Source organism: Pristiophorus japonicus, unplaced genomic scaffold (genome assembly GCF_044704955.1).
Source record: "Pristiophorus japonicus isolate sPriJap1 unplaced genomic scaffold, sPriJap1.hap1 HAP1_SCAFFOLD_576, whole genome shotgun sequence".
Classification (NCBI taxonomy): Eukaryota; Metazoa; Chordata; class Chondrichthyes; family Pristiophoridae; genus Pristiophorus; species Pristiophorus japonicus.
The window spans coordinates 28,191-99,563 of record NW_027254484.1 but is presented as its reverse complement, the minus strand read 5'-3'; the positions used below and the strand labels follow the sequence as shown (position 1 = coordinate 99,563).

Here is a 71,373-nt window from a genome sequence, read left to right as displayed (position 1 = left end):
GGGATAATGAGTCAATATTAATGTCTAAATATCGTAAAATATCTCTCTCTGTTTAAATTGGGGCAGAGAGTATATAACGGAATGAGTATAAGGGTTAATATCACTTGTCTACATCTCATCGTTAGAGGCAGCCCCTTGGAATCGAGGAAGACTTGTTTCCACTCTTAAAAACGAGGCCTAAGGTGGCTGAATAGTCCAATACGGGAGTCGCAGTCCCTGTCACGGGATGGGACAGATAGACGTTGAGGGAAAGGGGAGGGTGGGACAGATAGACGTTGAGGGAAGGGGAGGGTGGGACAGATAGACGTTGAGGGAAGGGGAGGGTGGGACAGATAGACGTTGAGGGAAGGGGAGGGTGGGACAGATAGACGTTGAGGGAAGGGGAGGCTGGGACAGAGAGACGTTGAGGGAAGGGGAGGGTGGGACAGATAGATGTTGAGGGAAGGGGAGGGTGGGACAGGTTTGCCGCACGCTCCTTCCGCTGCCTTGCGCTTGCTTTCTGCGTGCTCGCAATTGGCGACGAGGCTCGAGGTGCTCGGCGCCCTCCCGGATGCACTTCCACCACTTAGGGGCGGACTGGTCTTTGGGCCAGGGGGGACTCCCAGGTGTCGGTGGGGGGGGCGGGGGTGTTGCACTTTATGAGGGGAGTGAGTGTGTCCCTTGCAGAACGTTTCCTCTGCCCACCTTGGGGCTCGCGCGCCCGTGCAGGAGTTCCGAGTCGAGCGCTCGCTTCGGGAGTCTGGTGTCTGGGGGGCCGGGGGGGGAACATGCGGACAATATCTGAATATATTTACAGAGAGATTTATATCAACGGAATGAGATCAATATCTGTCCATCAATCTATCTGTAAATACACCAACGGGGGAATGAGTCAGCGAGGGAACTATTCAGGGGCATAATATTACTCTTCTATATTGATAAAGCTCAAAATATATTAATTGGGGCACTTGGGATATTCCGGGGTCAATATTGATTTTTGAGCGTCTAAAATCCAGAGTTCCAAAATTCGGAATGTTTCGGAATCCAGACTCTTCCCCCCCCGCCCTCCTCGGCTCCCCCGCTCTCCCCTCCCCCACTAACCTCAGCTGGCCAACCCCACCAACCTCAGCCCAGGCAACGACGTTCCGGAATCCGGAAATCCCCCGGAATCCGGAGCGGCCTCTCCACCTGTACGTTTACTCGATCTCAAAATATCTTAAAACAGCTCAATAGGCTGCGATTGGGGCAGTGAGTGAGAGAGAGAGAGAGAGAGAGAGAGAGAGGGGGGAGTAATCTGGGATTAAATATTCGTCGCCAACGATTAATATCTCTGTGACTGTATCGATTGGGGAACTTGGGATAATCGGGAAACAATATTTAATCTTTGTGTATTATTCCCTGTATGTACAAAAGCAGGGAAGTCTTGCTCCAGTTACACAGGGTATTGGTGAGGCCACACCTGGAGTACTGCGTGCACAGTTTTGCTCTCCGTATTTACCAAAGGACACACTTTGCTTTGGAGGCAGTTCAGAGAAGGTTCACTCGGTCGATTCCGGGGATGAGGGGGGTTGACTTATGAGGAAAGGTTGAGGAGGTTGGGCCTCTACTCAGTGGAGTTCAGAAGAATGAGAGGTGATCTTATCGAAACGTATCAGATTATGAGGGGGCTCGACAAGGTGGATGCAGAGAGGATGTTCCCACTGATGGGGGAGACTAGAACTAGGGGGCATGGTCTTAGAATAAGGGGCCGCCCATTTAAAACTGAGATGAGGAGGAATTTCTTCTCTCAGAGGGTTGTAAATCTGTGGAACTCGCTGCCTCAGAGAGCTGTGGAAGCCGGGACATTGAATATATTTAAGACAGAGACAGACAGTTCCTTAACCGATAAGGGGGCGGGCAGGGAAGTGGAGCTGGGTCCATGATCGGATCAGGCCACGATCGTATTAAATGGTGGAGCAGGGCTCGAGGGGCCGAATGGCCCACTCCTGCTCCTATTTCTGATGTGAGAATCCCAGTGGACCCAAACCCCCTTCCCTGCTCAGTGACCGAAGGGAGTTTGAGCAATCCTTCGATAAAGTACCACATGAGAGGCTACTGCGCAGGATAAAAGCTCGCGGGGTTTGGGGGTAATATATTTGCACGGATGGAGGATGGGCTCATTAACAGAGAACAGAGAGTCGGGACAACTGTTCATTCTCGGGTCGGCAATCAGTAACTAGTGGGGTGCCCCAGGGATCAATGCACCTGAATAAATGCAGCAAGAGGGCCCTGGGGCACTGAGGCCAAGTGGCTGGGGGTCAATATTACTGTTTGTACATTAATATGTCTCGAAATAGCTCCAAAACTCCCTCAATTGGGGCAGGGATGGAGGGAGGGCATCAGTGAGGGCTTAATATTACTGCCCGTATATTAATATATCTCATATATAGCACTTGGGATCACCAGGCAGCAATATTAATGTTTTTCTTTGAACAGAGCTCGAAATATCTTAAAATTCCTCAATTTGCTTTAATTGAGGCAAGGTGTGAGGGAGGGTGACCTTCAAGGGTTAATATTACTGCCTGTATATTAATATATCTCATGTATAGCACTTGGGATCATCAGGAACCAATATTAATCTTTGCATATTAATATATACCTCAATACCGCCAACTCTCTCTCAATTGAGGCAAGGTGTGAGGGAGGGTGACCTTCAAGGGTTAATATTACTGCCGGTATATTAATATATCTCACTTGGGATAACCTGGGATCCATATGAATCTTTCTACATTCATATATCTCTGAAATAGCTCGCTGTGCTTCAATTGGGGCAGCCGGTGAGAAAGGACATCATCGAGGGGTTAATTTCTGACATATCAGGAGAGACTGGATCGACTGGGCTTATATTCGCTGGAGTTTAGAAGGATGAGAGGGGGATCTGATAGGAAACATGTCAAATTCTGACGGGACTGGACAGGTTTAGATGCGGGAAGAATGTTCCCGATGTTGGGGAAGTCCAGAACCAGGGCTCACACAGTCTAAGGATAAGGGGTAAGCCATTTAGGACCGAGATGAGGAGAAACTTCTTCACCCAGAGAATTGTGAACCTGTGGAATTCTCTACCACAGAAAGTTGTTGGGGGCCAGTTCGTTGGATATATTCAAAAGTGAGTTAGATGTGGCCCTTACGGCTGAAGGGATCAGGGGGGTATGGAGAGAAGGCAGGAGTGGGGTACTGAAGTTGCATGATCAGCCGTGATCATATTGAATGGTGGGGCAGGCTCGAAGGGCCCAATGGCCTGCTCCTGCACCTATTTTCTATGTTTCTGTGTCTCTAACTATGCTGTAATTGGGGCAGTGAGTGAGAGAGGGCATATTGACGGGGTTAATATTAGTGTCTGTATTTTAATACATCTCATACTTCGCACATGGAGCACTTGGGGATAATGAGTCAATATTAATGTCTAAATATCGTAAAATATCTCTCTCTGTTTAAATTGGGGCAGAGAGTATATAACGGAATGAGTATAAGGGTTAATATCACTTGTCTATATCTCATCGTTAGAGGCAGCCCCTTGGAATCGAGGAAGACTTGTTTCCACTTTTAAAAACGAGGCCTAAGGTGGCTGAATAGTCCAATACGGGAGTCGCAGTCCCTGTCACGGGGTGGGACAGATAGACGTTGAGGGAAAGGGGACGGTGGGACAGAGAGACGTTGAGGGAAAGGGGAGGGTGGGACAGATAGACGTTGAGGGAAAGGGGAGGGTGGGACAGAGAGACGTTGAGGGAAAGGGGAGGGTGGGACAGATAGAGGTTGAGGGAAAGGGAGGGTGGGACAGATAGACGTTGAGGGAAAGGGGAGGGTGGGACAGAGAGACGTTGAGGGAAAGGGGAGGGTGGGACAGATAGACGTTGAGGGAAAGGGAGGGTGGGACAGATAGACGTTGAGGGAAGGGGAGGGTGGGACAGATAGACGTTGAGGGAAGGGGAGGGTGGGACAGATAGACGTTGAGGGAAAGCGAGGGTGGGACAGATAGACGTTGAGGGAAGGGGAGGGTGGGACAGATAGACGTTGAGGGAAAGGGGACGGTGGGACAGATAGACGTTGAGGGAAGGGGAGGCTGGGACAGATAGACGTTGAGGGAAGGGGAGGTTGGGACAGATAGACGTTGAGGGAAGGGGAGGGTGGGAAAGATAGACGTTGAGGGAAGGGGAGGGTGGGACAGATAGCCGTTGAGGGAAGGGGAGGGTGGGACAGATAGATGTTGAGGGAAAGGGGAGGGTGGGACAGATAGACGTTGAGGGAATGGGAGGGTGGGACAGATAGACGTTGAGGGAAAGGGGAGGGTGGGACAGGTTTGCCGCACGCTCCTTCCGCTGCCTGCGCTTGCTTTCTGCGTGCTCGCAATTGGCGACGAGACTCGAGGTGCTCGGCGCCCTCCCGGATGCACTTCCACCACTTAGGGGCGGACTGGTCTTTGGGCCAGGGGGTACTCCCAGGTGTCGGGGCGGGGGTGTTGCACTTTATCAGGGGAGTGAGTGTGTCCCTTGCAGAACGTTTCCTCTGCCCACCTTGGGGCTCGCGCGCCCGCGCAGGAGTTCCGAGTCGAGCGCTCGCTTCGGGAGTCTGGTGTCTGGGGGGCGGGGGGGGAACATGCGGACAATATCTGAATATATTTACAGATAGATTTATATCAACGGAATGAGATCAATATCTGTCCATCAATCTATCTGTAAATACACCAACGGGGGAATGAGTCAGCGAGGGAACTATTCAGGGGCATAATATTACTCTTCTATATTGATAAAGCTCAAAATATATTAATTGGGGCACTTGGGATATTCCGGGGTCAATATTGATTTTTGAGCGTCTAAAATCCAGAGTTCCAAAATTCGGAATGTTTCGGAATCCAGACTCTCCCCCCCCGCCCTCCTCGGCTCCCCCCGCTCTCCCCCTCCCCCACTAACCTCAGCTGGCCAACCCCACCAACCTCAGCCCAGGCAACGACGTTCCGGAATCCGGAAATCCCCCGGAATCCGGAGCGGCCTCTCCACCTGTACGTTTACTCGATCTCAAAATATCTTAAAACAGATCAATAGGCTGCAATTGGGGCAGTGAGTGAGAGAGAGAGAGAGAGAGAGAGAGAGGGGGGAGTAATCTGGGATTAAATATTCGTCGCCAACGATTAATATCTCTGTGACTGTATCGATTGGGGAACTTGGGATAATCGGGAAACAATATTTAATCTTTGTGTATTATTCCCTGTATGTACAAAAGCAGGGAAGTCTTGCTCCAGTTACACAGGGTATTGGTGAGGCCACACCTGGAGTACTGCGTGCACAGTTTTGCTCTCCGTATTTACCAAAGGACACACTTTGCTTTGGAGGCAGTTCAGAGAAGGTTCACTCGGTCGATTCCGGGGATGAGGGGGTTGACTTATGAGGAAAGGTTGAGGAGGTTGGGCCTCTACTCATTGGAGTTCAGAAGAATGAGAGGTGATCTTATCGAAACGTATCAGATTATGAGGGGGCTCGACAAGGTGGATGCAGAGAGGATGTTCCCACTGATGGGGGAGACTGGAACTAGGGGGCATGGTCTTAGAATAAGGGGCCGCCCATTTAAAACTGAGATGAGGAGGAATTTCTTCTCTCAGAGGGTTGTAAATCTGTGGAACTCGCTGCCTCAGAGAGCTGTGGAAGCCGGGACATTGAATATATTTAAGACAGAGATAGACAGTTTCTTAACCGATAAGGGGGGCGGGCAGGGAAGTGGAGCTGGGTCCATGATCGGATCAGACCACGATGGTATTAAATGGCGGAGCAGGGCTCGAGGGGCCGAATGGCCCACTCCTGGCTCCTATTTCTGATGTGAGAATCCCAGTGGACCCAAACCCCCTTCCCTGCTCAGTGACCGAAGGGAGTTTGAGCAATCCTTCGATAAAGTACCACATGAGAGGTTACTGTGCAGGATAAAAGCTCGCGGGGTTTGGGGGGTAATATATTAGCACGGATGGAGGATGGGCTCACTAACAGAGAACAGAGAGTCGGGACAACTGTTCATTCTCGGGTCGGCAATCAGTAACTAGTGGGGTGCCCCAGGGATCAATGCACCTGAATAAATGCTGCAAGAGGGCCCTGGGGCACTGAGGCCAAGTGGCTGGGGGTCTATATTACTGTTTATACATTAATATGTCTCGAAATAGCTCCAAAACTCCCTCAATTGGGGCAGGGATGGAGGGAGGGCATCAGTGAGGGCTTAATATTACTGCCCGTATATTAATATATCTCATATATAGCACTTGGGATCACCAGGCAGCAATATTAATGTTTTTCTTTGAATAGAGCTCGAAATATCTTAAAATTCCTCAATTTGCTTAAATTGAGGTAAGGTGTGAGGGAGGGTGACCTTCAAGGGTTAATATTACTGCCGGTATATTAATATATCTCATGTATAGCACTTGGGATCATCAGGAACCAATATTAATCTTTGTATATTAATATATACCTCAATACCGCCAACTCTCTCTCAATTGAGGCAAGGTGTGAGGGAGGGTGACCTTCAAGGGTTAATATTACTGCCGGTATATTAATATATCTCACTTGGGATAACCTGGGATCCATATGAATCTTTCTACATTCATATATCTCCGAAATAGCTCGCTGTGCTTCAATTGGGGCAGCCGGTGAGAGAGGACATCATCGAGGGGTTAATTTCTGACATATCAGGAGAGACTGGATCGACTGGGCTTATATTGGCCCAATGGCCTGCTCCTGCACCTATTTTCTATGTTTCTATGTCTCTAACTATGGTGTAATTGGGGCAGTGAGTGAGAGAGGGCATATTGACGGGGTTAATATTAGTCTCTGTATTTTAATACATCTCATACTTCGCACATGGAGCACTTGGGGATAATGAGTCAATATTAATGTCTAAATATCGTAAAATATCTCTCTCTGTTTAAATTGGGGCAGAGAGTATATAACGGAATGAGTATAAGGGTTAATATCACTTGTCTATATCTCATCGTTAGAGGCAGCCCCTTGGAATCGAGGAAGACTTGTTTCCACTCTTAAAAACGAGGCCTAAGGTGGCTGAATAGTCCAATACGGGAGTCGCAGTCCCTGTCATGGGGTGGGACAGATAGACGTTGAGGGAAGGGGAGGGTGGGACAGATAGACATTGAGGAAAAGGGGAGGGTGGGACAGATAGACGTTGAGGGAAAGGGGAGTGTGGGACAGATAGACGTTGAGGGAAGGGGAGGGTGGGACAGATAGACGTTGAGGGAATGGGAGGGTGGGACAGATAGATGTTGAGGGAAAGGGGAGGGTGGGACAGGTTTGCCGCACGCTCCTTCCGCTGCCTTGCGCTTGCTTTCTGCGTGCTCGCAATTGGCGACGAGACTCGAGGTGCTCGGCGCCCTCCCGGATGCACTTCCTCCACTTCGGGGCGGACTGGTCTTTGGGCCAGGGGGGACTCCCAGGTGTCGGTGGGTGGGGGGGCGGTGTTGCACTTTATCAGGGGAGTGGGTGTGACCCTTGCAGAACGTTTCCTCTGCCCACCTTGGGGCTCGCGCGCCCGTGCAGGAGTTCCGAGTCGAGCGCTCGCTTCGGGAGTCTGGTGTCTGGGGGGCGGGGGGGGAACATGCGGACAATATCTGAATATATTTACAGATAGATTTATATCAACGGAATGAGATCAATATCTGTCCATCAATCTATCTGTAAATACACCAATGGGGGAATGAGTCAGCGAGGGAACTATTCAGGGGCAGAATATTACTCTTCTATATTGATAAAGCTCAAAATATATTAATTGGGGCACTTGGGATATTCCGGGGTCAATATTGATTTTTGAGCGTCTAAAATCCAGAGTTCCAAAATTCGGAATGTTTCGGAATCCAGACTCTCCCCCCGCCCTCCTCGGCTCCCCCGCTCTCCCCCCTCCCCCACTAACCTCAGCTGGCCAACCCCACCAACCTCAGCCCAGGCAACGACATTCCGGAATCCGGAAATCCCCCGGAATCCGGAGCGGCCTCTCCACCTGTATGTTTACTCGATCTGAAAATATCTTAAAACAGCTCAATAGGCTGCAATTGGGGCAGTGAGTGAGAGAGAGAGAGAGAGAGAGAGAGGGGGGAGTAATCTGGGATTAAATATTCGTCGCCAACGATTAATATCTCTGTGACTGTATCGATTGGGGAACTTGGGATAATCGGGAAACAATATTTAATCTTTGTGTATTATTCCCTGTATGTACAAAAGCAGGGAAGTCTTGCTCCAGTTACACAGGGTATTGGTGAGGCCACACCTGGAGTACTGCGTGCACAGTTTTGCTCTCCGTATTTACCAAAGGACACACTTTGCTTTGGAGGCAGTTCAGAGAAGGTTCACTCGGTCGATTCCGGGGATGAGGGGGTTGACTTATGAGGAAAGGTTGAGGAGGTTGGGCCTCTACTCATTGGAGTTCAGAAGAATGAGAGGTGATCTTATCGAAACGTATCAGATTATGAGGGGGGGGCTCGACAAGGTGGATGCAGAGAGGATGTTTCCACTGATGGGGGAGACTAGAACTAGGGGGCATGGTCTTAGAATAAGGGGCCGCCCATTTAAAACTGAGATGAGGAGGAATTTCTTCTCTCAGAGGGTTGTAAATCTGTGGAATTCGCTGCCTCAGAGAGCTGTGGAAGCCGGGACATTGAATATATTTAAGACCGAGATAGACAGTTCCTTAACCGATAAGGGGGCGGGCAGGGAAGTGGAGCTGGGTCCATGATCGGATCAGGCCACGATGGTATTAAATGGCGGAGCAGGGCTCGAGGGGCCGAATGGCCCACTCCTGGCTCCTATTTCTGATGTGAGAATCCCAGTGGACCCAAACCTCCTTCCCTGCTCAGTGACCGAAGGGAGTTTGAGCAATCCTTCGATAAAGTACCACATGAGAGGTAACTGCGCAGGATAAAAGCTCGCGGGGTTTGGGGGTAATATATTAGCACGGATGGAGGATGGGCTCACTAACAGAGAACAGAGAGTCGGGACAACTGTTCATTCTCGGGTCGGCAATCAGTAACTAGTGGGGTGCCCCAGGGATCAATGCACCTGAATAAATGCTGCAAGAGGGCCCTGGGGCACTGAGGCCAAGTGGGTGGGGGTCAATATTACTGTTTATACATTAATATGCCTCGAAATAGCTCCAAAACTCCCTCAATTGGGGCAGGGATGGAGGGAGGGCATCAGTGAGGGCTTAATATTACTGCCCGTATATTAATATATCTCATATATAGCACTTGCGATCACCAGGCAGCAATATTAATGTTTTTCTTTGCATCGAGCTCGAAATATCTTAAAATTCCTCAATTTGCTTAAATTGAGGCAAGGTGTGAGGGAGGGTGACCTTCAAGGGTTAATATTACTGCCTGTATATTAATATATCTCATGTATAGCACTTGGGATCATCAGGAACCAATATTAATCTTTGTATATTAATATATACCTCAATACCGCCAACTCTCTCTCAATTGAGGCAAGGTGTGAGGGAGGGTGACCTTCAAGGGTTAATATTACTGCCGGTATATTAATATATCTCATGTATAGCACTTGGGATCATCAGGAACCAATATTAATCTTTGCATATTAATATATACCTCAATACCGCCAACTCTCTCTCAATTGAGGCAAGGTGTGAGGGAGGGTGACCTTCAAGGGTTAATATTACTGCCGGTATATTAATATATCTCACTTGGGATAACCTGGGATCCATTTGAATCTTTCTGCATTCATGTATCTCCGAAATAGCTCGCTGTGCTTCAATTGGGGCAGCCGGTGAGAAAGGACATCATCGAGGGGTTAATTTCTGACATATCAGGAGAGACTGGATCGACTGGGCTTATATTCGCTGGAGTTTAGAAGGATGAGAGGGGGATCTGATAGGAAACATGTCAAATTCTGACGGGACTGGACAGGTTTAGATGCAGGAAGAATGTTCCCGATGTTGGGGAAGTCCAGAACCAGGGCTCACACAGTCTAAGGATAAGGGGTAAGCCACTTAGGACCGAGATGAGGAGAAACTTCTTCACCCAGAGAATTGTGAACCTGTGGAATTCTCTACCACAGAAAGTGGATGCATTGGTGGTCATTTTCCAACATTCGATAGACTCTGGATCAGTCCCTATGGACTGGAAGGTAGTTAATGTAACCCCACTTTTAAAAAAGGAGGGAGATAGAAAATGGGTAATTATAGACCGGTTAGCCTGACATCAGTAGTGGGGAAAATGTTGGAATCAATTATTAAAGATGTAATAGCAGTGCATTTGGAAAGCAGGGACAGGATCGGTCCAAGTCAACATGGATTTATGAAAGGGAAATCATGCTTGAAAGATCTTCTGGGATTTTTTGAGGATGTAACTCGTAGAGTGGACAAGGGAGAACCAGTGGATGTGGTGTATTTGGACTGACAAAAGGCTTTTGACAAGGTCCCACACAAGAGATTGGTGTGCAACATTAAAGCACATGGTATTGGGGGTAATGTACTGACGGGGATCGAGAACTGGTTGGCAGACAGGAAGCAGAGAGTCGGGATAAACGGGTCCTTTTCAGAACGGCAGGCAGTGACTAGTGGGGTGCCGCAGGGATCAGTGCTGGGACCCCAGCTATTTACAATATACATTAATGATTTAGACGAAGGAATTGAGTGTAATATCTCCAAGTTTGCAGATGACACTAAGCTGGGTGGCAGTGTGAACTGTGAGGAGGATGCTAAGAGGCTGCAGGGTGACTTGGACAGGTTAGGTGAGTGGGGCAACTGCGTGGCAGATGCAGTATAATGTGGATAAATGTGAGGTGATCCACTTTGGTGGTAAAAACAGGAAGGCAGAATATTATCTGAATGGTGACAGATTAGGAAAAGGGGAGGTGCAACGAGACCTGGGTGTCATGGGACATCGGTCATTGAAAGTTGGCCATGCAGGTACAGCAGGGGGTGAAGAAGGCAAATGGTATGTTGGCCTTCATAGCGAGAGGATTTGAGTATAGGAGCAGGGAGGTCTTACTGCAGTTGTACAGGGCCTTGGTGAGGCCACACCTGGAGTATTGTGTTCAGTTTTGGTCTCCTAATCTGAGGAAGGACATTCTTGCTATTGAGGGAGTGCAGCGAAGGTTCACCAGACTGATTCCCGGGATGGCAGGACTGACATATGAAGAAAGACTGGATCGACTGGGCTTATATTCACTGGAGTTTAGAAGAATGAGAGGGGATCTCATAGAAACATATAAAATTCTGACGGGACTGGACAGGTTTAGATGCGGGAAGAATGTTCCCGATGTTGGGGAAGTCCAGAACCAGGGGCTCACACAGTCTAAGGATAAGGGGTCAGCCATTTAGGACCGAGATGAGGAGAAACTTCTTCACCCAGAGAATTGCGAACCTGTGGAATTCTCTGCCACAGAAAGTTGTTGGGGGCCAGTTCGTTGGATATATTCAAAAGGGAGTTAGATGTGGCCCTTACGGCTAAAGGGATCAGGGGGGTATGGAGAGAAGGCAGGAGTGGGGTACTGAAGTTGCATGATCAGCCATGATCATATTGAATGGTGGGTCAGGCTCGAAGGGCCCAATGGCCTGCTCCTGCACCTATTTTCTATGTTTCTCTGTCTCTAACTATGCTGTAATTGGGGCAGTGAGTGAGAGAGGGCATATTGACGGGGTTAATATTAGTGTCTGTATTTTAATACATCTCATACTTTGCACACGGAGCACTTGGGGATAATGAGTCAATATTAATGTCTAAATATCGTAAAATATCTCTCTCTGTTTAAATTGGGGCAGAGAGTATATAACGGAATGAGTATAAGGGTTAATATCACTTGTCTACATCTCATCGTTAGAGGCAGCCCCTTGGAATCGAGGAAGACTTGTTTCCACTCTTAAAAACGAGGCCTAAGGTGGCTGAATAGTCCAATACGGGAGTCGCAGTCCCTGTCACGGGGTGGGACAGATAGACGTTGAGGGAAGGGGAGGGTGGGACAGATAGACATTGAGGGAAGGGGAGGGTGGGACAGATAGACGTTGAGGGAAAGGGGAGGGTGGGACAGATAGACGTTGAGGGAAGGGGAGGGTGGGACAGATAGACGTTGAGGGAATGGGAGGGTGGGACAGAGAGACGTTGAGGGAAAGGGGAGGGTGGGACAGAAAGACGTTGAGGGAAAGGGGAGGGTGGGACAGATAGACGTTGAGGGAAAGGGGAGGGTGAGACAGATAGACGTTGAGGGAAAGGGGAGGGTGGGACAGGTTTGCCGCACGCTCCTTCCGCTGCCTGCGCTTGCTTTCTGCGTGCTCGCAATTGGCGACGAGACTCGAGGTGCTCGGCGCCCTCCCGGATGCACTTCCACCACTTAGGGGCGGACTGGTCTTTGGGCCAGGGGGGACTCCCAGGTGTCGGTGTGGGGGGCGGGGGTATTGCACTTTATCAGGGGAGTGGGTGTGTCCCTTGCAGAACGTTTCCTCTGCCCACCTTGGGGCTCGCGCGCCCGTGCAGGAGTTTCGAGTCGAGCGCTCGCTTCGGGAGTCTGGTGTCTGGGGGGCGGGGGGAGGGGAACATGCGGACAATATCTGAATATATTTACAGATAGATTTATATCAACGGAATTAGATCAATATCTGTCCATCAATCTATCTGTAAATACACCAACGGGGGAATGAGTCAGCGAGGGAACTATTCAGGGGCATAATATTACTCTTCTATATTGATAAAGCTCAAAATATATTAATTGGGGCACTTGGGATATTCCGGGGTCAATATTGATTTTTGAGCGTCCAAAATCCAGAGTTCCAAAATTCGGAATGTTTCGGAATCCAGACTCTCCCCCCGCCCTCCTCGGCTCCCCCCTCCCCCACTAACCTCAACTGGCCAACCCCACCAACCTCAGCCCAGGCAACGACGTTCTGGAATCCGGAAATCCCCCGGAATCCGGAGCGGCCTCTCCACCTGTACGTTTACTCGATCTCAAAATATCTTAAAACAGATCAATAGGCTGCAATTGGGGCAGTGAGTGAGAGAGAGAGAGAGAGAGAGAGAGAGGGGGGAGTAATCTGGGATTAAATATTCGTCGCCAACGATTAATATCTCTGTGACTGTATCGATTGGGGAACTTGGGATAATCGGGAAACAATATTTAATCTTTGTGTATTATTCCCTGTATGCACAAAAGCAGGGAAGTCTTGCTCCAGTTACACAGGGTATCGGTGAGGCCACACCTGGAGTACTGCGTGCACAGTTTTGCTCTCCGTATTTACCAAAGGACACACTTTGCTTTGGAGGCAGTTCAGAGAAGGTTCACTCGGTCGATTCCGGGGATGAGGGGGTTGACTTATGAGGAAAGGTTGAGGAGGTTGGGCCTCTACTCATTGGAGTTCAGAAGAATGAGAGGTGATCTTATCGAAAGGTATCAGATTATGAGGGGGGGCTCGACAAGGTGGATGCAGAGAGGATGTTCCCACTGATGGGGGAGACTAGAACTAGGGGGCATGGTCTTAGAATAAGGGGCCGCCCATTTAAAACTGAGATGAGGAGGAATTTCTTCTCTCTGAGGGTTGTAAATCTGTGGAACTCGCTGCCTCAGAGAGCTGTGGAAGCCGGGACATTGAATATATTTAAGACAGAGATAGACAGTTTCTTAACCGATAAGGGGGCGGGCAGGTAAGTGGAGCTGGGTCCATGATCGGATCAGGCCACGATGGTATTAAATGGCGGAGCAGGGCTCGAGGGGCCGAATGGCCCACTCCTGGCTCCTATTTCTGATGTGAGAATCCCAGTGGACCCAAACCTCCTTCCCTGCTCAGTGACCGAAGGGAGTTTGAGCAATCCTTCGATAAAGTACCACATGAGAGGTTACTGCGCAGGATAAAAGCTCGCGGGGTTTGGGGGTAATATATTAGCACGGATGGAGGATGGGCTCACTAACAGAGAACAGAGAGTCGGGACAACTGTTCATTCTCGGGTCGGCAATCAGTAACTAGTGGGGTGCTCCAGGGATCAATGCACCTGAATAAATGCTGCAAGAGGGCCCTGGGGCACTGAGGCCAAGTGGCTGGGGGTCAATATTACTGTTTGTACATTAATATGTCTCGAAATAGCTCCAAAACTCCCTCAATTGGGGCAGGGATGGAGGGAGGGCATCAGTGAGGGCTTAATATTACTGCCCGTATATTAATATATCTCATATATAGCACTTGCGATCACCAGGCAGCAATATTAATGTTTTTCTTTGAATAGAGCTCGAAATATCTTAAAATTCCTCAATTTGCTTAAATTGAGGCAAGGTGTGAGGGAGGGTGACCTTCAAGGGTTAATATTACTGCCTGTATATTAATATATCTCATGTATAGCACTTGGGATCATCAGGAACCAATATTAATCTTTGTATATTAATATATACCTCAATACCGCCAACTCTCTCTCAATTGAGGCAAGGTGTGAGGGAGGGTGACCTTCAAGGGTTAATATTACTGCCGGTATATTAATATATCTCATGTATAGCACTTGGGATCATCAGGAACCAATATTAATCTTTGTATATTAATATATACCTCAATACCGCCAACTCTCTCTCAATTGAGGCAAGGTGTGAGGGAGGGTGACCTTCAAGGGTTAATATTACTGCCGGTATATTAATATATCTCACTTGGGATAACCTGGGATCCATTTGAATCTTTCTGCATTCATGTATCTCCGAAATAGCTCGCTGTGCTTCAATTGGGGCAGCCGGTGAGAAAGGACATCATCGAGGGGTTAATTTCTGACATATCAGGAGAGACTGGATCGACTGGGCTTATATTCGCTGGAGTTTAGAAGGATGAGAGGGGGATCTGACAGGAAACATGTCAAATTCTGACGGGACTGGACAGGTTTAGATGCAGGAAGAATGTTCCCGATGTTGGGGAAGTCCAGAACCAGGGCTCACACAGTCTAAGGATAAGGGGTAAGCCACTTAGGACCGAGATGAGGAGAAACTTCTTCACCCAGAGAATTGTGAACCTGTGGAATTCTCTACCACAGAAAGTGGATGCATTGGTGGTCATTTTCCAACATTCGATAGACTCTGGATCAGTCCCTATGGACTGGAGGGTAGTTAATGTAACCCCACTTTTAAAAAAGGAGGGAGATAGAAAATGGGTAATTATAGACCGGTTAGCCTGACATCAGTCGTGGGGAAAATGTTGGAATCAATTATTAAAGATGTAATAGCAGCGCATTTGGAAAGCAGGGACAGGATCGGTCCAAGTCAACATGGATTTATGAAAGGGGAAATCATGCTTGAAAGATCTTCTGGGATTTTTTGAGGATGTAACTAGTAGAGTGGACAAGGGAGAACCAGTGGATGTGGTGTATTTGGACTGACAAAAGGCTTTTGACAAGGTCCCACACAAGAGATTGGTGTGCAAAATTAAAGCACATGGTATTGGGGGTAATGTACTGACGGGGATCGAGAACTGGTTGGCAGACAGGAAGCAGAGAGTCGGGATAAACGGGTCCTTTTCAGAATGGCAGGCAGTGACTAGTGGGGTACCGCAGGGATCAGTGCTGGGACCCCAGCTATTTACAATATACATTCATGATTTAGACGAGGGAATTGAGTGTAATATCTCCAAGTTTACAGATGACACTAAACTGGGTACGGTGTGAGCTGTGAGGAGGATGCTAAGAGGCTGCAGGGTGACTTGGACAGGTTAGGTGAGTGAGCAAATGCATGGCAGATGCAGTATAATGTGGATAAATGTGAGGTTATCCACTTTGGGGGCAAAAACAGGAAGGCAGAATATTATCTGAATGGTGACAGATTAGGAAAAGGGGAGGTGCAACGAGACCTGGGTGTCATGGGACATCAGTCATTGAAAGTTGGCCATGCAGGTACAGCAGGGGATGAAGAAGGCAAATGGTATGTTAGCCTTCATAGCGAGAGGATTTGAGTATAGGAGCAGGGAGGTCTTACTGCAGTTGTACAGGGCCTTGGTGAGGCCACACCTGGAATATTGTGTTCAGTCTTGGTCTCCTAATCTGAGGAAGGACATTCTTGCTATTGAGGGAGTGCAGCGAAGGTTCACCAGACTGATTCCCGGGATGGCAGGACTGACATATGAAGAAAGACTGGATCGACTGGGCTTATATTCACTGGAGTTTAGAAGAATGAGAGGGGATCTCATAGAAACATATAAAATTCTGACGGGACTGGACAGGTTAGATGCAGAAAGGATGTTCCCGATGTTGGGGAAGTCCAGAACCAAGGCTCACACAGTCTAAGGATAAGGGGTCAGCCATTTAGGACCGAGATGAGGAGAAACTTCTTCACCCAGAGAATTGTGAACCTGTGGAATTCTCTACCACAGAAAGTTGTTGGGGGCCAGTTCGTTGGATATATTCAAAAGGGAGTTCGATGTGGGCCTTACGGCTAAAGGGATCAGGGGGGTATGGAGAGAAGGCAGGAGTGGGGTACTGAAGTTGCATGATCAGCCCATGATCATACTGAATGGTGGGGCAGGCTCGAAGGGCCCAATGGCCTGCTCCTGCACCTATTTTCTATGTTTCTATGTCTCTAACTGTGCTGTAATTGGGGCAGTGAGTGAGAGAGGGTATATTGACGGGGTTAATATTAGTGTCTGTATTTTAATACATCTCATACTTCGCACATGGAGCACTTGGGGATAATGAGTCAATATTAATGTCTAAATATCGTAAAATATCTCTCTCTGTTTAAATTGGGGCAGAGAGTATATAACGGAATGAGTATAAGGGTTAATATCACTTGTCTATATCTCATCGTTAGAGGCAGCCCCTTGGAATCGAGGAAGACTTGTTTCCACTCTTAAAAACGAGGCCTAAGGTGGCTGAATAGTCCAATACGGGAGTTGCAGACCCTGTCACGGGGTGGGACAGATAGACGTTGAGGGAAAGGGGAGGGTGGGACAGATAGACGTTGAGGGAAAGGGGAGGGTGGGACAGAGAGACGTTGAGGGAAGGGGAGGGTGGGACAGATAGATGTTGAGGGAAAGGGGAGGGTGGGACAGATAGACGTTGAGGGAAAGGGGAGGGTGGGACAGATAGATGTTGAGGGAAAGGGGAGGGTGGGACAGATAGACATTGAGGGAAAGGGGAGGGTGGGACAGAGAGACGTTGAGGGAAGGGGAGGGTGGGACAGATAGACGTTGAGGGAAAGGGGAGGGTGAGACAGATAGACGTTGAGGGAAGGGGAGGGTGGGACAGGTTTGCCGCACGCTCCTTCCGCTGCCTGCGCTTGCTTTCTGCGTGCTCGCAATTGGCGACGAGACTCGAGGTGCTAGGCGCCCTCCCGGATGCACTTCCACCACTTAGGGGCGGACTGCTCTTTGGGCCAGGGGGGACTCCCAGGTGTCGGTGCAGGGGGCGGGGGTGTTGCACTTTATGAGGGGAGTGGGTGTGTCCCTTGCAGAACGTTTCCTCTGCCCACCTTGGGGCTCGCGCGCCCGTGCAGGAGTTCCGAGTCGAGCGCTCGCTTCGGGAGTCTGGTGTCTGGGGGGCGGGGGGGAACATGCGGACAATATCTGAATATATTTACAGATAGATTTATATCAACGGAATGAGATCAATATCTGTCCATCAATCTATCTGTAAATACATCAACGGGGGAATGAGTCAGCGAGGGAACTATTCAGGGGCATAATATTACTCTTCTATATTGATAAAGCTCAAAATATATTAATTGGGGCACTTGGGATATTCCGGGGTCAATATTGATTTTTGAGCGTCTAAAATCCAGAGTTCCAAAATTCGGAATGTTTCGGAATCCAGACTCTCCCCTCGCCCTCCTCGGCTCCCCCGCTCTCCCCTCCCCCACTAACCTCAGCTGGCCAACCCCACCAACCTCAGCCCAGGCAACGACGTTCCGGAATCCGGAAATCCCCCGGAATCCGGAGCGGCCTCTCCACCTGTACGTTTACTCGATCTCAAAATATCTTAAAACAGCTCAATAGGCTGCAATTGGGGCAGTGAGAGAGAGAGAGAGAGAGAGAGAGAGGGGGGAGTAATCTGGGATTAAATATTCGTCGCCAACGATTAATATCTCTGTGACTGTATCGATTGGGGAACTTGGGATAATCGGGAAACAATATTTAATCTTTGTGTATTATTCCCTGTATGTACAAAAGCAGGGAAGTCTTGCTCCAGTTACACAGGGTATTGGTGAGGCCACACCTGGAGTACTGCGTGCACAGTTTTGCTCTCCGTATTTACCAAAGGACACACTTTGCTTTGGAGGCAGTTCAGAGAAGGTTCACTCGGTCGATTCCGGGGATGAGGGGGTTGACTTATGAGGAAAGGTTGAGGAGGTTGGGGCCTCTACTCATTGGAGTTCAGAAGAATGAGAGGCGATCTTATCGAAAGGTATCAGATTATGAGGGGGGGGCTCGACAAGGTGGATGCAGAGTGGATGTTCCCACTGATGGGGGAGACTAGAACTAGGGGGCATGGTCTTAGAATAAGGGGCCGCCCATTTAAAACTGAGATGAGAAGGAATTTCTTCTCTCAGAGGGTTGTAAATCTGTGGAACTCGCTGCCTCAGAGAGCTGTGGAAGCCGGGACATTGAATATATTTAAGACAGAGATAGACAGTTCCTTAACCGATAAGGGGGCGGGCAGGGAAGTGGAGCTGGGTCCATGATCGGATCAGCCCACGATCGTATTAAATGGCGGAGCAGGGCTCGAGGGGCCGAATGGCCCACTCCTGGCTCCTATTTCTGATGTGAGAATCCCAGTGGACCCAAACCCCCTTCCCTGCTCAGTGACCGAAGGGAGTTTGAGCAATCCTTCGATAAAGTACCACATGAGAGGTTACTGCGCAAGATAAAAGCTCGCGGGGTTTGGAGGTAATATATTAGCACAGATGGAGGATGGGCTCACTAACAGAGAACAGAGAGTCGGGACAACTGTTCATTCTCGGGTCGGCAATCAGTAACTAGTGGGGTGCCCCAGGGATCAATGCACCTGAATAAATGCTGCAAGAGGGCCCTGGGGCACTGAGGCCAAGTGGCTGGGGGTCAATATTACTGTTTATACATTAATATGTCTCTAAATAGCTCCAAAACTCCCTCAATTGGGGCAGGGATGGAGGGAGGGCATCAGTGAGGGCTTAATATTACTGCCCGTATATTAATATATCTCATATATAGCACTTGGGATCACCAGGCAGCAATATTAATGTTTTTCTTTGAACAGAGCTCGAAATATCTTAAAATTCCTCAATTTGCTTAAATTGAGGCAAGGTGTGAGGGAGGGTGACCTTCAAGGGTTAATATTACTGCCTGTATATTAATATAGCTCATGTATAGCACTTGGGATCATCAGGAACCAATATTAATCTTTGTATATTAATATATACTTCAATATCGCTAACTCTCTCTCAATTGAGGCAAGGTGTGAGGGAGGGTGTCCTTCAAGGGTTAATATTACTGCCGGTATATTAATATATCTCACTTGGGATAACCTGGGATCCATATGAATCTTTCTACATTCATATATCTCCGAAATAGCTCGCTGTGCTTCAATTGGGGCAGCTTGTGAGAGAGGACATCATCGAGGGGTTAATTTCTGACATATCAGGAGAGACTGGATCGACTGGACTTATATTCGCTGGAGTTTAGAAGGATGAGAGGGGGATCTGATAGGAAACATGTCAAATTCTGACGGGACTGGACAGGTTAGATGCGGGAAGAATGTTCCCGATGTTGGGGAAGTCCAGAACCAGGGCTCACACAGTCTAAGGATAAGGGGTAAGCCATTTAGGACCGAGATGAGGAGAAACTTCTTCACCCAGAGAATTGTGAACCTGTGGAATTCTCTACCACAGAAAGTTGTTGGGGGCCAGTTCGTTGGATATATTCAAAAGGGAGTTAGATGTGGCCCTTACGGCTAAAGGGATCAGGGGGGTATGGAGAGAAGGCAGGAGTGGGGTACTGAAGTTGCATGTTCAGCCATGATCATATTGAATGGTGGGGCAGGCTCGAAGGACCCAATGGCCTGCTCCTGCACCTATTTTCTATGTTTCCATGTCTCTAACTATGCTGTAATTGGGGCAGTGAGTGAGAGAGGGCATATTGACGGGGTTAATATTAGTGTCTGTATTTTAATACATCTCATACTTCGCACATGGAGCACTTGGGGATAATGAGTCAATATTAATGTCTAAATATCGTAAAATATCTCTCTCTGTTTAAATTGGGGCAGAGAGTATATAACGGAATGAGTATAAGGGTTAATATCACTTGTCTATATCTCATCGTTAGAGGCAGCCCCTTGGAATCGAGGAAGACTTGTTTCCACTCTTAAAAACGAGGCCTAAGGTGGCTGAATAGTCCAATACGGGAGTCGCAGACCCTGTCACGGGGTGGGACAGATAGACGTTGAGGGAAAGGGGAGGGTGGGACAGATAGACGTTGAGGGAATGGGAGGGTGGGACAGATAGACGTTGAGGGAAAGGGGAGGGCGGGACAGATAGACGTTGAGGGAAGGGGAGGGTGGGACAGATAGACGTTGAGGGAAGGGGAGAGTGGGACAGAGAGACGTTGAGGGAAAGGGGAGGGTGGGACAGATAGACGTTGAGGGAAGGGGAGGGTGGGACAGATAGACGTTGAGGGAAAGGGGAGGGTGGGACAGATAGATGTTGAGGGAAGGGGAGGGTGGGACAGATAGACGTTGAGGGAAGGGGAGGGTGGGACAGATAGACGTTGAGGGAAGGGGAGGGTGGGACAGATAGACGTTGAGGGAAGGGGAGGGTGGGACAGATAGACGTTGAGGGAAAGGGGAGGGTGGGACAGATCAGACGTTGAGGGAAAGGGGAGGGTGGGACAGGTTTGCCGCACGCTCCTTCCGCTGCCTTGCGCTTGCTTTCTGCGTGCTCGCAATTGGCGACGAGACTCGAGGTGCTCGGCGCCCTCCCGGATGCACTTCCACCACTTAGGGGCGGACTGGTCTTTGGGCACAGGGGGGACTCCCAGGTGTCGGTGGGGGGGGCGGGGGTGTTGCACTTTATGAGGGGAGTGGGTGTGTCCCTTGCAGAACGTTTCCTCTGCCCACCTTGGGGCTCGCGCGCCCGTGCAGGAGTTCCGAGTCGAGCGCTCGCTTCGGGAGTCTGGTGTCTGGGGGGCGGGGGGGAACATGCGGACAATATCTGAATATATTTACAGATAGATTTATATCAACGGAATGAGATCAATATCTGTCCATCAATCTATCTGTAAATACACCAACGGGGGAATGAGTCAGCGAGGGAACTATTCAGGGGCATAATATTACTCTTCTATATTGATAAAGCTCAAAATATATTAATTGGGGCACTTGGGATATTCCGGGGTCAATATTGATTTTTGAGCGTCTAAAATCCAGAGTTCCAAAATTCGGAATGTTTCGGAATCCAGACTCCCCCCCCTCCCCCTCCCCTTGTGAGACTTGTGTGGTGGGGGGAGGGGGTGTGTGCGGGGGTGGGGAGCGCGCGCGTCGGCCATTTGCATTGTCTCAACGCTCGCCCGTCTTCCTCCTCCCCCCCCCCCCCCACCCCTTGCAGGGCCAGCGAGAGACACCGACCTCTCTCTCTCTCCGTGGGCTGTTCCCCCGCTCCTGCCCCCCTCCCCCCAACGCCCCCCTCGGGAAGAAGAAGAGGAGGAGAAACAAAAGAGCAAGGGGGTCTGCGGGCAGGGGTGAGAGGGGGGGGTGCGAAAAGGAGGTTTGCTGGCAGAGGTGTGCGATCGTCGCCCCGCTCCCCCTCCCCCCGCAAAGAGACCGGCGCGTGACAAGCGACTCGACCCAGCGGCGACCAACAGCGACAACCGTGGGGCCCGGAACGGACGCCCCCCCACCCTCCGGAGCAAGAAGCCTCGACGGACAATCCATCGACCCCCCCCTCTGCCTCGGACTATTTATCTCGCCACTCGCGACCCCCCCCTTGCCGGCTGTGACGATCGCGAGGGAGAGAGAAGAAGGGCGGTAGACGTGGGTACTCCGTCGGAAGGCGGGAGGGAGAGGAGGGAGACGGCGCGGGCGGCTGGCGATGCGCGCGGTCGGGTAGCGCCCCCACCCTCCCCCGCCCCGGGACGATGACGCGCCGGGCCCCGCTCCGCCGGGGGAGGCCCGGCCCGCCCGCCCCCCGCCGCCCCCACCGCTGCGGCGACTGCGGCAAGCGCTTCCCGGGCGCCTGGCCCCTCTGGCGTCACCGGGCCCTGCACCCGCCCCGCACGCCCTTCATCTGCTCCTCCTGCGGGCGGGGCTTCGGCTACTTCCCGCTGCTGGCCCGCCACCGCTGCCGGCCGCCGCCGTCGCCGCCGCCGACGCCGCCCGCCGGCGCGCCGGATCCGCGCGGCGACGCGCAGCGTTGCCGCTCCTGCGGCCTGGACTTTGCCCTGCCCGAGCTGCTGGCCCGCCACTCCTGCGAGCGCCAGCGCCCGTACCTGTGCCCGCTGTGCCCCAAGCGCTTCGCCACGCCCTGGTACCTCCAGAAGCACCGGCGCCGTCACGGGCGGCCCTCGGCCTTCGCCTGCCCCCAGTGCGGCAAGTCCTTCAAGGAGCGCTACGAGCTGGCCCGCCACGCCCTGGTCCACGACCCCTCCCGCCCCTACCGCTGCGACGCCTGCCCCCGCCGCTTCGCCCGGCCCCGGGGCCTGGCCTGCCACCGCCGGGCCGAGCACGGGCCCCCGCCCCGCCGCCCCTTCCGCTGCCGGGCCTGCGGCAAGGGCTACAGCCGCTCGGCCCACCTCCTGCGGCACCAGTACTCGCACACCGGCGAGCGGCCGTACCCGTGCCCCGAGTGCCTGCGGGCCTTCCGCGACCCCGGCACGCTCCGCCGTCACCGGCGCACCCACCAGAGGGCGCCGGTGGCGGCCTCCGCCGCATTGATCGCTCCCTCGTCGCCAACGTTGACGTCATTGGCCTCGTCGCCAACGTTGACGCCATTGGCCTCGTCGCCAACGTTGACGCCATTGGCCTCGTCGCCAACGTTGACGCCATTGGCCTCGTCGCCAACGTTGACGCCATTGGCCTCGTCGCCAACGTTGACGCCATTGGCCTCGTCGCCAACGTTGACGCCATTGGCCTCGTCGCCAACGTTGACGACAACGTTGACATCATGGGCCTCGTCGCCAACGTTGACGCCGACCTCGCTCGGGCCCGCCCCGCCCTGCCCGGCCCCCGGCCCGACAACGGCGGCCAACGCGGACGGGCCCGCCCCCCTCCCCGAGCGCCCCAAGTGCGCCGTGTGCGGCAAGTCCTTCTGCGACCCCCAGGCCCTCTCCCGCCACCACCTGGCGGGCCACGCCGGCCAGGGCCCCTTCTCCTGCCCGCTGTGCCGGCTGACCTTCGAGGGGGCGGCCGAGCTCCAGGAGCACGCCTCCTCCTCCGCCGCCTCCTCGTCGCCGTTGCACCGGGGAGGAACGGGGGTGGCCCTGCACCCGCCGCTGCCCGCCCCCTTCCGCTGCGCCCAGTGCGGCCGCCGGTACAGCCGGGCCTCCCACCTCCTCCGCCACCAGCGCAGCCACACCGACGAGCGGCCCTTCGCCTGCCCGGCCTGCGGCAAGGGCTTCGTCAACTCCTACGAGCTGCTCCGCCACCGGTTGACTCACACCGACGAGGCCCCCTTCCCCTGCCCCCGCTGCGACAAGCGCTTCAAGCGGCCCCACTACCTGGCCCAGCACCTGCGCACCCACACCGACCAGACCCCCTACCCGTGCCCGCTGTGCCCCAAGCGCTTCAAGACCGCCTCCTACCTGCTCAAGCACCGGGGGCGCCACCTGCCCGACCCGCCGCGGCACGCTTGCCCGCAGTGCGACAAGGGCTTCCGCTACCCCTACGAGCTGGCCCGCCACCTGCGGGCCCACTCGGACCGGGCCCCCTACCCCTGCCCCTCCTGCCCCCGCCGCTTCAAGAGCGGGCGGGACCGCGACCACCACGCCCGCCTCCACACGGGCGAGCGGCCCTACGTCTGCGGCCAGTGCGGCAAGGGCTTCACCCGCCCTTCGCTGCTGGGCCGGCACCGGCGCACCCACTCGCCGCTGCGCCCCCACGCCTGCCCCCGCTGCGGCCGGGCCTTCAAGGCCCCCGGGGGGCTGAGGGGCCACCGGGCCAGGCACTGCCGGGGGGGGCCACCGACGCCGGAGGCCGGGGAGCAGCATGCGCAGAGCCGGCAACTCCCGCAGGGCTCGGAGGATGCGCATGCGCAGAGCCGGCAACTACCACATTGCTCGGAGAATGTGCATGCGCAGAGCCGGCAGCTGCCGCAGGGCTCAGAGGATGCGCATGCGCAGAGGCGGCAACTACCACATAGCTCGGAAAATGCGCATGCGCAGAGCCAGCAACTACCACATTGCTCGGAGAATCTGCATGCGCAGAGCCGGCAGCTGCCGCAGGGCTCAGAGGATGCGCATGCGCAGAGGCGGCAGCTGCCGCAGGGCTCGGAGAATGCGCATGCGCAGAGCCGGCAACTACCACATAGCTCGGAAAATGCGCATGCGCAGAGCCGGCAACTACCACATTGCTCGGAAAATGCGCATGCGCAGAGTCGGCAGCTGCCGCAGGGCTCGGAGAATGCGCATGCGCAGAGCCGGCAGCTGCTGCAGGGCTCGGAGAATGCGCATGCGCAGAGCCGGCAACTACCACATAGCTCGGAAAATGCGCATGCGCAGAGCCAGCAACTACCGCAGGGCTCGGAGAATGCGCATGCGCAGAGCCGGCAACTAGCACATTGCTCGGAAAATGCGCATGCGCAGAGCCGGCAACGACCACATTGCTCGGAAAATGCGCATGCGCAGAGCCGGCAACTACCACAGGCCCAAGGCCTCAAACTCCCACAGGGCTTAGAGGAGGCGCATGCGCAGAACCGCGAACCCCCGCAGGCCCAAGGCCTGGAACTCCCGCAGGGCTACGAGGCCCCGTATGCTGACATCCGCCAACCCCCGGAGGCCAGCACCTCGGACGCCCCCCTCCCTGCGCGGGCGGCCAGCCCGGACGCCCCCGCCGCCCCCCGCCCCTACGACTGCGCCCTGTGCGGCCGCGACTTTGGCCGGCTGGTGGAGCTGCTCGGCCACCGTTGCCGTCGCCCGGCCCAGCACCAGCCCGCCTTTCCCTGCCCCCACTGCCCCGAGGCTTTTGCCCGGGCCTTTGAGCTGGCCTGTCACCTCCCCCGCCACGCGGCCGACCGGGCCCTGCCCTGTCCCCGCTGACCGAGGGGGGGGGGCTGGGGTGGGGGCTTAACCCCCTCCCCCCACCCACGGGAGGGCGGGGGAGGAGTTGGGGTAAGAGTGGGCGGGGCTAGGATCCGGTCGTTGCTGGGCAGGTCGAGGGGATCTTGTGGGGACTTGGTCCCAACTCCCCTCCCCCTCCGTCTCCTCTCCTCCCCTCCCCCTCCGTCCCCTCTCCTCCCCTCCCCCGCCGTTCCCTCTCCCCTCCCCCTACTGCACGTTGCAAACACTGAATTATCCCTCGATCGCGGACCGCACAGCTCCCCCGCCTCCCCGCACCCCCACAAGCCCCTCGTGCTGCGCGGCGGGCTATTCGACTGCGGCGTGTATCGCCGCCCGCTCCCCACCTCCCCTGAAGAGGGCGCCGTTTGCAAGCTGGGGTCGGGGTGGGGGGTCTGGTGGGGGGAGGAGGTCAAGCGGACTCATGACCCCTCCCCCGCCCGTGCTCACCTTCGCCCTCTTCTCCCCTACCCCGTCCCTCACAAATCCCATCTCAAGGCAAACACCAATCAGATCACCTCGTGCTCCTTACCCCCACCCCCCCTGCCCCGACGGGTACAGAGAGCCCCGCTCTCGCACACGCCCCGCACAGGCGCGCGGACCGGGGGCGTGAGACGATACGAGCTTTAGTGCTCCCTACCTCCGGAAGGCTCACGGGTGGGTGGGGAGGGGAGGGGCAAGGCCACACGTGTTTTCCCACCCCCCCCACCCTCTCCCCACACACACACACATCCCTCCGCCCACCCCCTCCCTCCCTCCGCGCTGGGGAGGGCGGAGAAACAACGTCTCAACCGTGGGCCTGATGCCCCTCGAGTCGAATAGCCTGCACCCGCGCGTTCGCGCCTGGGAACAGGGGGCCGGGCGTGGGAAGCGGGTTGAAATCCGGAGCGCGGAATGCGAGACGGCGGGGTGAGGGGTGAGAGGGAGACCCGAGTCAGCTCTCGATCGAAGGTCTCCTCCTGAAAAATGTCTGCTGTTGTATGTGATGGTCGCTCTGTCTCTCCACTCCCTCTCTCACTTTCCCTCTCCCTCTCCCTCCCTCCTCCTCTCTCTCCCTCCTTCTCTCTCTCCCTCCCTCTCTCTCTCTCCCTCTCTCCCTCTCCCACTCTCCCTCTCTTTCTCTCCCTCTCTTTCTCTCCCTCTCTCTCTCCCTCCCTCTCCCTCTCCCTCTCTCACTCTCACTCTCCCTCTCCCTCTCCCTCTCCCTCTCCCTCTCCCTCTCCCTCTCTCTCTCTCTCTCCCTCCCTCTCCCTCTCTCCCTCTCCCACTCTCCCTCTCTTTCTCTCCCTCTCTTTCTCTCCCTCTCTCTCTCTCTCACTTTCCCTCTCCCTCTCCCTCCCTCCCTCTCTCTCTCCCTCCTTCTCTCCCTCCCTCCCTCTCTCTCTCTCCCTCTCTCCCTCCCTCCCTCTCTCTCTCTCCCTCTCTCCCTCCCTCTCTCTCTCCCTCTCTCTCTCTCTCCCTCTCCCTCTCTCCCTCTCTCTCTCCCTCTCCCTCTCTCCCCCACTCCCTCCCCCTCTGCTACCGCTGTACAAACCTGCTGTGACCAATAAAAAGATGGTTTTCTGCCCCCACTCTGACCCCGATGGGGAGCGTTATGTTTGTGTGCTGCATTTCCCCACATTGCCTGGTGAGCTGAATGGAGCCTCTGGTTGCGAGAGAAGAAGGAAGCGATTATTTAAACGGAGAAAGATTACAAAGTGCGGCAGTACAGCGGGACCTGGGGGTTACTTGTACATGAAACACAAAAGGTTAGTACGCAGGTACAGCAAGTGATCAGGAAGGGCCAATGGTATCTTGGTCTTTATTGCAAAGGGGGATGGAGTATAAAAGCAGGGAAGTCTTGCTCCAGTTACACAGGGTATCGGTGAGGCCACACCTGGAGTACTGCGTGCACAGTTTTGCTCTCCGTATTTACCAAAGGACACACTTTGCTTTGGAGGCAGTTCAGAGAAGGTTCACTCGGTCGATTCCGGGGGATGAGGGGGTTGACTTATGAGGAAAGGTTGAGGAGGTTGGGCCTCTACTCATTGGAGTTCAGAAGAATGAGAGGTGATCTTATCGAAACGTATCAGATTATGAGGGGGGCTCTACAAGGTGGATGCAGAGAGGATGTTCCCACTGATGGGGGAGACTGGAACTAGGGGGCATGGTCTTAGAATAAGGGGCCGCCCATTTAAAACTGAGATGAGGAGGAATTTCTTCTCTCAGAGGGTTGTAAATCTGTGGAACTCGCTGCCTCAGAGAGCTGTGGAAGCCGGGACATTGAATATATTTAAGACAGAGATAGACAGTTTCTTAACCGATAAGGGGGCGGGCAGGGAAGTGGAGCTGGGTCCATGATCGGATCAGGCCACGATGGTATTAAATGGCGGAGCAGGGCTCGAGGGGCCGAATGGCCCACTCCTGGCTCCTATTTCTGATGTGAGAATCCCAGTGGACCCAAACCTCCTTCCCTGCTCAGTGACCGAAGGGAGTTTGAGCAATCCTTCGATAAAGTACCACATGAGAGGTTACTGCGCAGGATAAAAGCTCGCGGGGTTTGGGGGTAATATATTAGCACGGATGGAGGATGGGCTCACTAACAGAGAACAGAGAGTCGGGACAACTGTTCATTCTCGGGTCGGCAATCAGTAACTAGTGGGGTGCTCCAGGGATCAATGCACCTGAATAAATGCTGCAAGAGGGCCCTGGGGCACTGAGGCCAAGTGGCTGGGGGTCAATATTACTGTTTGTACATTAATATGTCTCGAAATAGCTCCAAAACTCCCTCAATTGAGGCAGGGATGGAGGGAGGGCATCAGTGAGGGCTTAATATTACTGCCCGTATATTAATATATCTCATATATAGCACTTGCGATCACCAGGCAGCAATATTAATGTTTTTCTTTGAATAGAGCTCGAAATATCTTAAAATTCCTCAATTTGCTTAAATTGAGGCAAGGTGTGAGGGAGGGTGACCTTCAAGGGTTAATATTACTGCCGGTATATTAATATATCTCATGTATAGCACTTGGGATCATCAGGAACTAATATTAATCTTTGTATATTAATATATACCTCAATACCGCCAACTCTCTCTCAATTGAGGCAAGGTGTGAGGGAGGGTGACCTTCAAGGGTTAATATTACTGCCTGTATATTAATATATCTCATGTATAGCACTTGGGATCATCAGGAACTAATATTAATCTTTGTATATTAATATATACCTCAATACCGCCAACTCTCTCTCAATTGAGGCAAGGTGTGAGGGAGGGTGACCTTCAAGTGTTAATATTACTGCCGGTATATTAATATATCTCATATATAGCACTTGGGATCATCAGGAACTAATATTAATCTTTGTATATTAATATATACCTCAATACCGCCAACTCTCTCTCAATTGAGGCAAGGTGTGAGGGAAGGTGACCTTCAAGGGTTAATATTACTGCCGGTATATTAATATATCTCACTTGGGATAACCTGGGATCCATATGAATCTTTCTACATTCATGTATCTCCGAAATAGCTCGCTGTGCTTCAATTGGGGCAGCCGGTGAGAAAGGACATCATCGAGGGGTTAATTTCTGACATATCAGGAGAGACTGGATCGACTGGGCTTATATTCGCTGGAGTTTAGAAGGATGAGGGGGGGATCTGATAGGAAACATGTCAAATTCTGACGGGACGGGACAGGTTTAGATGCGGGAAGAATGTTCCCGATGTTGGGGAAGTCCAGAACCAGGGGCTCACAGTCTAAGGTTAAGGGGTAAGCCATTTAGGACCCAGATGAGGAGAAACTTCTTCACCCAGAGAATTGTGAACCTGTGGAATTCTCTAACACAGAAAGTTGTTGGGGGCCAGTTCGTTGGATATATTCAAAAGGGAGTTAGATGTGGCCCTTACGGCTAAAGGGATCAGGGGGGTATGGAGAGAAGGCAGGAGTGGGGTACTGAAGTTGCATGTTCAGCCATGATCATATTGAATGATGGGGCAGGCTCGAAGGGCCCAATGGCCTGCTCCTGCACCTATTTTCTATGTTTCTATGTCTCTAACTATGCTGTAATTGGGGCAGTGAGTGAGAGAGGGCATATCGACGGGGTTAATATTAGTGTCTGTATTTTAATACATCTCATACTTCGCACATGGAGCACTTGGGGATAATGAATCAATATTAATGTCTAAATATCGTAAAATATCTCTCTCTGTTTAAATTGGGGCAGAGAGTATATAACGGAATGAGTATAAGTGTTAATATCACTTGTCTACATCTCATCGTTAGAGGCAGCCCCTTGGAATCGAGGAAGACTTGTTTCCACTCTTAAAAACGAGGCCTAAGATGGCTGAATAGTCCAATGTGGGAGTCGCAGCCCCTGTCACGGGGTGGGACAGATAGACGTTGAGGGAAAGGGGAGGGTGGGACAGATAGACGTTGAGGGAAGGGGAGGGTGGGACAGATAGACGTTGAGGGAAAGGGGAGGGTGGGACAGATAGACGTTGAGGGAAGGGGAGGGTGGGACAGATAGACGTTGAGGGAAGGGGAGGGTGGGACAGATAGACATTGAGGGAAGGGGAGGGTGGGACAGATAGACGTTGAGGGAAGGGGAGGGTGGGACAGATAGACGTTGAGGGAAGGGGAGGGTGGGACAGATATATTAGCACGGATGGAGGATGGGCTCACTAACAGAAAACAGAGAGTCGGGACAACTGTTCATTCTCGGGTCGGCAATCAGTAACTAGTGGGGTGCCCCAGGGATCAGTGCACCTGAATAAATGCAGCAAGAGGGCCCTGGGGCACTGAGGCCAAGTGGCTGGGGGTCAATATTACTGTTCATACATTAATATTTCTCGAAATAGCTCCAAAACTCCCTCAATTGGGGCAGGGATGGAGGGAGGGCATCAGTGAGGGCTAAATATTACTGCCCGTATATTAATATATCTCATATATAGCACTTGCGATCACCAGGCAGCAATATTAATGTTTTTCTTTGCATCGAGCTCGAAATATCTTAAAATTCCTCAATTTGCTTAAATTGAGGCAAGGTGTGAGGGAGGGTGACCTTCAAGGGTTAATATTACTGCCGGTATATTAATATATCTCACTTGGGATAACCTGGGATCCATATGAATCTTTCTACATTCATATATCTCCGAAATAGCTCGCTGTGCTTCAATTGGGGCAGCCGGTGAGAAAGGACATCATCGAGGGGTTAATTTCTGACATATCAGGAGAGACTGGATCGACTGGGCTTATATTGGCCCAATGGCCTGCTCCTGCACCTATTTTCTATGTTTCTCTGTCTCTAACTATGCTGTAATTGGGGCAGTGAGTGAGAGAGGGCATATTGACGGGGTTAATATTAGTCTCTGTATTTTAATACATCTCATACTTCGCACATGGAGCACTTGGGGATAATGAGTCAATATTAATGTCTAAATATCGTAAAATATCTCTCTCTGTTTAAATTGGGGCAGAGAGTATATAACGGAATGAGTATAAGGGTTAATATCACTTGTCTACATCTCATCGTTAGAGGCAGCCCCTTGGAATCGAGGAAGACTTGTTTCCACTTTTAAAAACGAGGCCTAAGGTGGCTGAATAGTCCAATACGGGAGTCGCAGTCCCTGTCACGGGGTGGGACAGATAGACGTTGAGGGAAAGGGGACGGTGGGACAGAGAGACGTTGAGGGCAGGGGAGGGTGGGACAGATAGACGTTGAGGGAAAGGGGAGGGTGGGACAGATAGACGTTGAGGGAAAGGGGAGGGTGGGACAGATAGACGTTGAGGGAAGGGGAGGGTGGGACAGATAGACGTTGAGGGAAGGGGAGGGTGGGACAGATAGACGTTGAGGGAAGGGGAGGGTGGGACAGATAGACGTTGAGGGAAGGGGAGGGTGGGACAGATAGACGTTGAGGGAAGGGGAGGGTGGGACAGATAGACGTTGAGGGAAGGGGAGGGTGGGACAGATAGACGTTGAGGGAAGGGGAGGGTGGGACAGATAGACGTTGAGGGAAGGGGAGGGTGGGACAGATAGACGTTGAGGGAAGGGGAGGGTGGGACAGATAGACGTTGAGGGAAGGGGAGGGTGGGACAGATAGACGTTGAGGGAAGGGGAGGGTGGGACAGATAGACGTTGAGGGAAAGGGGAGGGTGGGACAGGTTTGCCGCACGCTCCTTCCGCTGCCTTGCGCTTGCTTTCTGCGTGCTCGCAATTGGCGACGAGACTCGAGCTGCTCGGCGCCCTCCCGGATGCACTTCCACCACTTAGGGGCGGACTGGTCTTTGGGCCAGGGGGGACTCCCAGGTGTCGGTGCGGGGGGCGGGGGTGTTGCACTTTATCAGGGGAGTGGGTGTGTCCCTTGCAGAACGTTTCCTCTGCCCACCTTGGGGCTCGCGCGCCCGTGCAGGAGTTCCGAGTCGAGCGCTCGCTTCGGGAGTCTGGTGTCTGGGGGGCGGGGGAGGGGAACATGCGGACAATATCTGAATATATTTACAGAGAGATTTATATCAACGGAATGAGATCAATATCTGTCCATCAATCTATCTGTAAATACACCAACGGGGGAATGAGTCAGCGAGGGAACTATTCAGGGGCATAATATTACTCTTCTATATTGATAAAGCTCAAAATATATTAATTGGGGCACTTGGGATATTCCGGGGTCAATATTGATTTTTGAGCGTCTAAAATCCAGAGTTCCAAAATTCGGAATGTTTCGGAATCCAGACTCTCCCCCCGCCCTCCTCGGCTCCCCCGCTCTCCCCTTCCCCCACTAACCTCAGCTGGCCAACCCCACCAATCTCAGTCCAGGCAACGACGTTCCGGAATCCGGAAATCCCCCGGAATCCGGAGCGGCCTCTCCACCTGTACGTTTACTCGATCTCAAAATATCTTAAAACAGATCAATAGGCTGCAATTGGGGCAGTGAGTGAGAGAGAGAGAGAGAGAGAGAGAGGGGGGAGTAATCTGGGATTAAATATTCGTCGCCAACGATTAATATCTCTGTGACTGTATCGATTGGGGAACTTGGGATAATCGGGAAACAATATTTAATCTTTGTGTATTATTCCCTGTATGTACAAAAGCAGGGAAGTCTTGCTCCAGTTACACAGGGTATTGGTGAGGCCACACCTGGAGTACTGCGTGCACAGTTTTGCTCTCCGTATTTACCAAAGGACACACTTTGCTTTGGAGGCAGTTCAGAGAAGGTTCACTCGGTCGATTCCGGGGATGAGGGGGTTGACTTATGAGGAAAGGTTGAGGAGGTTGGGCCTCTACTCATTGGAGTTCAGAAGAATGAGAGGTGATCTTATCGAAACGTATCAGATTATGAGGGGGGGGCTCGACAAGGTGGATGCAGAGAGGAATTTTCCCACTGATGGGGGAGACTAGAACTAGGGGGCATGGTCTGAGAATAAGGGGCCGCCCATTTAAAACTGAGATGAGGAGGAATTTCTTCTCTCAGAGGGTTGTAAATCTGTGGAACTCGCTGCCTCAGAGAGCTGTGGAAGCCGGGACATTGAATATATTTAAGACAGAGATAGACAGTTTCTTAACCGATAAGGGGGCGGGCAGGGAAGTGGAGCTGGGTCCATGATCGGATCAGGCCACGATGGTATTAAATGGCGGAGCAGGGCTCGAGGGGCCGAATGGCCCACTCCTGGCTCCTATTTCTGATGTGAGAATCCCAGTGGACCCAAACCCCCTTCCCTGCTCAGTGACCGAAGGGAGTTTGAGCAATCCTTCGATAAAGTACCACATGAGAGGTTACTGCGCAGGATAAAAGCTCGCGGGGTTTGGGGGTAATATATGAGCATGGATGGAGGATGGGCTCACTAACAGAGAACAGAGAGTCGGGACAACTGTTCATTCTCGGGTCGGCAATCAGTAACTAGTGGGGTGCCCCAGGGATCAGTGCACCTGAATAAATGCTGCAAGAGGGCCCTGGGGCACTGAGGCCAAGTGGCTGGGGGTCAATATTACTGTTTATACATTAATATGTCTCGAAATAGCTCCAAAACTCCCTCAATTGGGGCAGGGATGGAGGGAGGGCATCAGTGAGGGCTTAATATTACTGCCCGTATATTAATATATCTCCTATATAGCACTTGCGATCACCAGGCAGCAATATTAATGTTTTTCTTTGAATGGAGCTCGAAATATGTTAAAATTCCTCAATTTGCTTTAATTGAGGCAAGGTGTGAGGGAGGGTGACCTTCAAGGGTTAATATTACTGCCTGTATATTAATATATCTCATGTATAGCACTTGGGATCATCAGGAACCAATATTAATCTTTGTATATTAATATATACCTCAATACCGCCAACTCTCTCTCAATTGAGGCAAGGTGTGAGGGAGGGTGACCTTCAAGGGTTAATATTACTGCCGGTATATTAATATATCTCACTTGGGATAACCTGGGATCCATATGAATCTTTCTACATTCATGTATCTCCGAAATAGCTCGCTGTGCTTCAATTGGGGCAGCCGGTGAGAAAGGACATCATAGAGGGGTTAATTTCTGACATATCAGGAGAGACTGGATCGACTGGGCTTATATTCGCTGGAGTTTAGAAGGATGAGAGGGGGGTCTGATAGGAAACATGTCAAATTCTGACGGGACTGGACAGGTTTAGATGCGGGAAGAATGTTCCCGATGTTGGGGAAGTCCACAACCAGGGGCTCACACAGTCTAAGGATAAGGGGTAAGCCATTTAGGACCGAGATGAGGAGAAACTTCTTCACCCAGAGAATTGTGAACCTGTGGAATTCTCTACCACAGAAAGTTGTTGGGGGCCAGTTCGTTGGATATATTCAAAAGGGAGTTAGATGTGGCCCTTACGGCTAAAGGGATCAGGGGGGTATGGAGAGAAGGCAGGAGTGGGGTACTGAAGTTGCATGATCAGCCATGATCATATTGAATGGTGGGTCATGCTCGAAGGGCCCAATGGCCTGCTCCTGCACCTATTTTCGATGTTTCCATGTCTCTAACTATGTTGTAATTGGGGCAGTGAGTGAGAGAGGGCATATTGACGGGGTTAATATTAGTGTCTGTATTTTAATACATCTCATACTTCGCACATGGAGCACTTGGGGATAATGAGACAATATTAATGTCTAAATATCGTAAAATATCTCTCTCTGTTTAAATTGGGGCAGAGAGTATATAACGGAATGAGTATAAGGGTTAATATCACTTGTCTATATCTCATCGTTAGAGGCAGCCCCTTGGAATCGAGGAAGACTTGTTTCCACTCTTAAAAACGAGGCCTAAGGTGGCTGAATAGTCCAATACGGGAGTCGCAGTCCCTGTCACGGGGTGGGACAGATAGACGTTGAGGGAAGGGGAGGGTGGGACGGATAGACGTTGAGGGAAGGGGAGGGTGGGACAGATAGACGTTGAGGGAAGGGGAGGGTGGGACAGATAGACGTTGAGGGAAGGGGAGGGTGGGACAGATAGACGTTGAGGGAAGGGGAGGGTGGGACAGATAGACGTTGAGGGAAGGGGAGGGTGGGACAGATAGACGTTGAGGGAAGGGGAGGGTGGGACAGATAGACGTTGAGGGAAGGGGAGGGTGGGACAGATAGACGTTGAGGGAAGGGGAGGGTGGGACAGATAGCCGTTGAGGGAAGGGGAGGGTGGGACAGATAGATGTTGAGGGAAAGGGGAGGGTGGGACAGGTTTGCCGCACGCTCCTTCCGCTGCCTTGCGCTTGCTTTCTGCGTGCTCGCAATTGGCGACGAGACTCGAGGTGCTCGGCGCCCTCCCGGATGCACTTCCACCACTTAGGGGCGGACTGGTCTTTGGCCCAGGGGGGACTCCCAGGTGTCGGTGGTGGGGGGCGGGGGTGTTGCACTTTATCAGGGGAGTGGGTGTGTCCCTTGCAGAACGTTTCCTCTGCCCACCTTGGGGCTCGCGCGCCCGCGCAGGAGTTCCGAGTCGAGCGCTCGCTTCGGGAGTCTGGTGTCTGGGGGGCGGGGGAACATGCGGACAATATCTGAATATATTTACAGATAGATTTATATCAACGGAATGAGATCAATATCTGTCCATCAATCTATCTGTAAATACATCAACGGGGGAATGAGTCAGCGAGGGAACTATTCAGGGGCATAATATTACTCTTCTATATTGATAAAGCTCAAAATATATTAATTGGGGCACTTGGGATATTCCGGGGTCAATATTGATTTTTGAGCGTCTAAAATCCAGAGTTCCAAAATTCGGAATGTTTCGGAATCCAGACTCTCCCCCCGCCCTCCTCGGCTCCCCCGCTCTCCCCTTCCCCCACTAACCTCAGCTGGCCAACCCCACCAACCTCAGCCCAGGCAACGACGTTCCGGAATCCGGAAATTCCCCGGAATCCGGAGCGGCCTCTCCACCTGTACGTTTACTCGATCTCAAAATATCTTAAAACAGATCAATAGGCTGCAATTGGGGCAGTGAGTGAGAGAGAGAGAGAGAGAGAGAGAGGGGGGAGTAATCTGGGATTAAATATTCGTCGCCAACGATTAATATCTCTGTGACTGTATCGATTGGGGAACTTGGGATAATCGGGAAACAATATTTAATCTTTGTGTATTATTCCCTGTATGTACAAAAGCAGGGAAGTCTTGCTCCAGTTACACAGGGTATTGGTGAGGCCACACCTGGAGTACTGCGTGCACAGTTTTGCTCTCCGTATTTACCAAAGGACACACTTTGCTTTGGAGGCAGTTCAGAGAAGGTTCACTCGGTTGATTCCGGGGATGAGGGGGTTGACTTATGAGGAAAGGTTGAGGAGGTTGGGGCCTCTACTCATTGGAGTTCAGAAGAATGAGAGGCGATCTTATCGAAACGTATCAGATTATGAGGGGGGCTCGACAAGGTGGATGCAGAGAGGATGTTCCCACTGATGGGGGAGACTAGAACTAGGGGGCATGGTCTTAGAATAAGGGGCTGCCCATTTAAAACTGAGATGAGGAGGAATTTCTTCTCTCAGAGGGTTGTAAATCTGTGGAACTCGCTGCCTCAGAGAGCTGTGGAAGCCGGGACATTGAATATATTTAAGACAGAGTTAGACAGTTCCTTAACCGATAAGGGGGCGGGCAGGGAAGTGGAGCTGGGTCCATGATCGGATCAGGCCACGATGGTATTAAATGGCGGAGCAGGGCTCGAGGGGCCGAATGGCCCACTCCTGGCTCCTATTCCTGATGTGAGAATCCCAGTGGACCCAAACCCCCTTCCCTGCTCAGTGACCGAAGGCAGTTTGAGCAATCCTTCGATAAAGTACCACATGAGAGGTTACTGCGCAGGATAAAAGCTCGCGGGGTTTGGGGGGTAATATATTAGCACGGATGGAGGATGGGCTCACTAACAGAGAACAGAGAGTCGGGACAACTGTTCATTCTCGGGTCGGCAATCAGTAACTAGTGGGGTGCCCCAGGGATCAGTGCACCTGAATAAATGCTGCAAGAGGGCCCTGGGGCACTGAGGCCAAGTGGCTGGGGGTCAATATTACTGTTTGTACATTAATATGTCTCGAAATAGCTCCAAAACTCCCTCAATTGGGGCAGGGATGGAGGGAGGGCATCAGTGAGGGCTTAATATTACTGCCCGTATATTAATATATCTCATATATAGCACTTGCGATCACCAGGCAGCAATATTAATGTTTGTCTTTGCATAGAGCTCGAAATATCTTAAAATTCCTCAATTTGCTTAAATTGAGGCAAGGTGTGAGGGAGGGTGACCTTCAAGGGTTAATATTACTGCCTGTATATTAATATATCTCATGTACAGCACTTGGGATCATCAGGAACCAATATTAATCTTTGCATATTAATATATACCTCAATACCGCCAACTCTCTCTCAATTGAGGCAAGGTGTGAGGGAGGGTGACCTTCAAGGGTTAATATTACTGCCGGTATATTAATATATCTCACTTGGGATAACCTGGGATCCATATGAATCTTTCTACATTCATGTATCTCCGAAATAGCTCGCTGTGCTTCAATTGGGGCAGCCGGTGAGAAAGGACATCATAGAGGGGTTAATTTCTGACATATCAGGAGAGACTGGATCGACTGGGCTTATATTCGCTGGAGTTTAGAAGGATGAGAGGGGGATCTGACAGGAAACATGTCAAATTCTGACGGGACTGGACAGGTTTAGATGCGGGAAGAATGTTCCCGATGTTGGGGAAGTCCAGAACCAGGGGCTCACACAGTCTAAGGATAAGGGGTAAGCCACTTAGGACCGAGATGAGGAGAAACTTCTTCACCCAGAGAATTGTGAACCTGTGGAATTCTCTACCACAGAAAGTGGATGCATTGGTGGTCATTTTCCAACATTCGATCGACTCTGGATCAGTCCCTATGGACTGGAAGGTAGTTAATGTAACCCCACTTTTAAAAAAGGAGGGAGAGTGGACAAGGAGAGAACCAGTGGATGTGGTGTATTTGGACTGACAAAAGGCTTTTGACAAGGTCCCACACAAGAGATTGGTGTGCAAAATTAAAGCACATGGTATTGGGGGTAATGTACTGACGGGGATCGATAACTGGTTGGCAGACAGGAAGCAGAGAGTCGGGATAAACGGGTCCTTTTCAGAACGGCAGGCAGTGACTAGTGGGGTACCACAGGGTTCAGTGCTGGGACCCCAGCTATTTACAATATACATTAATGATTTAGACGAAGGAATTGAGTGTAATATCTCCAAGTTTGCAGATGACACTAAGCTGGGTGGCGGTGTGAGCTGTGAGGAGGATGCTAAGAGGCTGCAGGGTGACTTGGACAGGTTAGGTGAGTGGGGCAAATGCATGGCAGATGCAGTATAATATGGATAAATGTGAGGTGATCCACTTTGGGGGCAAAAACAGGAAGGCAGAATATTATCTGAATGGTGACAGATTAGGAAAAGGGGGAGTTGCAACGAGACCTGGGTGTCATGGGACATCAGTCATTGAAAGTTGGCCATGCAGGTACAGCAGGCGGTGAAGAAGGCAAATGGTATGTTGGCCTTCATAGCGAGAGGATTTGAGTACAGGAGCAGGGAGGTCTTACTGCAGTTGTACAGGACCTTGGTGAGGCCACACCTGGAATATTGTGTTCAGTTTTGGTCTCCTAATCTGAGGAAGGACATTCTTGCTATTGAGGGAGTGCAGCGAAGGTTCACCAGACTGATTCCCGGGATGGCAGGACTGACATATGAAGAAAGACTGGATCGACTGGGCTTATATTCACTGGAGTTTAGAAGAATGAGGGGGGGATCTCATAGAAACATATAAAATTCTGACGGGACTGGACAGGTTAGATGCAGGAAGAATGTTCCCGATGTTGGGGAAGTCCAGAACCAGGGCTCACACAGTCTAAGGATAAGGGGTAAGCCATTTAGGACCGAGATGAGGAGAAACTTCTTCACCCAGAGAATTGTGAACCTGTGGAATTCTCTCCCACAGAAAGTTGTTGGGGGCCAGTTCGTTGGATATATTCAAAAGGGGGTTAGAAGTGGCCCTTACGGCTAAAGGGATCAGGTGGGTATGGAGAGAAGGCAGGAGTGGGGTACTGAAGTTGCATGTTCAGCCATGATCATATTGAATGGTGGGGCAGGCTCGAAGGGCCCAATGGCCTGCTCCTGCACCTATTTTCTCTTCTCTAACTATGCTGTCATTGGGGCAGTGAGTGAGAGAGGGCATATCGACGGGGTTAATATTAGTGTCTGTATTTTAATACATCTCATACTTCGCACACGGAGCACTTGGGGATAATGAGTCAATATTAATGTCTAAATATCGTAAAATATCTCTCTCTGTTTAAATTGGGGCAGAGAGTATATAACGGAATGAGTATAAGGGTTAATATCACTTGTCTATATCTCATCGTTAGAGGCAGCCCCTTGGAATCGAGGAAGACTTGTTTCCACTTTTAAAAACGAGGCCTAAGGTGGCTGAATAGTCCAATACGGGAGTCGCAGTCCCTGTCACGGGGTGGGACAGATAGACGTTGAGGGAAAGGGGACGGTGGGACAGAGAGACGTTGAGGGAAGGGGAGGGTGGGACAGATAGACGTTGAGGGAAAGGGGAGGGTGGGACAGAGAGACGTTGAGGGAAGGGGAGGGTGGGACAGATAGACGTTGAGGGAAAGGGGAGGGTGGGACAGATAGACGTTGAGGGAAGGGGAGGGTGGGACAGATAGACGTTGAGGGAAGGGGAGGGTGGGACAGAGAGACGTTGAGGGAAAGGAGAGGGTGGGACAGATAGACGTTGAGGGAAGGGGAGGGTGGGACAGATAGACGTTGAGGGAAAGGGGAGGGTGGGACAGAGAGACGTTGAGGGAAGGGGAGGGTGGGACAGATAGACGTTGAGGGAAAGGGGAGGGTGGGACAGATAGACGTTGAGGGAAGGGGAGGGTGGGACAGATAGACGTTGAGGGAAAGGGGAGGGTGGGACAGATAGACGTTGAGGGAAGGGGAGGGTGGGACAGATAGACGTTGAGGGAAGGGGAGGGCGGGACTGGTTTGCCGCACGCTCCTTCCGCTGCCTTGCGCTTGCTTTCTGCGTGCTCGCAATTGGCGACGAGACTCGAGGTGCTCGGCGCCCTCCCGGATGCACTTCCACCACTTAGGGGCGGACTGGTCTTTGGGCCAGGGGGGACTCCCAGGTGTCGGTGGGTGGGGGGGTGGTGTTGCACTTTATGAGGGGAGTGGGTGTGTCCCTTGCAGAACGTTTCCTCTGCCCACTTGGGGCTCGCGCGCCCGTGCAGGAGTTCCGAGTCGAGCGCTCGCTTCGGGAGTCTGGTGTCTGGGGGGCGGGGGGGGAACATGCGGACAATATCTGAATATATTTACAGATAGATTTATATCAACGGAATGAGATCAATATCTGTCCATCAATCTATCTGTAAATACACCAACGGGGGAATGAGTCAGCGAGGGAACTATTCAGGGGCATAATATTACTCTTCTATATTGATAAAGCTCAAAATATATTAATTGGGGCACTTGGGATATTCCGGGGTCAATATTGATTTTTGAGCGTCTAAAATCCAGAGTTCCAAAATTCGGAATGTTTCGGAATCCAGACTCTCCCCCCGCCCTCCTCGGCTCCCCCGCTCTCCCCCCCCACTAACCTCAGCTGGCCAACCCCACCAACCTCAGCCCAGGCAACAACGTTCCGGAATCCGGAAATCCCCCGGAATCCGGAGCGGCCTCTCCACCTGTACGTTTACTCGATCTCAAAATATCTTAAAACAGATCAATAGGCTGCAATTGGGGCAGTGAGTGAGAGAGAGAGAGAGAGAGAGAGAGGGGGGAGTAATCTGGGATGAAATATTCGTCGCCAACGATTAATATCTCTGTGACTGTATCGATTGGGGAACTTGGGATAATCGGGAAACAATATTTAATCTTTGTGTATTATTCCCTGTATGTACAAAAGCAGGGAAGTCTTGCTCCAGTTACACAGGGTATTGGTGAGGCCACACCTGGAGTACTGCGTGCACAGTTTTGCTCTCCGTATTTACCAAAGGACGCACTTTGCTTTGGAGGCAGTTCAGAGAAGGTTCACTCGGTCGATTCCGGGGATGAGGGGGTTGACTTATGAGGAAAGGTTGAGGAGGTTGGGCCTCTACTCATTGGAGTTCAGAAGAATGAGAGGTGATCTTATCGAAAGGTATCAGATTATGAGGGGGGGGCTCGACAAGGTGGATGCAGAGAGGATGTTCCCACTGATGGGGGAGACTAGAACTAGGGAGCATGGTCTTAGAATAAGGGGCCGCCCATTTAAAACTGAGATGAGGAGGAATTTCTTCTCTCGGAGGGTTGTAAATCTGTGGAACTCGCTGCCTCAGAGAGCTGTGGAAGCCGGGACATTGAATATATTTAAGACAGAGATAGACAGTTCCTTAACCGATAAGGGGGCGGGCAGGGAAGTGGAGCTGGGTCCATGATCGGATCAGGCCACGATGGTATTAAATGGCGGAGCAGGGCTCGAGGGGCCGAATGGCCCACTCCTGGCTCCTATTTCTGATGTGAGAATCCCAGTGGACCCAAACCCCCTTCCCTGCTCAGTGACCGAAGGGAGTTTGAGCAATCCTTCGATAAAGTACCACATGAGAGGTTACTGCGCAGGATAAAAGCTCGCGGGGTTTTGGGGTAATATATTAGCACGGATGGAGGATGGGCTCACTAACAGAGAACAGAGAGTCGGGACAACTGTTCATTCTCGGGTCGGCAATCAGTAACAGTGGGGTGCCCCAGGGATCAATGCACCTGAATAAATGCTGCAAGAGGGCCCTGGGGCACTGAGGCCAAGTGGCTGGGGGTCAATATTACTGTTTGTACATTAATATGTCTCGAAATAGCTCCAAAACTCCCTCAATTGGGGCAGGGATGGAGGGAGGGCATCAGTGAGGGCTTAATATTACTGCCCGTATATTAATATATCTCCTATATAGCACTTGGGATCATCAGGAACCAATATTAATCTTTGTATATTAATATATACCTCAATACCGCCAACTCTCTCTCAATTGAGGCAAGGTGTGAGGGAGGGTGACCTTCAAGGGTTAATATTACTGCCGGTATATTAATATATCTCACTTGGGATAACCTGGGATCCATATGAATCTTTCTACATTCATATATCTCCGAAATAGCTCGCTGTGCTTCAATTGGGGCAGCCAGTGAGAGAGGACATCATCGAGGGGTTAATTTCTGACATATCAGGAGAGACTGGATCGACTGGGCTTATATTCGCTGGAGTTTAGAAGGATGAGAGGGGGATCTGATAGGAAACATGTCAAATTCTGACGGGACGGGACAGGTTTAGATGCGGGAAGAATGTTCCCGATGTTGGGGAAGTCCAGAACCAGGGGCTCACACAGTCTAAGGATAAGGGGTAAGCCATTTAGGACCGAGATGAGGAGAAACTTCTTCACCCAGAGAATTGTGAACCTGTGGAATTCTCGACCACAGAAAGTGGATGCATTGGTGGTCATTTTCCAACATTCGATAGACTCTGGATCAGTCCCTATGGACTGGAGGGTAGTTAATGTAACCCCACTTTTAAAAAAGGAGGGAGATAGAAAATGGGTAATTATAGACCGGTTAGCCTGACATCAGTCGTGGGGAAAATGTTGGAATCAATTATTAAAGATGTAATAGCAGCGCATTTGGAAAGCAGGGACAGGATCAGTCCAAGTCAACATGGATTTATGAAAGGGGAAATCATGCTTGAAAGATCTTCTGGGATTTTTTGAGGATGTAACTCGTAGAGTGGACAAGGGAGAACCAGTGGATGTGGTGTATTTGGACTGACAAAAGGCTTTTGACAAGGTCCCACACAAGAGATTGGTGTGCAAAATCAAAGCACATGGTATTGGGGGTAATGTACTGACGGGGATCGAGAACTGGTTGGCAGACAGGAAGCAGAGAGTCGGGATAAACGGGTCCTTTTCAGAATGGCAGGCAGTGACTAGTGGGGTACCGCAGGGATCAGTGCTGGGGCCCCAGCTATTTACAATATACATTCATGATTTAGACGAAGGAATTGAGTGTAATATCTCCAAGTTTGCAGATGACACTAAGCTGGGTGGCGGTGTGAGCTGTGAGGGGGATGCTAAGAGGCTGCAGGGTGACTTGGACAGGTTAGGTGAGTGGGGCAAATGCATGGCAGATGCAGTATAATGTGGATAAATGTGAGGTGATCCACTTTGGGGGTAAAAACAGGAAGGCAGAATATTATCTGAATGGTGACAGATTAGGAAAAGGGGAGGTGCAACGAGACCTGGGTGTCATGGGACATCAGTCATTGAAAGTTGGCCATGCAGGTACAGCAGGCGGTGAAGAAGGCAAATGGCATGTTGGCCTTCATAGTGAGAGGATTTGAGTATAGGAGCAGGGAGGTCTTACTGCAGTTGTACAGGGCCTTGGTGAGGCCACACCTGGAATATTGTGTTCAGTTTTGGTCTCCTAATCTGAGGAAGGACATTCTTGCTATTGAGGGAGTGCAGCGAAGGTTCACCAGACTGATTCCCGGGATGGCAGGACTGACATATGAAGAAAGACTGGATCGACTGGGCTTATATTCACTGGAATTTAGAAGAATGAGAGGGGGATCTCATAGAAACATGTAAAATTCTGACGGGACGGGACAGATTAGATGCAGGAAGAATGTTCCCGATGTTGGGGAAGTCCAGAACCAGGGGCTCACACAGTCTAAGGATAAGGGGTAAGCCATTTAGGACCGAGATGAGGAGAAACTTCTTCACCCAGAGAATTGTGAACCTGTGGAATTCTCTACCACAGAAAGTTGTTGGGGGCCAGTTCACTAAATATATTCAAAAGGGGAGTTAGATGTGGCCCTTACGGCTAAAGGGATCAGGGGGGTATGGAGAGAAGGCAGGAGTGGGGTACTGAGGGAATGATCAGCCATGATCATATTGAATGGTGGGGCAGGCTCGAAGGGCCCAATGGCGGGGGGCAGGCTCGAAGGGCCCAATGGTGGGGGGCAGGCTCGAAGGGCCCAATGGCCTGCTCCTGCACCTATTTTCTATGTTTCTATGTCTCTAACTATGCTGTAATTGGGGCAGTGAGTGAGAGAGGGCATATTGACGGGGTTAATATTAGTGTCTGTATTTTAATACATCTCATACTTCGCACATGGAGCACTTGGGGATAATGAGTCAATGTTAATGTCTAAATATCGTAAAATATCTCTCTCTGTTTAAATTGGGGCAGAGAGTATATAACGGAATGAGTATAAGGGTTAATATCACTTGTCTATATCTCATCGTTAGAGGCAGCCCCTTGGAATCGAGGAAGACTTTTTTCCACTCTTAAAAATGAGGCCAAAGGTGGCTGAATAGTCCAATACGGGAGTCGCAGACCCTGTCACTGGGCGGGACAGATAGACGTTGAGGGAAGGGGAGGCTGGGACAGATAGACGTTGAGGGAAGGGGAGGGTGGGACAGATAGACGTTGAGGGAAGGGGAGGGCGGGACAGATAGACGTTGAGGGAATGGGAGGGTGGGACAGAGAGACGTTGAGGGAAAGGGGAGGGTGGGACAGGTTTGCCGCACGCTCCTTCCGCTGCCTTGCGCTTGCTTTCTGCGTGCTCGCAATTGGCGACGAGACTCGAGGTGCTCGGCGCCCTCCCGGATGCACTTCCACCACTTAGGGGCGGACTGGTCTTTGGGCCAGGGGGGACTCCCAGGTGTCGGTGCGGGGGGCGGGTGTTGCACTTTATCAGGGGAGTGGGTGTGTCCCTTGCAGAACGTTTCCTCTGCCCACCTTGGGGCTCGCGCGCCCGTGCAGGAGTTCCGAGTCGAGCGCTCGCTTCGGGAGTCTGGTGTCTGGGGGGCGGGGGGGGAACATGCGGACAATATCTGAATATATTTACAGATAGATTTATATCAACGGAATGAGATCAATATCTGTCCATCAATCTATCTGTAAATACACCAACGGGGGAATGAGTCAGCGAGGGAACTATTCAGGGGCATAATATTACTCTTCTATATTGATAAAGCTCAAAATATATTAATTGGGGCACTTGGGATATTCCGGGGTCAATATTGATTTTTGAGCGTCTAAAATCCAGAGTTCCAAACTTCGGAATGTTTCGGAATCCAGACTCTCCCCCCGCCCTCCTCGGCTCCCCCGCTCTGTCCCCCCCCACTAACCTCAGCTGGCCAACCCCACCAACCTCAGCCCAGGCAACGACGTTCCGGAATCCGGAAATCCCCCGGAATCCGGAGCGGCCTCTCCACCTGTACGTTTACTCGATCTCAAAATATCTTAAAACAGATCAATAGGCTGCAATTGGGGCAGTGAGAGAGAGAGAGAGAGAGAGAGAGGGGGGAGTAATCTGGGATTAAATATTCGTCGCCAACGATTAATATCTCTGTGACTGTATCGATTGGGGAACTTGGGATAATCGGGAAATAATATTTAATCTTTGTGTATTATTCCCTGTATGTACAAAAGCAGGGAAGTCTTGCTCCAGTTACACAGGGTATCGGTGAGGCCACACCTGGAGTACTGCGTGCACAGTTTTGCTCTCCGTATTTACCAAAGGACACACTTTGCTTTGGAGGCAGTTCAGAGAAGGTTCACTCGGTCGATTCCGGGGATGAGGGGGTTGACTTATGAGGAAAGGTTGAGGAGGTTGGGCCTCTACTCATTGGAGTTCAGAAGTATGAGAGGTGATCTTATCGAAACGTATCAGATTATGAGGGGGGGCTCGACAAGGTGGATGCAGAGAGGATGTTCCCACTGATGGGGGAGACTAGAACTAGGGGGCATGGTCTTAGAATAAGGGGCCGCCCATTTATAACTGAGATGAGGAGGAATTTCTTCTCTCAGAGGGTTGTAAATCTGTGGAACTCGCTGCCTCAGAGAGCTGTGGAAGCCGGGACATTGAATATATTGAAGACAGAGATAGACAGTTTCTTAACCGATAAGGGGGCGGGCAGGGAAGTGGAGCTGGGTCCATGATCGGATCAGGCCACGATGGTATTAAATGGCGGAGCAGGGCTCGAGGGGCCGAATGGCCCACTCCTGGCTCCTATTTCTGATGTGAGAATCCCAGTGGACCCAAACCCCCTTCCCTGCTCAGTGACCGAAGGGAGTTTGAGCAATCCTTCGATAAAGTACCACATGAGAGGTTACTGCGCAGGATAAAAGCTCGCGGGGTTTGGGGTTAATATATTAGCACGGATGGAGGATGGGCTCACTAACAGAGAACAGAGAGTCGGGACAACTGTTCATTCTCGGGTCGGCAATCAGTAACTAGTGGGGTGCCCCAGGGATCAATGCACCTGAATAAATGCTGCAAGAGGGCCCTGGGGCACTGAGGCCAAGTGGCTGGGGGTCAATATTACTGTTTGTACATTAATATGTCTCGAAATAGCTCCAAAACTCCCTCAATTGGGGCAGGGATGGAGGGAGGGCATCAGTGAGGGCTTAATATTACTGCTCGTATATTAATATATCTCATATATAGCACTTGCGATCACCAGGCAGCAATATTAATGTTTTTCTTTGCATCGAGCTCGAAATATGTTAAAATTCCTCAATTTGCTTTAATTGAGGCAAGGTGTGAGGGAGGGTGACCTTCAAGGGTTAATATTACTGCCGGTATATTAATATATCTCATATATAGCACTTGGGATCATCAGGAACCAATATTAATCTTTGTATATTAATATATACCTCAATACCGCCAACTCTCTCTCAATTGAGGCAAGGTGTGAGGGAGGGTGACCTTCAAGGGTTAATATTACTGCCGGTATATTAATATATCTCACTTGGGATAACCTGGGATCCATATGAATCTTTCTACATTCATATATCTCCGAAATAGCTCGCTGTGCTTCAATTGGGGCAGCCGGTGAGAAAGGACATCATAGAGGGGTTAATTTCTGACATATCAGGAGAGACTGGATCGACTGGGCTTATATTCGCTGGAGTTTAGAAGGATGAGAGGGGGATCTCATAGAAACATATAAAATTCTGACGGGACTGGACAGGTTTAGATGCAGGAAGAATGTTCCCGATGTTGGGGAAGTCCAGAACCAGGGGCTCACACAGTCTAAGGATAAGGGGTAAGCCATTTAGGACCGAGATGAGGAGAAACTTCTTCACCCAGAGAATTGTGAACCTGTGGAATTCTCTACCACAGAAAGTGGATGCATTGGTGGTCATTTTCCAACATTCGACAGACTTTGGATCAGTCCCTATGGACTGGAAGGTAGTTAATGTAACCCCACTTTTAAAAAAGGAGGGAGATAGAAAATGGGTAATTATAGACCGGTTAGCCTGACATCAGTAGTGGGGAAAATGTTGGAATCAATTATTAAAGATGTAATAGCAGCGCATTTGGAAAGCAGGGACAGGATCGGTCCAAGTCAGCATGGATTTATGAAAGGGGAAATCATGCTTGAAAGATCTTCTGGGATTTTTTGAGGATGTAACTAGTAGAGTGGACAAGGGAGAACCAGTGGATGTGGTGTATTTGGACTGACAAAAGGCTTTTGACAAGGTCCCACACAAGAGATTGGTGTGCAACATTAAAGCACATGGTATTGGGGGTAATGTACTGACGTGGATCGAGAACTGGTTGGCAGACAGGAAGCAGAGAGTCGGGATAAACGGGTCCTTTTCAGAACGGCAGGCAGTGACTAGTGGGGTACCGCAGGGATCAGTGCTGGGACCCCAGCTATTTACAATATACATTCATGATTTAGACGAGGGAATTGAGTGTAATATCTCCAAGTTTGCAGATGACACTAAGCTGGGTGGCGGTGTGAGCTGTGAGGAGGATGCTAAGAGGCTGCAGGGTGACTTGGACAGGTTAGGTGAGTGAGCAAATGCATGGCAGATGCAGTATAATGTGGATAAATGTGAGGTTATCCACTTTGGGGGCAAAAACAGGAAGGCAGAATATTATCTGAATGGTGACAGATTAGGAAAAGGGGAGGTGCAACGAGACCTGGGTGTCATGGGACATCAGTCATTGAAAGTTGGCCATGCAGGTACAGCAGGCGGTGAAGAAGGCAAATGGTATGTTGGCCTTCATAGCGAGAGGATTTGAGTATAGGAGCAGGGAGGTCTTACTGCAGTTGTACAGGGCCTTGGTGAGGCCTCACCTGGAATATTGTGTTCAGTCTTGGTCTCCTAATCTGAGGAAGGACATTCTTGCTATTGAGGGAGTGCAGCGAAGGTTCACCAGACTGATTACCGGGATGGCAGGACTGACATATGAAGAAAGACTGGATCGACTGGGCTTATATTCACTGGAGTTTAGAAGAATGAGAGGGGATCTCATAGAAACATATAAAATTCTGACGGGACTGGACAGGTTAGATGCAGGAAGGATGTTCCCGATGTTGGGGAAGTCCAGAACCAGGGCTCACACAGTCTAAGGATAAGGGGTAAGCCATTTAGGACCGAGATGAGGAGAAACTTCTTCACCCAGAGAATTGTGAACCTGTGGAATTCTCTAACACAGAAAGTTGTTGGGGGCCAGTTCGTTGGATATATTCAAAAGGGAGTTAGATGTGGTCCTTACGGCTAAAGGGATCAGGGGGGTATGGAGAGAAGGCAGGAGTGGGGTACTGAGGGAATGATCAGCCATGATCATATTGAATGGTGGGGCAGGCTCGAAGGGCCCAATGGCCTGCTCCTGCACCTATTTTCTATGTTTCTCTGTCTCTAACTATGCTGTAATTGGGGCAGTGAGTGAGAGAGGGCATATTGACGGGGTTAATATTAGTGTCTGTATTTTAATACATCTCAAACTTCGCACATGGAGCACTTGGGGATAATGAGTCAATATTAATGTCTAAATATCGTAAAATAACTCTCTCTGTTTAAATTGGGGCAGAGAGTATAGAACGGAATGAGTATAAGGGTTAATATCACTTGTCTAAATCTCATCGTTAGAGGCAGCCCCTTGGAATCGAGGAAGACTTGTTTCCACTCTTAAAAACGAGGCCTAAGGAGGCTGAATAGTCCAATACGGGAGTCGCAGTCCCTGTCACGGGGTGGGACAGATAGACGTTGAGGGAAGGGGAGGGTGGGACAGATAGACGTTGAGGGAAGGGGAGGGTGGGACAGATAGACGTTGAGGGAAGGGGAGGGTGGGACAGATATACGTTGAGGGAAGGGGAGGGTGGGACAGATAGACGTTGAGGGAAGGGGAGGGTGGGACAGATAGACGTTGAGGGAAGGGGAGGGTGGGACAGATAGACGTTGAGGGAAAGGGGAGGGTGGGACAGATAGACGTTGAGGAAAGGGGGAGGGTGGGACAGATAGACGTTGAGGGAAGGGGAGGGTGGGACAGATAGACGTTGAGGGAAGGGGAGGGTGGGACAGAGAGACGTTGAGGGAAAGGGGAGGGTGGGACAGGTTTGCCGCACGCTCCTTCCGCTGCCTTGCGCTTGCTTTCTGCGTGCTCGCAATTGGCGACGAGGCTCGAGGTGCTCGGCGCCCTCCCGGATGCACTTCCTCCACTCGGGGGCGGACTGGTCTTTGGGCCAGGGGGGACTCCCAGGTGTCGGTGGTGGGGGGCGGGGGTGTTGCACTTTATCAGGGGAGCGGGTGTGTCCCTTGCAGAACGTTTCCTCTGCCCACCTTGGGGCTCGCGCGCCCGTGCAGGAGTTCCGAGTCGAGCGCTCGCTTCGGGAGTCTGGTGTCTGGGGGGTGGGAGGGGAACATGCGGACAATATCTGAATATATTTACAGAGAGATTTATATCAACGGAATGAGATCAATATCTGTCCATCAATCTATCTGTAAATACACCAACGGGGGAATGAGTCAGCGAGGGAACTATTCAGGGGCATAATATTACTCTTCTATATTGATAAAGCTCAAAATATATTAATTGGGGCACTTGGGATATTCCGGGGTCAATATTGATTTTTGAGCGTCTAAAATCCAGAGTTCCAAAATTCGGAATGTTTCGGAATCCAGACTCCCCCCCCCCGCCCCCTTGTGAGACTTGTGTGGGGGGGGGGGGAGGGGGTGTGTGCGGGGGTGGGGAGCGCGCGCGTCGGCCATTTGCATTGTCTCAACGCTCGCCCGTCTTCCTCCTCCCCCCCCCCCCCCCACCCCTTGCAGGGCCAGCGAGAGACACCGACCTCTCTCTCTCTCCGTGGGCTGTTCCCCCGCTCCTGCCCCCCTCCCCCCAACGCCCCCCTCGGGAAGAAGAGGAGGAGGAGAAACAAAAGAGCAAGGGGGTCTGCGGGCAGGGGTGAGAGGGGGGGGGGGGGAAAGGAGGTTTGCTGGCAGAGGTGTGCGATCGTCGCCACGCCCTTCATCTGCTCCTCCTGCGGGCGGGGCTTCGGCTACTTCCCGCTGCTGGCCCGCCACCGCTGCCGGCCGCCGCCGTCGCCGCCGCCGACGACGCCGCCCGCCGGCGCGCCGGACCCGCGCGGCGACGCGCAGCGCTGCCGCTCCTGCGGCCTGGACTTTGCCCTGCCCGAGCTGCTGGCCCGCCACTCCTGCGAGCGCCAGCGCCCGTACCTGTGCCCGCTGTGCCCCAAGCGCTTCGCCACGCCCTGGTACCTCCAGAAGCACCGGCGCCGTCACGGGCGGCCCTCGGCCTTCGCCTGCCCCCAGTGCGGCAAGTCCTTCAAGGAGCGCTACGAGCTGGCCCGCCACGCCCTGGTCCACGACCCCACCCGCCCCTACCGCTGCGACGCCTGCCCCCGCCGCTTCGCCCGGCCCCGGGGCCTGGCCTGCCACCGCCGGGCCGAGCACGGGCCCCCGCCCCGCCGCCCCTTCCGCTGCCGGGCCTGCGGCAAGGGCTACAGCCGCTCGGCCCACCTCCTGCGGCACCAGTACTCGCACACCGGCGAGCGGCCGTACCCGTGCCCCGAGTGCCTGCGGGCCTTCCGCGACCCCGGCACGCTCCGCCGTCACCGGCGCACCCACCAGAGGGCGCCGGTGGCAGCCTCCGCCGAATTGATCGCTCCCTCGTCGCCAACGTTGACGTCATTGGCCTCGTCGCCAACGTTGACGTCATTGGCCTCGTCGCCAACGTTGACGTCATTGGCCTCATCGCCAACGTTGACGTCATTGGCCTCGTCGCCAACGTTGACGCCATTGGCCTCGTCGCCAACGTTGACGTCATTGGCCTCGTCGCCAACGTTGACGCCATGGGCCTCGTCGCCAACATTGACGACAACGTTGACATCATGGGCCTCGTCGCCAATGTTGACGCCGACCTCGCTCGGGCCCGCCCCGCCCTGCCCGGCCCCCGGCCCGACAACGGCGGCCAACGCGGACGGGCCCGCCCCCCTCCCCGAGCGCCCCAAGTGCGCCGTGTGCGGCAAGTCCTTCTGCGACCCCCAGGCCCTCTCCCGCCACCACCTGGCGGGCCACGCCGGCCAGGGCCCCTTCTCCTGCCCGCTGTGCCGGCTGACCTTCGAGGGGGCGGCCGAGCTCCAGGAGCACGCCTCCTCCTCCGCCGCCTCCTCGTCGCCGTTGCACCGGGGAGGAACGGGGGTGGCCCTGCACCCGCCGCTGCCCGCCCCCTTCCGCTGCGCCCAGTGCGGCCGCCGGTACAGCCGGGCCTCCCACCTCCTCCGCCACCAGCGCAGCCACACCGACGAGCGGCCCTTCGCCTGCCCGGCCTGCGGCAAGGGCTTCGTCAACTCCTACGAGCTGCTCCGCCACCGGTTGACTCACACCGACGAGGCCCCCTTCCCCTGCCCCCGCTGCGACAAGCGCTTCAAGCGGCCCCACTACCTGGCCCAGCACCTGCGCACCCACACCGACCAGACCCCCTACCCGTGCCCGCTGTGCCCCAAGCGCTTCAAGACCGCCTCCTACCTGCTCAAGCACCGGGGGCGCCACCTGCCCGACCCGCCGCGGCACGCTTGCCCGCACTGCGACAAGGGCTTCCGCTACCCCTACGAGCTGGCCCGCCACCTGCGGGCCCACTCGGACCGGGCCCCCTACCCCTGCCCCTCCTGCCCCCGCCGCTTCAAGAGCGGGCGGGACCGCGACCACCACGCCCGCCTCCACACGGGCGAGCGGCCCTACGTCTGCGGCCAGTGCGGCAAGGGCTTCACCCGCCCTTCGCTGCTGGGCCGGCACCGGCGCACCCACTCGCCGCTGCGCCCCCACGCCTGCCCCCGCTGCGGCCGGGCCTTCAAGGCCCCCGGGGGGCTGAGGGGCCACCGGGCCCGGCACTGCCGGGGTGGGCCACCGACGCCGGAGGCCGGGGAGCAGCATGCGCAGAGCCGGCAACTGCCGCAGGGCTCGGAGAATGCGCATGCGCAGAGCCGGCAACTCCCGCAGGGCTCGGAGAATGCGCATGCGCAGAGCCTGCAACTCCCGCAGGGCTCGGAGAATGCGCATGTGCAGAGCCAGCAACTTCCACATAGCTCGGAGAATGCGCATGCGCAGAGCCGGCAACTACCACATAGCTCGGAAAATGCGCATGCGCAGAGCCAGCAACTACCACATTGCTCGGAGAATGTGCATGCGCAGAGCCGGCAACTACCACATAGCTCGGAAAATGCGCATGCGCAGAGCCAGCAACTACCACATTGCTCGGAGAATGTGCATGCGCAGAGCCAGCAACTACCACATTGCTCGGAGAATGCGCATGCGCAGAGCCAGCAACTACCACATTGCTCGGAGAATGTGCATGCGCAGAGCCGGCAAATGCCGCAGGGCTCGGAGAATGCGCATGCGCAGAGCCGGCAACTACCACATAGCTCGGAAAATGCGCATGCGCAGAGCCAGCAACTACCACATTGCTCGGAGAATGTGCATGCGCAGAGCCGGCAGCTGCCGCAGGGCTCAGAGGATGCGCATGCGCAGAGCCGGCAGCTGCCGCAGGGCTCGGAGAATGCGTATGCGCAGAGCCGGCAACTACCACATTGCTCGGAAAATGCGCATGCGCAGAGTCGGCAGCTGCCGCAGGGCTCGGAGAATGCGCATGCGCAGAGCCGGCAACTACCACATTGCTTGGAAAATGCGCATGCGCAGAGCTGGCAACTACCACAGGCCCAAGGCCTCAAACTCCCACAGGGCTTACAGGAGGCGCGTGCGCAGAACCGCGAACCCCCGCAGGCCCAAGGCCTGGAACTCCCGCAGGGCTACGAGGCCCCGTATGCTGACATCCGCCAACCCCCGGAGGCCAGCACCTCGGACGCCCCCCTCCCTGCGCGGGCGGCCAGCCCGGACGCCCCCGCCGCCCCCCGCCCCTACGACTGCGCCCTGTGCGGCCGCGACTTTGGCCGGCTGGTGGAGCTGCTCGGCCACCGTTGCCGTCGCCCGGCCCAGCACCAGCCCGCCTTTCCCTGCCCCCACTGCCCCGAGGCTTTTGCCCGGGCCTTTGAGCTGGCCTGTCACCTCCCCCGCCACGCGGCCGACCGGGCCCTGCCCTGTCCCCGCTGACCGAGGGGGGGGGGCTGGGGTGGGGGCTTAACCCCCTCCCCCCACCCACGGGAGGGCGGGGGAGGGGTTGGGGTAAGAGTGGGCGGGGCTAGGATCCGGTCGTTGCTGGGCAGGTCGAGGGGGTCTTGTGGGGACTTGGTTCCAACTCCCCTCCCCCTCCGTCCCCTCTCCTCCCCTCCCCCTCCGTCCCCTCTCCTCCCCTCCCCCGCCGTTCCCTCTCCCCTCCCCCTACTGCACGTTGCAAACACTGAATTATCCCTCGATCGCGGACCGCACAGCTCCCCCGCCTCCCCGCACCCCCACAAGCCCCTCGTGCCGCGCGGCGGGCTATTCGACTGCGGCGTGCATCGCCGCCCGCTCCCCACCTCCCCTGAAGAGGGCGCCGTTTGCAAGCTGGGGTCGGGGTGGGGGGTCTGGTGGGGGGAGCAGGTCAAGCGGACTCATGACCCCTTCGAACTCGACCCCTCCCCCGCCCGTGCTCACCTTCGCCCTCTTCTCCCCTACCCCGTCCCTCACAAATCCCATCTCAAGGCAAACACCAATCAGATCACCTCGTGCTCCTTACCCCCACCCCCCACTGCCCCGACGGGTACAGAGAGCCCCGCTCTCGCACACGCCCCGCACAGGCGCGCGGACCGGGGGCGTGAGACGATACGAGCGTTCCTGCTCCCTACCTCCGGAAGGCTCACGTGTGGGTGGGGAGGGGAGGGGCAAGGCCACACGTGTTTTCCCCCCCCCACCCTCTCCCCACACACACACACACATCCCCCCGCCCACCCCCTCCCTCCCTCCGCGCTGGGGAGGGCGGAGAAACAACGTCTCAACCGTGGGCCTGATGCCCCTCCAGTCAAATAGCCTGCACCCGCGCGTTCGTGCCTGGGAACAGGGGCCCGGGCGTGGGAAGCGGGTTGAAATCCGGAGCGCGGAATGCGAGACGGCGGGGTGAGGGGTGAGAGGGAGACCCGAGTCAGCTCTCGATCGAAGGTCTCCTCCTGAAAAATGTCTGCTGTTGTATGTGATGGTCGCTCTGTCTCTCCACTCCCTCTCTCACTTTCCCTCTCCCTCTCCCTCTCTCCCTCTCCATCTCCCTCTCTCTCTCCCTCCCTCTCTCTCTCTCCCTCCCTCTCCCTCTCCCTCTCCCTCTCCCTCTCCCTCTCCCTCTCCTTCTCTCTCTCTCTCTCCCTCCCTCTCCCTCTCCCTCTCGCTCTCCCTCTGTCCCTCTCCCTCTCTCCCTCTCTCTCCCTCTCCCTCTCCCTCTCTCCCTCTCCCTCTCTCTCCCTCTCCCTCTCCCTCTGTCCCTCTCCCTCTCTCTCCCTCCCTCTCTCTCCCTCTCCCTCTCTCCCTCCCTCTCCCTCTCCCTCTCCCTCTCTCTCTCCCTCCCTCTCTCCCTCTCCCTCTCCCTCTCCCTCTCTCTCCCTCTCCCTCTCCCTCTCCCTCTCCCTCTCCCTCTCCCTCTCTCCCTCTCCCTCTCCCTCTCCCTCTCTCCCTCTCCCTCTCTCCCCCACTCCCTCCCCCTCTGCTACCGCTGTACAAACCTGCTGTGATCAATAAAAAGATGGTTTTCTGCCCCCACTCTGACCCCGATGGGGAGCGTTATGTTTGTGTGCTGCATTTCCCCACATTGCCTGGTGAGCTGAATGGAGCCTCTGGTTGCGAGAGAAGAAGGAAGCGATTATTTAAACGGAGAAAGATTACAAAGTGCGGCAGTACAGCGGGACCTGGGGGTTACTTGTACATGAAACACAAAAGGTTAGTACGCAGGTACAGCAAGTGATCAGGAAGGGCCAATGGTATCTTGGTCTTTATTGCAAAGGGGGATGGAGTATAAAAGCAGGGAAGTCTTGCTCCAGTTACACAGGGTATCGGTGAGGCCACACCTGGAGTACTGCGTGCACAGTTTTGCTCTCCGTATTTACCAAAGGACACACTTTGCTTTGGAGGCAGTTCAGAGAAGGTTCACTCGGTCGATTCCGGGGATGAGGGGGTTGACTTATGAGGAAAGGTTGAGGAGGTTGGGCCTCTACTCATTGGAGTTCAGAAGAATGAGAGGTGATCTTATCGAAACATATCAGATTATGAGGGGGGCTCTACAAGGTGGATGCAGAGAGGATGTTCCCACTGATGGGGGAGACTAGAACTAGGGGGCATGGTCTTAGAATAAGGGGCCGCCCATTTAAAACTGAGATGAGGAGGAATTTCTTCTCTCTGAGGGTTGTAAATCTGTGGAACTCGCTGCCTCAGAGAGCTGTGGAAGCCGGGACATTGAATATATTTAAGACAGAGATAGACAGTTTCTTAACCGATAAGGGGGCGGGCAGGGAAGTGGAGCTGGGTCCATGATCGGATCAGGCCACGATGGTATTAAATGGCGGAGCAGGGCTCGAGGGGCCGAATGGCCCACTCCTGGCTCCTATTTCTGATGTGAGAATCCCAGTGGACCCAAACCTCCTTCCCTGCTCAGTGACCGAAGGGAGTTTGAGCAATCCTTCGATAAAGTACCACATGAGAGGTTACTGCGCAGGATAAAAGCTCGCGGGGTTTGGGGGTAATATATTAGCACGGATGGAGGATGGGCTCACTAACAGAGAACAGAGAGTCGGGACAACTGTTCATTCTCGGGTCGGCAATCAGTAACTAGTGGGGTGCTCCAGGGATCAATGCACCTGAATAAATGCTGCAAGAGGGCCCTGGGGCACTGAGGCCAAGTGGCTGGGGGTCAATATTACTGTTTGTACATTAATATGTCTCGAAATAGCTCCAAAACTCCCTCAATTGGGGCAGGGATGGAGGGAGGGCATCAGTGAGGGCTTAATATTACTGCCCGTATATTAATATATCTCATATATAGCACTTGCAATCACCAGGCAGCAATATTAATGTTTTTCTTTGAATAGAGCTCGAAATATGTTAAAATTCCTCAATTTGCTTTAATTGAGGCAAGGTGTGAGGGAGGGTGACCTTCAAGGGTTAATATTACTGCCTGTATATTAATATATCTCATGTGTAGCACTTGGGATCATCAGGAACCAATATTAATCTTTGTATATTAATATATACCTCAATACCGCCAACTCTCTCTCAATTGAGGCAAGGTGTGAGGGAGGGTGACCTTCAAGGGTTAATATTACTGCCGGTATATTAATATATCTCATGTATAGCACTTGGGATCATCAGGAACCAATATTAATCTTTGTATATTAATATATACCTCAATACCGCCAACTCTCTCTCAATTGAGGCAAGGTGTGAGGGAGGGTGACCTTCAAGGGTTAATATTACTGCCGGTATATTAATATATCTCACTTGGGATAACCTGGGATGCATTTGAATCTTTCTGCATTCATGTATCTCCGAAATAGCTCGCTGTGCTTCAATTGGGGCAGCCGGTGAGAAAGGACATCATCGAGGGGTTAATTTCTGACATATCAGGAGAGACTGGATCGACTGGGCTTATATTCGCTGGAGTTTAGAAGGATGAGAGGGGGATCTGACAGGAAACATGTCAAATTCTGACGGGACTGGACAGGTTTAGATGCAGGAAGAATGTTCCCGATGTTGGGGAAGTCCAGAACCAGGGCTCACACAGTCTAAGGATAAGGGGTAAGCCACTTAGGACCGAGATGAGGAGAAACTTCTTCACCCAGAGAATTGTGAACCTGTGGAATTCTCTACCACAGAAAGTGGATGCATTGGTGGTCATTTTCCAACATTCGATAGACTCTGGATCAGTCCCTATGGACTGGAGGGTAGTTAATGTAACCCCACTTTTAAAAAAGGAGGGAGATAGAAAATGGGTAATTATAGACCGGTTAGCCTGACATCAGTAGTGGGGAAAATGTTGGAATCAATTATTAAAGATGTAATAGCAGCGCATTTGGAAAGCAGGGACAGGATCGGTCCAAGTCAACATGGATTTATGAAAGGGGAAATCCTGCTTGAAAGATCTTTTGGGATTTTTTGAGGATGTAACTCGTAGAGTGGACAAGGGAGAACCAGTGGATGTGGTGTATTTGGACTTTCAAAATGCTTTTGACAAGGTCCCACACAAGAGATTGGTGTGCAACATTAAAGCACATGGTATTGGGGGTAATGTACTGACGGGGATCGAGAACTGGTTGGCAGACAGGAAGCAGAGAGTCGGGATAAACGGGTCCTTTTCAGAATGGCAGGCAGTGACTAGTGGGGTGCCGCAGGGATCAGTGCTGGGGCCCCAGCTATTTACAATATACATTAATGATTTAGATGAAGGAATTGAATGTAATATCTCCAAGTTTGCAGATGACACTAAGCTGGGTGGCGGTGTGAGCTGTGAGGAGGATGCTAAGAGGCTGCAGGGTGACTTGGACAGGTTAGGTGAGTGGGGCAAATGCATGGCAGATGCAGTATAATGTGGATAAATGTGAGGTTATCCACTTTGGGGGCAAAAACAGGAAGGCAGAATATTATCTGAATGGTGACAGATTAGGAAAAGGGGAGGTGCAACGAGACCTGGGTGTCATGGGACATCAGTCATTGAAAGTTGGCCATGCAGGTACAGCAGGCGGTGAAGAAGGCAAATGGTATGTTGGCCTTCATAGCGAGAGGATTTGAGTATAGGAGCAGGGAGGTCTTACTGCAGTTGTACAGGGCCTTGGTGAGGCCACACCTGGAATATTGTGTTCAGTTTTGGTCTCCTAATCTGAGGAAGGACATTCTTGCTATTGAGGGAGTGCAGCGAAGGTTCACCAGACTGATTCCCGGGATGGCAGGACTGACATATGAAGAAAGACTGGATCGACTGGGCTTATATTCACTGGAGTTTAGAAGAATGAGGGGGGGATCTCATAGAAACATATAAAATTCTGACGGGACGGGACAGGTTTAGATGCAGGAAGAATGTTCCCGATGTTGGGGAAGTCCAGAACCAGGGCTCACACAGTCTAAGGATAAGGGGTAAGCCATTTAGGACCGAGATGAGGAGAAATTTCTTCATCCAGAGAATTGTGAACCTGTGGAATTCTCTACCACAGAAAGTTGTTGGGGGCCAGTTCGTTGGATATATTCAAAAGGGAGTTAGATGTGGCCCTTACGGCTAAAGGGATCAGGGGGGTATGGAGAGAAGGCAGGAGTGGGGTACTGAAGTTGCATGATCAGCCATGATCATATTGAATGGTGGGGCAGGCTCGAAGGACCCAATGGCCTGCTCCTGCACCTATTTTCTATGTTTCTATGTCTCTAACTATGCTGTAATTGGGGCAGTGAGTGAGAGAGGGCATATTGACGGGGTTAATATTAGTGTCTGTATTTTAATACATCTCATACTTCGCACATGGAGCACTTGGGGATAATGAATCAATATTAATGGCTAAATATCGTAAAATATCTCTCTCTGTTTAAATTGGGGCAGAGAGTATAGAACGGAATGAGTATAAGGGTTAATATCACTTGTCTATATCTCATCGTTAGAGGCAGCAACTTGGAATCGAGGAAGACTTGTTTCCACTCTTAAAAACGAGGCCTAAGGTGGCTGAATAGTCCAATACGGGAGTCGCAGACCCTGTCACTGGGCGGGACAGATAGACGTTGAGGGAAGGGGAGGCAGGGACAGATAGACGATGAGGGAAAGGGGAGTGTGGGACAGATAGACGTTGAGGGAAGGGGAGGGTGGGACAGATAGACGTTGAGCGAAGGGGAGGGTGGGACAGATAGACGTTGAGGGAAGGGGAGGGTGGGACAGATAGACGTTGAGGGAAGGGGGAGGGTGGGACAGATAGACGTTGAGGGAAGGGGAGGGTGGGACAGATAGACGTTGAGGGAAAGGGGAGGGTGGGACAGATAGACGTTGAGGGAAGGGGAGGGTGGGACAGGTTTGCCGCACGCTCCTTCCGCTGCCTTGCGCTTGCTTTCTGCGTGCTCGCAATTGGCGACGAGACTCGAGGTGCTCGGCGCCCTCCCGGATGCACTACCACCACTTAGGGGCGGACTGGTCTTTGGGCCAGGGGGGACTCCCAGGTGTCGGGGCGGGTGTGTTGCACTTTATCAGGGGAGTGGGTGTGTCCCTTGCAGAACGTTTCCTCTGCCCACCTTGGGGCTCGCGCGCCCGCGCAGGAGTTCCGAGTCGAGCGCTCGCTTCGGGAGTCTGGTGTCTGGGGGGCGGGGGGGGAACATGCGGACAATATCTGAATATATTTACAGATAGATTTATATCAACGGAATGAGATCAATATCTGTCCATCAATCTATCTGTAAATACACCAACGGGGGAATGAGTCAGCGAGGGAACTATTCAGGGGCATAATATTACTCTTCTATATTGATAAAGCTCAAAATATATTAATTGGGGCACTTGGGATATTCCGGGGTCAATATTGATTTTTGAGCGTCTAAAATCCAGAGTTCCAAAATTCGGAATGTTTCGGAATCCAGACTCTCCCCCCGCCCGCCCTCCTCGGCTCCCCCGCTCTCCCCTCCCCCCACTAACCTCAGCTGGCCAACCCCACCAACCTCAGCCCAGGCAACGACGTTCCGGAATCCGGAAATCCCCCGGAATCCGGAGCGGCCTCTCCACCTGTACGTTTACTCGATCTAAAAATATCTTAAAACAGATCAATAGGCTGCAATTGGGGCAGTGAGAGAGAGAGAGAGAGAGAGAGAGAGGGGGGAGTAATCTGGGATTAAATATTCGTCGCCAACGATTAATATCTCTGTGACTGTATCGATTGGGGAACTTGGGATAATCGGGAAACAATATTTAATCTTTGTGTATTATTCCCTGTATGTACAAAAGCAGGGAAGTCTTGCTCCAGTTACACAGGGTATTGGTGAGGCCACACCTGGAGTACTGCGTGCACAGTTTTGCTCTCCGTATTTACCAAAGGACACACTTTGCTTTGGAGGCAGTTCAGAGAAGGTTCACTCGGTCGATTCCGGGGATGAGGGGGTTGACTTATGAGGAAAGGTTGAGGAGGTTGGGGCCTCTACTCATTGGAGTTCAGAAGAATGAGAGGTGATCTTATCGAAACGTATCAGATTATGAGGGGGGGGGCTCGACAAGGTGGATGCAGAGAGGATGTTCCCACTGATGGGGGAGACTAGAACTAGGGGGCATGGTCTTAGAATAAGGGGCCGCCCATTTAAAACTGAGATGAGGAGGAATTCCTTCTCTCAGAGGGTTGTAAATCTGTGGAACTCGCTGCCTCAGAGAGCTGTGGAAGCCGGGACATTGAATATATTTAAGACAGAGATAGACAGTTCCTTAACCGATAAGGGGGCGGGCAGGGAAGTGGAGCTGGGTCCATGATCGGATCAGGCCACGATGGTATTAAATGGCGGAGCAGGGCTCGAGGGGCCGAATGGCCCACTCCTGGCTCCTATTTCTGATGTGAGAATCCCAGTGGACCCAAACCCCCTTCCCTGCTCAGTGACCGAAGGGAGTTTGAGCAATCCTTCGATAAAGTACCACATGAGAGGTTACTGCGCAGGATAAAAGCTCGCGGGGTTTGGGGGTAATATATTAGCACGGATGGAGGATGGGCTCACTAACAGAGAACAGAGAGTCGGGACAACTGTTCATTCTCGGGTCGGCAATCAGTAACTAGTGGGGTGCCCCAGGGATCAATGCACCTGAATAAATGCTGCAAGAGGGCCCTGGGGCACTGAGGCCAAGTGGCTGGGGGTCAATATTACTGTTTGTACATTAATATGTCTCGAAATAGCTCCAAAACTCCCTCAATTGGGGCAGGATGGAGGGAGGGCATCAGTGAGGGCTTAATATTACTGCCCGTATATTAATATATCTCATATATAGCACTTGGGATCACCAGGCAGCAATATTAATGTTTTTCTTTGCATAGAGCTCGAAATATCTTAAAATTCCTCAATTTAAATTGAGGCAAGGTGTGAGGGAGGGTGACCTTCAAGGGTTAATATTACTGCCTGTATATTAATATATCTCATGTATAGCACTTGGGATCATCAGGAACCAATATTAATCTTTGTATATTAATATATACCTCAATACCGCCAACTCTCTCTCAATTGAGGCAAGGTGTGAGGGAGGGTGACCTTCAAGGGTTAATATTACTGCCGGTATATGAATATATCTCACTTGGGATAACCTGGGATCCATATGAATCTTTCTACATTCATATATCTCCGAAATAGCTCGCTGTGCTTCAATTGGGGCAGCCGGTGAGAAAGGACATCATCGAGGGGTTAATTTCTGACATATCAGGAGAGACTGGATCGACTGGGCTTATATTCGCTGGAGTTTAGAAGGATGAGAGGGGGATCTGATAGGAAACATGTCAAATTCTGACGGGACTGGACAGGTTTAGATGCGGGAAGAATGTTCCCGATGTTGGGGAAGTCCAGAACCAGGGCTCACACAGTCTAAGGATAAGGGGTCAGCCATTTAGGACCGAGATGAGGAGAAACTTCTTCACCCAGAGAATTGTGAACCTGTGGAATTCTCTACCACAGAAAGTTGTTGGGGGCCAGTTCGTTGGATATATTCAAAAGGGAGTTCGATGTGGTCCTTACGGCTAAAGGGATCAGGGGGGTATGGAGAGAAGGCAGGAGTGGGGTACTGAAGTTGCATGATCAGCCATGATCATATTGAATGGTGGGGCAGGCTCGAAGGACCCAATGGCCTGCTCCTGCACCTATTTTCTATGTTTCTATGTCTCTAACTATGCTGTAATTGGGGCAGTGAGTGAGAGAGGGCATATTGACGGGGTTAATATTAGTGTCTGTATTTTAATACATCTCATACTTCGCACATGGAGCACTTGGGGATAATGAGTCAATATTAATGTCTAAATATCGTAAAATATCTCTCTCTGTTTAAATTGGGGCAGAGAGTATATAACGGAATGAGTATAAGGGTTAATATCACTTGTCTACATCTCATCGTTAGAGGCAGCCCCTTGGAATCGAGGAAGACTTGTTTCCACTTTTAAAAACGAGGCCTAAGGTGGCTGAATAGTCCAATACGGGAGTCGCAGTCCCTGTCACGGGGTGGGACAGATAGACGTTGAGGGAAGGGGAGGGTGGGACAGATAGACGTTGAGGGAAGGGGAGGGTGGGACAGATAGACGTTGAGGGAAGGGGAGGGTTGGGACAGATAGACGTTGAGGGAAGGGGAGGGTGGGACAGATAGACGTTGAGGGAAGGGGAGGCTGGGACAGATAGACGTTGAGGGAAGGGGAGGGTGGGACAGATAGACGTTGAGGGAAGGGGAGGGTGGGACAGATAGACGTTGAGGGAAGGGGAGGGTGGGACAGATAGACGTTGAGGGAAGGGGAGGGTGGGACAGATAGACGTTGAGGGAAGGGGAGGGTGGGACAGATAGACGTTGAGGGAAAGGGGAGGGTGGGACAGATAGACGTTGAGGGAAGGGGAGGGTGGGACAGATAGACGTTGAGGGAAGGGGAGGGTGGGACAGATATATTAGCACGGATGGAGGATGGGCTCACTAACAGAAAACAGAGAGTCGGGACAACTGTTCATTCTCGGGTCGGCAATCAGTAACTAGTGGGGTGCCCCAGGGATCAGTGCACCTGAATAAATGCAGCAAGAGGGCCCTGGGGCACTGAGGCCAAGTGGCTGGGGGTCAATATTACTGTTCATACATTAATATTTCTCGAAATAGCTCCAAAACTCCCTCAATTGGGGCAGGGATGGAGGGAGGGCATCAGTGAGGGCTAAATATTACTGCCCGTATATTAATATATCTCATATATAGCACTTGCGATCACCAGGCAGCAATATTAATGTTTTTCTTTGCATCGAGCTCGAAATATCTTAAAATTCCTCAATTTGCTTAAATTGAGGCAAGGTGTGAGGGAGGGTGACCTTCAAGGGTTAATATTACTGCCGGTATATTAATATATCTCACTTGGGATAACCTGGGATCCATATGAATCTTTCTACATTCATATATCTCCGAAATAGCTCGCTGTGCTTCAATTGGGGCAGCCGGTGAGAAAGGACATCATCGAGGGGTTAATTTCTGACATATCAGGAGAGACTGGATCGACTGGGCTTATATTGGCCCAATGGCCTGCTCCTGCACCTATTTTCTATGTTTCTCTGTCTCTAACTATGCTGTAATTGGGGCAGTGAGTGAGAGAGGGCATATTGACGGGGTTAATATTAGTCTCTGTATTTTAATACATCTCATACTTCGCACATGGAGCACTTGGGGATAATGAGTCAATATTAATGTCTAAATATCGTAAAATATCTCTCTCTGTTTAAATTGGGGCAGAGAGTATATAACGGAATGAGTATAAGGGTTAATATCACTTGTCTATATCTCATCGTTAGAGGCAGCCCCTTGGAATCGAGGAAGACTTGTTTCCACTTTTAAAAACGAGGCCTAAGGTGGCTGAATAGTCCAATACGGGAGTCGCAGTCCCTGTCACGGGGTGGGACAGATAGACGTTGAGGGAAAGGGGACGGTGGGACAGAGAGACGTTGAGGGCAGGGGAGGGTGGGACAGATAGACGTTGAGGGAAGGGGAGGGTGGGACAGATAGACGTTGAGGGAAAGGGGAGGGTGGGACAGATAGACGTTGAGGGAAGGGGGAGGGTGGGACAGGTAGACATTGAGGGAAGGGGAGGGTGGGACAGATAGACGTTGAGGGAAAGGGGAGGGTGGGACAGATAGACGTTGAGGGAAGGGGAGGGTGGGACAGGTTTGCCGCACGCTCCTTCCGCTGCCTTGCGCTTGCTTTCTGCGTGCTCGCAATTGGCGACGAGACTCGAGGTGCTCGGCGCCCTCCCGGATGCACTTCCACCACTTAGGGGCGGACTGGTCTTTGGGCCAGGGGGGACTCCCAGGTGTCGGTGGTGGGGGGTGGGGTGTTGCACTTTATCAGGGGAGTGGGTGTGTCCCTTGCAGAACGTTTCCTCTGCCCACCTTGGGGCTCGCGCGCCCGTGCAGGAGTTCCGAGTCGAGCGCTCGCTTCGGGAGTCTGGTGTCTGGGGGGCGGGGGGGGGGAACATGCGGACAATATCTGAATATATTTACAGAGAGATTTATATCAACGGAATGAGATCAATATCTGTCCATCAATCGATCTGTAAATACATCAACGGGGGAATGAGTCAGCGAGGGAACTATTCAGGGGCATAATATTACTCTTCTATATTGATAAAGCTCAAAATATATTAATTGGGGCACTTGGGATATTCCGGGGTCAATATTGATTTTTGAGCGTCCAAAATCCAGAGTTCCAAACTTCGGAATGTTTCGGAATCCTGACTCTTCCCCCGCCCTCCTCGGCTCCCCCGCTCTCCCCCCCCACTAACCTCAGCTGGCCAACCCCACCAATCTCAGCCCAGGCAATGACGTTCCGGAATCCGGAAATCCCCCGGAATCCGGAGCGGCCTCTCCACCTGTACGTTTACTCGATCTCAAAATATCTTAAAACAGATCAATAGGCTGCAATTGGGGCAGTGAGAGAGAGAGAGAGAGAGAGAGAGGGGGGAGTAATCTGGGATTAAATATTCGTCGCCAACGATTAATATCTCTGTGACTGTATCGATTGGGGAACTTGGGATAATCGGGAAACAATATTTAATCTTTGTGTATTATTCCCTGTATGTACAAAAGCAGGGAAGTCTTGCTCCAGTTACACAGGGTATTGGTGAGGCCACACCTGGAGTACTGCGTGCACAGTTTTGCTCTCCGTATTTACCAAAGGACACACTTTGCTTTGGAGGCAGTTCAGAGAAGGTTCACTCGGTCGATTCCGGGGATGAGGGGGTTGACTTATGAGGAAAGGTTGAGGAGGTTGGGCCTCTACTCATTGGAGTTCAGAAGAATGAGAGGCGATCTTATCGAAACGTATCAGATTATGAGGGGGGGGCTCGACAAGGTGGATGCAGAGAGGATGTTCCCACTGATGGGGGAGACTAGAACTAGGGGGCATGGTCTTAGAATAAGGGGCCGCCCATTTAAAACTGAGATGAGGAGGAATTTCTTCTCTCAGAGGGTTGTAAATCTGTGGAACTCGCTGCCTCAGAGAGCTGTGGAAGCCGGGACATTGAATATATTTAAGACAGAGATAGACAGTTCCTTAACCGATAAGGGGGCGGGCAGGGAAGTGGAGCTGGGTCCATGATCGGATCAGGCCACGATGATATTAAATGGCGGGGCAGGGTTCGAGGGGCCGAATGGCCCACTCCTGGCTCCTATTTCTGATGTGAGAATCCCAGTGGACCCAAACCTCCTTCCCTGCTCAGTGACCGAAGGGAGTTTGAGCAATCCTTCGATAAAGTACCACATGAGAGGTTACTGCGCAGGATAAAAGCTTGCGGGGTTTGGGGGTAATATATTAGCACGGATGGAGGATGGGCTCACTAACAGAGAACAGAGAGTCGGGACAACTGTTCATTCTCGGGTCGGCAATCAGTAACTAGTGGGGTGCCCCAGGGATCAATGCACCTGAATAAATGCTGCAAGAGGGCCCTGGGGCACTGAGGCCAAGTGGCTGGGGGTCAATATTACTGTTTATACATTAATATGCCTCGAAATAGCTCCAAAACTCCCTCAATTGGGGCAGGGATGGAGGGAGGGCATCAGTGAGGGCTTAATATTACTGCCCGTATATTAATATATCTCATATATAGCACTTGCGATCACCAGGCAGCAATATTAATGTTTTTCTTTGCATCGAGCTCGAAATATCTTAAAATTCCTCAATTTGCTTAAATTGAGGCAAGGTGTGAGGGAGGGTGACCTTCAAGGGTTAATATTACTGCCTGTATATTAATATATCTCATGTATAGTACTTGGGATCATCAGGAACCAATATTAATCTTTGTATATTAATATATACCTCAATACCGCCAACTCTCTCTCAATTGAGGCAAGGTGTGAGGGAGGGTGACCTTCAAGGGTTAATATTACTGCCGGTATATTAATATATCTCACTTGGGATAACCTGGGATCCATATGAATCTTTCTACATTCATATATCTCCGAAATAGCTCGCTGTGCTTCAATTGGGGCAGCCGGTGAGAAAGGACATCATCAAGGGGTTAATTTCTGACATATCAGGAGAGACTGGATCGACTGGGCTTATATTCGCTGGAGTTTAGAAGGATGAGGGGGGGATCTGATAGGAAACATGTCAAATTCTGACGGGACTGGACAGGTTTAGATGCGGGAAGAATGTTCCCGATGTTGGGGAAGTCCAGAACCAGGGGCTCACAGTCTAAGGATAAGGGATAAGCCATTTAGGACCGAGATGAGGAGAAACTTCTTCACCCAGAGAATTGTGAACCTGTGGAATTCTCTACCACAGAAAGTTGTTGGGGGCCAGTTCGTTGGATATATTCAAAAGGGAGTTAGATGTGGCCCTTACGGCTAAAGGGATCAGGGGGGTATGGAGAGAAGGCAGGAGTGGGGTACTGAAGTTGCATGTTCAGCCATGATCATATTGAATGGTGGGGCAGGCTCGAAGGACCCAATGGCCTGCTCCTGCACCTATTTTCTATGTTTCTATGTCTCTAACTATGCTGTAATTGGGGCAGTGAGTGAGAGAGGGCATATCGACGGGGTTAATATTAGTGTCTGTATTTTAATACATCTCATACTTCGCACATGGAGCACTTGGGGACAATGAGTCAATATTAATGTCTAAATATCGTAAAATATCTCTCTCTGTTTAAATTGGGGCAGAGAGTATATAACGGAATGAGTATAAGTGTTAATATCACTTGTCTACATCTCATCGTTAGAGGCAGCCCCTTGGAATCGAGGAAGACTTGTTTCCACTCTTAAAAACGAGGCCTAAGATGGCTGAATAGTCCAATGTGGGAGTCGCAGCCCCTGTCACGGGGTGGGACAGATAGACGTTGAGGGAAAGGGGAGGGTGGGACAGATAGACGTTGAGGGAAGGGGAGGGTGGGACAGATAGACGTTGAGGGAAGGGGAGGGTGGGACAGATAGACGCTGAGGGAAGGGGAGGCTGGGACAGATAGACGTTGAGGGAAGGGGAGGGTGGGACAGATAGATGTTGAAGGAAAGGGGAGGGTGGGACAGATAGACGTTGAGGGAAGGGGAGGGTGGGACAGATAGACGTTGAGGGAAGGGGAGGGTGGGACAGATAGACGTTGAGGGAAGGGGAGGGTGGGACAGATAGACGTTGAGGGAAGGGGAGGGTGGGACAGATCAGACGTTGAGGGAAAGGGGAGGGTGGGACAGGTTTGCCGCACGCTCTTTCCGCTGCCTTGCGCTTGCTTTCTGCGTGCTCGCAATTGGCGACGAGACTCGAGGTGCTCGGCGCCCTCCCGGATGCACTTCCACCACTTAGGGGCGGACTGTTCTTTGGGCCAGGGGGGACTCCCAGGTGTCGGTGGGGGGGGTGTTGCACTTTATCAGGGGAGCGGGTGTGTCCCTTGCAGAACGTTTCCTCTGCCCCACCTTGGGGCTCGCGCGCCCGTGCAGGAGTTCCGAGTCGAGCGCTCGCTTCGGGAGTCTGGTGTCTGGGGGGTGGGAGGGGGGGGAACATGCGGACAATATCTGAATATATTTACAGATAGATTTATATCAACGGAATGAGATCAATATCTGTCCATCAATCTATCTGTAAATACACCAACGGGGGAATGAGTCAGCGAGGGAACTATTCAGGGGCATAATATTACTCTTCTATATTGATAAAGCTCAAAATATATTAATTGGGGCACTTGGGATATTCCGGGGTCAATATTGATTTTTGAGCGTCCAAAATCCAGAGTTCCAAAATTCGGAATGTTTCGGAATCCAGACTCTCCCCCCGCCCCCTTGTGAGACTTGTGTGGTGGGGGGAGGGGGTGTGTGCGGGGGTGGGGCGCGCGCGCGTCGGCCATTTGCATTGTCTCAACGCTCGCCCGTCTTCCTCCTCCCCCCTCCCCCCACCCCTTGCAGGGCCAGCGAGAGACACCGACCTCTCTCTCTCTCCGTGGGCTGTTCCCCCGCTCCTGCCCCCCTCCCCCCAACGCCCCCCCTCGGGAAGAAGAGGAGGAGGAGAAACAAAAGAGCAAGGGGGTCTGCGGGCAGGGGTGAGAGGTGGGGGGGTGCGAAAAGGAGGTTTGCTGGCAGAGGTGTGCGATCGTCGCCCCGCTCCCCCTCCCCCCGCAAAGAGACCGGCGCGTGACAAGCGACTCGACCCAGCGGCGACCAACAGCGACAACCGTGGGGCCCGGAACGGACGCCCCCCCACCCCCGGAGCAAGAAGCCTCGACGGACAATCCATCGACCCCCCCCTCTGCCTCGGACTATTTATCTCGCCACTCGCGACCCCCCCTTGCCGGCTGTGACGATCGCGAGGGAGAGAGAAGAAGGGCGGTAGACGTGGGTACTCCGTCGGAAGGCGGGAGGGAGAGGAGGGAGACGGCGCGGGCGGCTGGCGATGCGCGCGATCGGGTAGCGCCCCCACCCTCCCCCGCCCCGGGACGATGACGCGCCGGGCCCCGCTCCGCCGGGGGAGGCCCGGCCCGCCCGCCCCCCGCCGCCCCCACCGCTGCGGTGACTGCGGCAAGCGCTTCCCGGGCGCCTGGCCCCTCTGGCGTCACCGGGCCCTGCACCCGCCCCGCACGCCCTTCATCTGCTCCTCCTGCGGGCGGGGCTTCGGCTACTTCCCGCTGCTGGCCCGCCACCGCTGCCGGCCGCCGCCGTCGCCGCCGCAGACGCCGCCCGCCGGCGCGCCGGACCCGCGCGGCGACGCGCAGCGTTGCCGCTCCTGCGGCCTGGACTTTGCCCTGCCCGAGCTGCTGGCCCGCCACTCCTGCGAGCGCCAGCGCCCGTACCTGTGCCCGCTGTGCCCCAAGCGCTTCGCCACGCCCTGGTACCTCCAGAAGCACCGGCGCCGTCACGGGCGGCCCTCGGCCTTCGCCTGCCCCCAGTGCGGCAAGTCCTTCAAGGAGCGCTACGAGCTGGCCCGCCACGCCCTGGTCCACGACCCCTCCCGACCCTACCGCTGCGACGCCTGCCCCCGCCGCTTCGCCCGGCCCCGGGGCCTGGCCTGCCACCGCCGGGCCGAGCACGGGCCCCCGCCCCGCCGCCCCTTCCGCTGCCGGGCCTGCGGCAAGGGCTACAGCCGCTCGGCCCACCTCCTGCGGCACCAGTACTCGCACACCGGCGAGCGGCCGTACCCGTGCCCCGAGTGCCTGCGGGCCTTCCGCGACCCCGGCACGCTCCGCCGTCACCGGCGCACCCACCAGAGGGCGCCGGTGGCAGCCTCCGCCGAATTGATCGCTCCCTCGTCGCCAACGTTGACGTCATTGGCCTCGTCGCCAACGTTGACGTCATTGGCCTCGTCGCCAACGTTGACGTCATTGGCCTCGTCGCCAACGTTGACGTCATTGGCCTCGTCGCCAAAGTTGACGTCATTGGCCTCGTCGCCAACGTTGACGCCATTGGCCTCGTCGCCAACGTTGACGCCATTGGCCTCGTCGCCAACATTGACGACAACGTTGACATCATGGGCCTCGTCGCCAACGTTGACGACAACGTTGACATCATGGGCCTCGTCGCCAATGTTGACGCCGACCTCGCTCGGGCCCGCCCCGCCCTGCCCGGCCCCCGGCCCGACAACGGCGGCCAACGCGGACGGGCCCGCCCCCCTCCCCGAGCGCCCCAAGTGCGCCGTGTGCGGCAAGTCCTTCTGCGACCCCCAGGCCCTCTCCCGCCACCACCTGGCGGGCCACGCCGGCCAGGGCCCCTTCTCCTGCCCGCTGTGCCGGCTGACCTTCGAGGGGGCGGCCGAGCTCCAGGAGCACGCCTCCTCCTCCGCCGCCTCCTCGTCGCCGTTGCACCGGGGAGGAACGGGGGTGGCCCTGCACCCGCCGCTGCCCGCCCCCTTCCGCTGCGCCCAGTGCGGCCGCCGGTACAGCCGGGCCTCCCACCTCCTCCGCCACCAGCGCAGCCACACCGACGAGCGGCCCTTCGCCTGCCCGGCCTGCGGCAAGGGCTTCGTCAACTCCTACGAGCTGCTCCGCCACCGGTTGACTCACACCGACGAGGCACCCTTCCCCTGCCCCCGCTGCGACAAGCGCTTCAAGCGGCCCCACTACCTGGCCCAGCACCTGCGCACCCACACCGACCAGACCCCCTACCCGTGCCCGCTGTGCCCCAAGCGCTTCAAGACCGCCTCCTACCTGCTCAAGCACCGGGGGCGCCACCTGCCCGACCCGCCGCGGCACGCTTGCCCGCACTGCGACAAGGGCTTCCGCTACCCCTACGAGCTGGCCCGCCACCTGCGGGCCCACTCGGACCGGGCCCCCTACCCCTGCCCCTCCTGCCCCCGCCGCTTCAAGAGCGGGCGGGACCGCGACCACCACGCCCGCCTCCACACGGGCGAGCGGCCCTACGTCTGCGGCCAGTGCGGCAAGGGCTTCACCCGCCCGTCGCTGCTGGGCCGGCACCGGCGCACCCACTCGCCGCTGCGCCCCCACGCCTGCCCCCGCTGCGGCCGGGCCTTCAAGGCCCCCGGGGGGCTGAGGGGCCACCGGGCCCGGCACTGCCGGGGGGGGCCGCCGACGCCGGAGGCCGGGGAGCAGCATGCGCAGAGCCGGCAACTTCCACATAGCTCAGAGAATGCGCATGCGCAGAGCCGGCAACTCCCGCAGGGCTCGGAGAATGCGCATGCGCAGAGCCGGCAACTACCACATAGCTCGGAAAATGCGCATGCGCAGAGCCAGCAACTTCCACATAGCTCAGAGAATGCGCATGCGCAGAGCCGGCAGCTGCCGCAGGGCTCGGAGAATGCGCATACGCAGAGCCGGCAGCTGCCGCAGGGCTCGGAGAATGCGCATGCGCAGAGCCGGCAACTACCACATAGCTCGGAAAATGCGCATGCGCAGAGCCAGCAACTACCGCATTGCTCGGAGAATGTGCATGCGCAGAGCCGGCAGCAGCCGCAGGGCTCGGAGAATGCGCATGCGCAGAGCCGGCAACTAGCACATTGCTCGGAAAATGCGCATGCGCAGAGCAGGCAACTACCACATTGCTCGGAAAATGCGTATGCGCAGAACCGGCAACTACCACAGGCCCAAGGCCTCAAACTCCCACAGGGCTTAGAGGAGGCGCATGCGCAGAACCGCGAACCCCCGCAGGCCCAAGGCCTGGAACTCCCGCAGGGCTACGAGGCCCCGTATGCTGACATCCGCCAACCCCCGGAGGCCAGCACCTCGGACGCCCCCCTCCCTGCGCGGGCGGCCAGCCCGGACGCCCCTGCCGTCCCCCGCCCCTACGACTGCGCCCTGTGCGGCCGCGACTTTGGCCGGCTGGTGGAGCTGCTCGGCCACCGTTGCCGT

The 71,373-nt window shown here is 53.1% G+C and overlaps 3 protein-coding genes across 3 annotated transcripts in view; all 3 read left to right on the top strand.

Annotated features, from left to right (window-relative positions):
• Nucleotides 1–22,065: 22,065 nt before the first annotated feature.
• Nucleotides 22,066–25,179, top strand: LOC139254787 (zinc finger protein 11-like). Its single transcript, XM_070873810.1, has one exon. It carries the CDS (start codon nucleotides 22,066–22,068, stop codon nucleotides 25,177–25,179), a length of 3,114 nt encoding a protein of 1,037 aa, XP_070729911.1.
• Nucleotides 25,180–25,999: 820 nt separating this feature from the next.
• On the top strand, nucleotides 26,000–53,084 carry LOC139254786 (zinc finger protein 11-like). Its single transcript, XM_070873809.1, has 2 exons — nucleotides 26,000–26,106; nucleotides 49,963–53,084. The coding sequence occupies exons 1-2, from the start codon at nucleotides 26,000–26,002 to the stop codon at nucleotides 53,081–53,083; spliced, it is 3,228 nt and encodes a 1,075-aa protein (XP_070729910.1). The 3' UTR covers nucleotide 53,084.
• Nucleotides 53,085–68,514: 15,430 nt separating this feature from the next.
• The window catches only part of LOC139254785 (zinc finger protein 271-like), a 2,985-nt gene continuing 126 nt past the window's right edge, over nucleotides 68,515–71,373 (top strand). The window contains exon 1 of the mRNA XM_070873808.1: nucleotides 68,515–71,373. This exon is cut by the window's right edge and continues 126 nt beyond it. Coding sequence (XP_070729909.1) covers nucleotides 68,515–71,373 — 2,859 coding nt within the window.

What these genes read in the sequence shown, in the direction of transcription:
- LOC139254787 (XM_070873810.1), top strand. Translation starts at nt 22,066, where the DNA reads ATGACGCGCCGGGCCCCGCTCCGCCGGGGGAGGCCCGGCCCGCCCGCC.
- LOC139254786 (XM_070873809.1), top strand. Translation starts at nt 26,000, where the DNA reads ATGCCCCTCGAGTCGAATAGCCTGCACCCGCGCGTTCGCGCCTGGGAA. An exon ending in GCGGAATGCGAGACGGCGGG is followed by an intron (nt 26,107 to 49,962) that starts GTGAGGGGTGAG and finishes TTGCTGGCAGAG; the next exon opens with GTGTGCGATCGTCGCCACGC.